Raw genomic sequence first — 72,089 nt, forward strand, 5'->3', positions numbered from 1 at the left:
AACTGGGTTTATTTATTTATTTATTTATTTTTCTGAGACAGAGTCTCGCTCTGTCTCCCAGGCTGGAGTGCAATGGCTCGATCTCCGCTCACTGCAAGCTCCACCTCCCGGGTTTGCACCATTCTCCTGCCTCAGCCTCCCGAGTAGCTGCGAACCACAGGCGCCCGCCACCACGCCTGGCTCATTTTTTGTATTTTTAGCAGAGACGGGGTTTCACCGTTAGTCAGGATGGTCTCGATCTCCTGACCTCGTGATCCGCCCGCCTCGGCCTCCCAAAGTGCTGGGATTACAGGCGTGAGCCACCGCACTCGGCCCCAGCTCGGTTTATTTTACTTCCACCTGAAGACGTCTGTAGCATTTTTTTAATGCAGTCCTACTTGCGATAAATTCTTTTTGTCCTGAAATGCCTTTATTTCCCTTTTAATTTTGAAGACCATTTTTGCTAGGCATGCAATTCTAGACAATTGGTTACCCTCTTTTTTTTTTTTTTTTTTTAAGCGGACTCTCACTCTGTCACCCAGGCTGGAGTGCAGTGGTGCAATCTCAGCCCACTGCAACATTTGCCTTCTGGGTTCAAGCAATTCTCCTGCCTCAGCCTCCTGAGTAGCTGGGATTACAGGCATGCACTACCACACCCGACTAATTTTTGTATTGTTAGTAGAGATGGGGTTTCGCCATGTTGGCCAGGCTGATCTCGAACTCCTGATCTCAAGTGATCCACCTGCCTTGGCCTCCCAAAGTGCTGGGATTATAGGCATGAGCCACCACACCTGACCAATCAATTACCTTCTTTCAGCACTTTGAAAATATTCCATTTGTCTTCTGGGTTTCATTATTTCTCTGGAGAATCCAGCAGTAAGTCTAGTGGTTGCTCTTTTGATGGTGATGTCTTTTTTTCTCTAGCTATTTTATAAGATTTTATCTTTGGTTATCAATTACTATGAATGTGCCTGGGTTTTTTGTGTATTTTAAATTCTGCTTGGGTTTTTTAATCTGTGACAATGCTTTTCACCAGTTTTGAAAGTCCTCAGCTATTATCTTTTCAAAAGTTGCTTCTAGGCTGGGCACAGTGGCTCATGCCTGTAATCCCAGCACTTTGGGAGACAGAGGCGGGTGGATCACCTGAGGTCAGGAGTTCAAGATCAGCCTGGCCAACATGATGAAATCCCGTCTCTACTAAAAATACAAAAATTAGCCAGGCGTGGTGGTAGATGCCTGTAATCCCAGCTGCTCGGGAGGCTGAGGCAGGAGAATCTCTTGAACCTAGGAGGCAGAGGTTGCAGTGAGGTGAGATCACGCTATTGCGCTCCAGCCTGGGCCACAGAGCAAGACTCTGTCTCAAAAAAAAAAAAAAAAAAAAAAAGTTGCTTCTCTCACAGTTTCTCTGTTCTCTGCTTTTCAGGGACTCTAAATACATTTATATTAAATCTTCTCATTGTATCCCCTATATCTCTTACCCCCCTTGTCTGTACTTATGACCTTTTTTCACTCCATGTTTCCTTCTGGAAATGTTCTTCTAATGTATTCTTAATTATGTCTTCAACTATATCTTATTTGCTATAAAACCTTTCCATTTAGTCCTTAATTTCAGCTGCTATTTGTTTTTGTTTGAGATTTTGTTCTTTTTACAGTTTCCATAATTATTAATCTTGTTTCTTGTTTTAGCTCTTCAAACCTATTAAACACATTTCAGAGCAATTTTCTGTCAAGTAAAACTTGACAACAAAAAAAGCAATCAATAAGTTCCAGTTCCACTTATGATAGAGAAAGCCAAGAAGCGTTGCTTTCACAAACTACTTTGCCTTGGGCAGAGTACAGGATGAAAGATAGCAGCAAATTAAAAAAAAAAAAAAGAGAAGAAAACTGAAATTTTAACAAATGCTTAAAGACTAAGTGTGGGCTAGTGTGATAGCTTAGAATTCCTGGGAGCCACAGATACAAGGAGAGTTTAGCCCAAATTACTGGCTCTTTTTCATAGCCTCCACTGGGTATTCATAAGAAAAACTGGGGACAGAGCAGGAGAACTGAAAGAGACTCCTTTTGGTGACACAGGCATGCAGGTGACAACCAGCTACCATTGTGAGAGAGACATGAAACCCAGGTCCTTCTCTTACATAAAGAAAAAGCCATCTGCCACCAGGGGAGTGATACAAAACCTCCTATCCCCTGGTGTCAGCCAACAAAGTTGGCTGTAGGCAGGGAGGAGTTGAAGCAAAAACCATCTGCCGTTGGACGGGGCAAGGAAACTCACACTTGTGACCATGATCCTGCACTGATACAAAGCAGAGGTTTGCCGCCAATGAGAGAGGGACAGGAAACTCACTCTCACCTAAGACCCCACAATTACAAAACAAGGTCTGAGTGCCACGGAGAAAGGGGACCCAGCCCTGAAGCTCACACCCCCATGGCTTGCATGAGACTGAGGCTGGAGGAGGAGAACCGCCTCCTGCCCCAACCATAAGCCTTGCACAAAGTAGTAAGCAATAGCTTTCTACAGCTGAGGAGGGGCAGGAGCAGAGAGAAGGAGATATCATCGGTGGTACAAGTGTGCAGAGTCTGCTAAAAGCTGAGGGTGGAGCAGGAACACTGAGAAAAACTCTGGCACTCTAGGCCACACACTAAGCCCACAGCAGCAGCAGTCCACCACTGAAGAATTTGAAATCTGTGATATACTGAAAGTAACTATAGCAGCAACAGACTCAAACCCAGATCAACTATTTATTAGAGTTATTTGCCTCTCCCCCAACACTAATGGCCTAATAGAAAGACAGCTGTGCCCATTTCCAGATATAAATACTATTTACCTCAGTTTCTACTGTTCTTTAACATGCAACATCTGACATTTAATCAACAATTATAAGACATTTTAAAAAGTAAGACTTTGGGAGGCCGAGGCAGGCAGATCACAAGGTCAGGAGATCGAGACCATCCTGGCTAACATGGTGAAACCCCGTCTCTACTAAAAATACAAAAAATTAGCTGGGCGTGGTGGCGGGCACCTGTAGTCCCAGCTACTCGGGAGGCTGAGGCAGGAAAATGGCGTGAACCTGGGAGGCGGAGCTTGCAGTGAGCCGAGATCGTGCCACTGCACTCCAGCCTGGGTGACAGAGCGAGACTCCGTCTCAAAAAAAATAAAAAGTAAGAAAAAAAAAGATCCATTATCAAGAGATAAAAGTAGTCAACAGAACCAGATCCAGAGATGACCCAGATATTGATATTATCAGATAGAAACTTTAAAACAACTATGATTAAAATGCTAAAGGGCCTAGTGGAATGGATGGACACTATGTATAAATAGATTGGGAATTTCAGCAGAGAGATGGAAACTGTAAAAAAAAGAGTTAAATAAAAATGTTAGAAATAAAAATATGATATTAAGAGATAAAGAATCTCTTCAACAGGCTTATTGGTGGACTAAACACAGCACAAGAGAGAATCAGTAAGCCTGAAATAGGTTAACAGAAATAATCCAAATTGAAACACAAAGAAAAATAGAGTGTATAAAAGAAAACAGCACATCCAACAGAGCCATGAGACAATATCAAATGGCCTAACATAAATCTAATTGCAGTCTCAGAGGAATATTTGATCATATAATGGTTGAGAATTTTCTAAAATTAATAAAAAACAACAAACAGATCCAAGAGGTTTGGAGAATCTCAAGCAAAAGAAATACAAAGAAAAACACACCCAGAGGCTGGGCATGGTGGTTCACGTTTGCAATCCCAGCACTTTGGGAGGCCAAGGCGAGAGGACTGTTTGATCACAGTTGTTCCAGACCAGCCTGGCAACATGGGGAAACCTCATCTCTACTAAAAAAAAAAAAAAAAAAAAAAAAAGAAAAAGAAAAGAAATGAAAAGAAAAAAAGCTGGGTATGGTGGCACATGCATGTAATGATAGGTACTTAGGAGGCTAAGGTGGGAGGATTGCTTGAGCCCAGGAGGCAGAGGTTGCAGAGAGCTGAGGTCACACCACTGCACTCCAGCCTGGGCAACAGAGTCGACCCTGTATCAAAAAAAAAAAGGCACATCATAGTTTAACTGCTGAAAATTAAAAAAAAAAAACGATATCTAGAAGGCAGCAAGAAAAAAAAATTACACATAGATGAACAAAATTTAGAATTACAGCAGAATTCTCAACAGAAACTTTGCAAGCCAGGAGGCAATGGAGTAATTTCTTTAAAGTATTAGAAAACTTAGACTTTACCACAATCCTATCAGGTAACTTGAAATCTTGGTGTTGGTGAGGCTAATCAGGGCTAGAATTGAGAAGAAAGATGGTGGTACTGTGGGAACAACAGTAAATGACAGGGCTTAGATGCAAGGGGCTGGGGTGCACCTGAGAGCCAGAATGACATGGGTATGCCTCTTGAAATCAGACCATCAATAAGCAAGGTCCCCAAACCCAAAATGGGTTTTTCAGAGCCAGACCACATCAGACTACATTCTCTAAATCACTTTCAGCACAGTGGAGTTGGTTACAAGCAAAATTGCATAACTGCAGTGCCCAGCTAAGCACCTATTCCCCAGTGTCTCAAAGACATAGAATGAATGGTACAGATTGTGACAAGAGCCAAACTACAAAGGATAGTTCCTATGATTTCATCTATTGTGATATCAGGAGACAGGAAGAAGGTGAACAGATAATCTGCTGATGCAGAGGTCACAGACCCAGGAGGAACTGAAGCAGCTAAACACCCATGTGCTCCTATTTGAGATATTGGGTTGAAGCAAGGGGTAAGTCCTGAATGGATGTTGGGCCAAATGTGCCAAGTAGTGCAAGGTCAAGCAGAACTTCAATCCTTTCCATAATCTCCATCATTTCCCAAAAGCTTAAAAATATACAATCTAATTTTACAATTTCTTTTTATTTATTTATTTTTTTTTTTGAGACGGAGTCTCGCTCTGTGGCCCAGGCTGGAGTGCAGTGGTGCGATCTCAGCTCACGGCAAGCTCCGCCTCCCGGGTTCACACCATTCTCCTGCCTCAGCCTCCCAAGTAGCTGGGACTCCAGGAGCCCACCACCACGCCCGGCTAATTTTTTGTATTTTTTAGTAGAGGCAGGGTTTCACCGTGTTAGCCAGGATGGTCTCGATCTCCTGACCTTGTGATCCGCCCGCCTTGGCCTCCCAAATTGCTGGGATTACAGGCATGAGCCACCGCGCCCAGCCTAATTTTACAATTTCTATGCATGCACTCTTCAAGACAAGTGACCCCCAACTTCCCTTTTCCGTGTAAACTGCTACCTCTAGTTCCCTCATATACATTCAGGAATCACAGGACGAAACCACGATTGGGGGAGTGGAAATTTGATCTAGAGATTCTACTTGCTTACTCTCCTTCTTTATGCTATCCTTATGCTAGTTGTTTGCCTGCACCACAGTAAGAGAAAAGCAGCAAGAGGGAACATGAGCATGGGGTGGGGAGGGAGGTGGGTGGGTGTTGGATTTTGACTGCTCAGAGTCCCTGGGTTATACAAGTAAATATTGTGCCTTATTTAATGGAGGACAGCCAAGATATAAAGAGGGTTTCAAAAAGCCAAGGCCAAGCAAGCCCTTGGTATCTCAGCTTCTATTACGTTACTGGTAATAGCACTACAAATCAATGTAGAAAATGAGGTACTAGTAGGAGAGAGAGGAAAAGGAAGAAATAGCTGATCACCTCTGGAAAGAGGGATGGCTGCAAGGCTTTCTGCTGTGGGCCCCTGTCTCTAAAGATACCCAATACAGTGACAGTAGCCTTCTCCTACCTTCTTTTTACTTTTTGCTGGAATGCAGTGGTGCGATCTCGGCTCATTGCAAACTCTGCCTCCTGCGATTCTCCTGCCTCAGCCTCCCGAGTAGCTGGGATTACAGGCACACACCACCACGCCTGGCTAATTTTTAGTAGAGAAGGGGTTTCACCATGTTGGCCAAGCTGGTCTCAAATGATCCACCAGCCTCAGCCTCCCAGTGTTGGGATTACAGGTGTGACCTACCGCACCCAGCCCTTCTCCTACCTTCATGTGATCACTCTTCTGTTTCAGAAGTCAAAACAGGACAAGCAACTAATAATTTTCAATTCTGCCTATCTATACTCTAGTTGTATACAATTATCTGAGAAATTACAATTGAATTATTTTCCACTTCCAATGCTATTGGGCAAATCTTTCAGACATGATCCTGAGCATTTGAGACAATGGAGGAATTACCACAATTTCTAGCTAAAATGAACCTATCATTCCTTTTACTTTTTAATTTTAAAAATATGAGATGGGGGTCTCACTTTGTTGCCCACGCTGATCTTGAACTCCTGGCCTCAAGCAATCACCCTGCCTCAGCCTCCCAAAGTGTTGGGATTACAGGCAGGAGTCACTGTACCCAGCATCATTCATTTTAAAGCTCTGAAATCTTTTGATTGCATTGGGGTACTGAGATGGATTTTTTTTTTTTTTTTTTTTTTTTTTTTTTTGAGACAGGGTCTTGTTCTGTCACTCAGGCTGGAGTACAGTGGCACAATCTTGGCTCACTGCAACCTCTGCCTCCTAGACTCAAGCGATCCTCCCACCTCAGCCTCCTGAGTAGCTGGGACTACAGGTACACACCATGATGCTCAGCTAGTTTTTTAATTTCTTGTAGAGACAAGGTCTCACTATATTGCCCAGGCTGGTGTCAAACTCATGGGCTCAAGTGATCCTCCCACTTCAGCCTCCCAAAGTGCTGGGATTACAGGTCTCAGTCACCACACCCAGCAGATTTTCAAAAATACCTGTTTATCACAAGAAAAACATATTTAAAAAATCATTATTGCAAAGCTCCACACTGTAAGAAGCATGGATCAGTCAAATTATCTTTTAAAAGCCCTCTTTAATTCCAAGGAGATAAAGAAAGTTATTGGTCATTAAACATGTTACATGTATGACTAATATTTATTATAGCTAATATAATAGTTTAGAACAAGGAAATTTAGTAGAGTTGTAACATTTTGGTGCTACATGTATAATTCAGCATAAGCCAAAGCCTTTTTAAAATAACCAATACTATCATTTTATGAAATCTTTACAAGATAAGCACAGTAGTACAATATTTAAGCATCTCAAGTCTCCATTTAAGAGTTGACTATCAAAGAATGACTATTATAAATAAAGAGCTCTATGATGTTCTGCTTATTTAGTTAATAAGGTAGGGAAATAAGTGACATACTTTTTAGAAGAATCCATGCAGTGGACAGAAAGTCAGATTAGGTAGTCTCTAGGGATCCATCCAGCTCTGGGAATCTATCATCAGATGGCCTCTAAGGTTTCTTCTAGCTCAGAAAATAGAAGTACTTGGAACATAATTTTTTAAATTTTAAATGGTTATATAGGTTAATAGTATTTTTTGCTTTTCAAAATTCATTGCTGGTGATGTCTATTACTTATTTGATGTCATGTCTTTGGCCAGGAATGCAATCCTAATTAGCACTGTTCCAGGAAAACATTTCATTTTATAGGGAGCATATCCCAGAAACATTAGAAAATACTAGTCCCAATATAAGTAACATTTACCAACTAGACTCTGGGCTACACTTTAAAATATCTGATGTTCAGCCAGGTGTGGTGCTTATGCTTGTAATCCCAGCACTTTGGGAGGCTAAGGCAGGAGGATCACTTGAACTCAGGAGTTCAAGACCAGCTTGGGCAACATAGTGAGACACTGTCTCTACCAAAAAAAAAAAAAAATTAATTATCAAAAAAAAAGAAAAAATATATCTGATGTTATTTCTATCTCTCAAGTTCAACAATAAATAATCCAAAGTACATTTTTATTTGCAGCAAAATTTAAGACAGACGGTACTTTCTTTTTTCTTTTTTTTTTTCTTTTGAGACAAGGTCTGGCTCTGTCGCCCAGGTTGGAATGCAGTGGTACAACCTCGGCTCATTGCAACCTCCGCCTCCCGGGCTCAAGACATCCTCCCATCTCAGCCTCCCAAGTAGCTAGGACTACAGGCACTTACCACCATACCCAGCTAATTTTTGTATTTTTTGCAGAGACAGTGTTTCGCCGTGTTGCCCAGGCTGGTCTCGAACTCATAAGCTCCAGCAATCTGCTTCAGCCTCCCAAAGTGCTGCAAATACAGGTATGAGACACTGTGTCCAGCTGATGGTACTCATAAAAGTAGGCATCTAAACTCAACACCTGAAAAACAAATGTGATGTTAAATTACATCTGAAATTTTAAAAATGTATTTAAAAATCCAAATAAAGCTTACAATTTCCTTATTTCCTTTATTTTAACATGTCAAAAAAACACTTAAAGATATTCTTGTAAATACATATAAGCTGTGTGTCAGCATTCAGTACTATGCAAATAATTTTTCAATATGACAAAATGAAAAATTTACACACTTTAGGGTAGCGCTTAATACTTATCTTTGAAATCTATTGCTGATGCTAGGTCTAAAGAGCAATGACTCAACCAGAAAAAATAGTAAAGGCTGCCTTTTCCTTTTTAAAGTGCTTATTAGCTTTATATCAAAAAACAATGGTTTTTACAAATACATAATACTGAAAGGTGCTCAAAAAGTCACCACTTACAGAATTGAACATGTCATTTTCTAACTCTGCACATGTAAACTTGTTTTATCTGCATTAATGAAGATTGCTTCAAATGGCTCTCAATCATATGCTTCAAATCAAGACAGTGCTAAGTTCCAGCAGCATAAACAGTGACAGCAGAACAAACCCCAGCACATTTTCAGTGGATCACAGCAGATCAGAGAAAGTGTAACAGCTTTTGAGTATGTTATACATCCAAGAGCCTTATATTTCACTCCACATAAACAGTAAACATAAAAGAAAAAAGAAACACTTTGTCTCCCTATAGAGCATTTTATAGTATAGGAAGGGATTCAAATTATCTTTTTAACAAAACTCTTGTTTCTATACAGAGGAGATTTTATATTCTTAATGTTTACAACAAAGCCTATTTCCACCAAAAAAGCAAGAAGAAATTAATAAATGAAATCCTGAACTCTAAAAACCTAAGAAATAAAACTGTGAACAATTCTGAAACGGAGTGTTTTTTCTAAAGGCTAATACAAACATACCAAAATAGAATTTCTGAGCATGAACTATGTGATTTCATTTCAATCGTATCACTTTCATCTGATTGAAATAATTTAGAAACAATAAGGATGATCTTAATCTCACTATTTTCTGCATGAGACTATCGTTCCAATTCATCCCCTCAATACACACCACTGTCCAACAGTCTTACACTGAGCATCCTCTCAGGTCCCTTTCTGCTCGCTGAACCTTAAGCTGGTTTTACCCCTCCTGTCTCTCTTCTCCAAAATCCTCTATATATCTTAAGAAGAAAATATTCCTTTAAAAAATGACAATTTAAATACAGTGTGATAATGCTACATTTGATTTAAAGTAGTAATAAATTATAAATCGCCAAATAACTTAATGTAATTCACGATGCAAATCCTTGGTATAAAAATAATCCATATTGCCCTGAATATAATAAAGCAATCCAGTGATTTTTAAATTACTTATGAAATAAAGGCAAAAATAAGATGTAAAATACTATTTATAAAAGTCAAGTAAGAAACCAGTTACCATAAATCTTTTTACAAAGATAAATGTAATGTGGCTTACTACTTTTAAAAATTGTCAGGGAGGTTTGCAATCAGTGGTTTCAAAAATGACTCTAGGGAAACTAGAGACTGAATTATATATTATTGTGATGTACAACATATTAACTATATATATAACAATAATACTGCAACGGGGGGTAATTAAGCTACTTCCTAACAAGTACATTTCTTTTTCAAAGTCTTTGCTGTAACTGATTAATTTTTAAATGTTAGTTTTCAAAAACTTTTCTACTTGAGATACTTATGTTAGTAAGAAGATACCAGAAGTCTAGAATAGTAATCAAATGCCTATAAAATAAAATAATGATTGTTCTTGCATGTTCTGTTATTGTGACAAATACACATTAAAATAGATAACATTGCTATGCCTGGAAATTAAAAATATCCAAATCTGTTAGAAAGAAGTGGAAAAGGAAAGAAAAATCGAAAATTCTTATTTAAAAATGGATCTGAAGTCCTTGTATTTCTTAAGAACTTGACTTGTCAAATCACAGTTTATCTTCTTTCTGAAACCAAGTTGTGTCTTCCACCATTCATTCACGTGATATGTCAATTCTCCATTTTGTAGGTCTCAGTTTGAATTTTCCTGAATATTTGCAAAACTGGTACTGGACTTGAGACGTTTGGCTAGATAAATCAAAAGAATTATATTTTAATTTAAATTTAATTATCAAACATGATTATTTACTATTTTTATGTAATCTATAGTATTTGTCTATTAATTCTATGTTTGAATCCTAACAGTTCCAGCCTTATAAGAATTAAAACCTAATTAAAACTTTTTTCTACCAACCTCAAAAACACATAACTTTGTTAGAAATTGCACATGACTTTGTTAGAAGCAGTACAAATAAAACAACATCATTTATATCTTCTTGAACATCACAATCTTAAATATGTAATGTACGTGAAATAAATGTACTTAGACAATGAAAGTGCTATAAGGTAGAATAACAAAATTATACATCTAAAAGTCTAAGTTAGAAATCCAAATCTGAATTTCTCTTAAAAGAATTCAGTGAAAACTTCCCCAACCTGATAAAGAGCATGTACAAAGATTCTATAGCAATCATTATGCTTAACTGTGAAAGACTGAATGACTTTTCCCCCTAAGATCTGGAATAAGACGAAAATACCTGGTCTTGCTTGACATCGTGCCACTAATTTATCACCAGCGCAACAAGGCAAGAGAAAGAAAAGGAAAGCTATACATATTGGAAAGAAAGAAAGAAAACTGCTTCTATTTTCAGATGAAAAAAAAATCAGTGAAAGAACTCTGTAATGGGAAAAAAAAAGACAAAAACATTTTAATGACCCTCAAAGAAAAGTGAGTTGTATATTATTATGGAACTCTGTATTGTAAAAAAAAAATTTTAATGATCCTCAAAGAAAAGTGAGTTTTATGTTATATAAACACACAAACACATATGGCTGCTAACAAAATACGTTACCATCAATTCTGATTTGATGCTAATGGGACTGAGTCATTAGGGTTAATAAAACAAATCATGGCTATTTGGCTTGGTAATATGTTTTGTACTTATAGTTAAACATGAATGTTTCTCATGTTCTAGAAATGAAAAACAATCATGCCCATAGTGAGAGTATTTTATACTGAGTAACTAAGAGTCTCCCTACTTCAGAGCTTCACAAAACTTGGGTAGGGGTTATGATTTAGAAGCTCTGCAATGGGACCTTAGTACCTGTACTTTTTTAAAGCTCTGCAGATAATTCTGATGTGTAGCCAAGGATGAGAACCAGTGTTTCTGGTTTCTTTTTTTATTTTATTTTATTTATTTTTTTTGAGACGGACTCTCGGCTTTGTCACCCAGGCTGGAGTGCAATGGCTCGATCTTGGCTCACTGCAAGCTCTGCCTCCTGGGTTCACACCATTCTCCTGCCTCAGCCTCCCAAGTAGCTGGGACTACAGGTGCCCACCACCACGCCCAGCTAATTTTTTTTTTTTTTTGGTATTTTTAGTAGAGACGGGATTTCACCGTGTTAGCCAGGACGGTCTTGATCTCCTGACCTCATGATCCGTCTGCCCCGGCCTCCCAAAGTGCTGGGATTACAGGCGTGAGCCACCGCGCCTGGCCTACCAATGTCTCTGGTTTCTTTTTTTTCTTTTTTTTTTTTGAGATGGAGTCTCACTCTGTCGCCCAGGCTGGAGTGCAGTGGCGCGATCTCAGCTCACTGCAACCTCTGCCTCCCGGGTTCAAGCGATTCTCCTGCCTCAGCCTCCCGAGTAGCTGGGACTACAGGTGTCTGCCACCACGCCCGGCTAATTTTTTTTTGTATTTTTTAGTAGAGATGGGGTTTCACCGTGTTAGCCAGGATGGTCTCAATCTCCTGACCTCATGATCCACCTGCCTCGGCCTCCCAAAGTGCTGGGATTACAGGCATGAGCCACCGCGCCCGGCCTGTCTCTGGTTTCTATCAACTGTAAGTGGAAAATCACAACATGACTTCCTGGACGAGTGTACTGCTTCAGCTTAAAATAAAGGGAAAACTTAAACTAAAAACATTGGCCTAAACTAAAATCTACTTCTTAAGCCTTCAGTAGATTTGGGAGGCAAACCAAATCAATAGTTTGGGTTTTTGAGAATTACTTTGTTAAAAACTACTAGAAGTGATCTAGCTTCTGACTAAATTTCAAATGACTTAATAAACTGGCCAAGTTAAATACGAATGAGTACATACACCTACATCTTCCTTGCCTTTATATTCCCTACCTGATAAATCCCCACATCCTTTAAAATTCTAGCCCAGGGATCATCTAACGGTGAATTTCAACACCTCTAATGCAGTTAGCTCCTCCCTTCAGGCAGGGAAGACAAACAAATAAAGTAGAGAATAAATGAAAAAGATGATTTAAATAACCAATTATTTAATTTAAATTAGTTTAAGTGATTAAGTGCCATTAAAGAAAGACGGCACAGAAGAACAAATGGAGAGGCGTATTCTTAGACTGGGGAGTCATAAAAGGTCTCTTTGAGCAAGTAACTTTAGAGCTAAGACCTGGCTTGCAAGAAGCCAGGTAAGGAAAGAGGGAAGGGCCTTGGAAAAGGGGCAGTGTGAATGAGCTTGGTAGTGGAGAAGAACAGAAAGGAACCAGACTGTCCACAGCACCATGAGCAATGAGGAGAATGGATGTGACGAGTTTAGAAAGGTGGCTATGGGCCAGGTCATGTACAGCTTGGAGAGCAGACCCTGGAAAGTAAGTTTGGATTTATTCTAGGTACAATGGGAACACATTAAGCGTTCCAAGTTAGTAGAGAAACATGGTGAATTTGTGTTTAAAAAATTATTCTAGCCACTATGTGGCGTATGGATTTTAGTAGATCAAGAAATGGAAGGAAGGATACCAGTTAAGGGGCTCTTGCATTAGTACAGATAAGAGATGAAGATGGTTTGGGCTAGGGTTTACCAGTGGAGGGAGAGAAACGACTAAGCAGAACTGGCAGCATACTTGCTAATCAATTAAAAGGGGATGAGAGGGGAATGTGGGAATGGAAAAATAAAAGAAAGAAAATAATTAAGAAATGACTACAAGGTTTGTGGCTTCCATAGCAAATAGTGACACTGGTAGTGACTTTTACTTTGACAGCAAACAAAAAATCCTGATCAGAAGCAGTAAATACTTTCCATAAAGTTAAATAGATTAGCAAGGCAAATAAGATGCTAAACTTTAAAAGTATACCAAGCTCTGAAAAATAGTTTCTCAATGGTGAGGTGCCCACAATATTTTGCTATTATTCTAAGTAAGGGCTTTAAGGACCTGAGCTACTGCATATTTACAGAATGCTGGCAGCCTTCAAAAAAGCTTTAATAAATACACCCATGACAAAGACTCTCCCCTCTAGTAGCTAGCATTTTAAGGTGACAAAACATTACAAATTCAGTTCAAACTGATCTACAGGTAACCTTTTTTTAAAAAAATTATATATATTAGAAGTGAAGTTAGATGAAGTAGTGATCGAAATTTATAGGGAAAAGAATTTTTATATCAGACATTCCTAGACTACAAATAGTATTTGAGAGAAAAGAAAATTAACCTTTTCCCCTAAACAGTTCTCTTTTTTAAAAACTAAAATTATTAAGGCATAAGCCCGTACTTTCATTCTGATAATAAACAAGAAAGCCACGTGACTTAGAAGCCACTCTTCCTTAGCTGGATGGGATCTCTAGTTGGTGCTTCTTTTGCTCTGGCCTATTTCATAGGGAGAAAGAAAGGGAATTAATATGTATTGAGCATATACTATTATATCAAGTAATCTCCTTGGAACTACGATTCCAATTTGTTCACAAACAAACTGTCTGTTATGTCAGCTATAGTTTCTTCCTGCCTGCCACACTTAGGTGGTTCTACCATGACTCCGATGGGTCTAAGAGCTGTCTGTATCTCCCTGCTATTGCCATGTTAGGAGTGCAAAGCCTCTGTTGTTATTCTTCTGTTGTTGCCAACCTTATTCCAGCGGTAATCTAGCTTTCTCAATTTAATCATCTGAAAGACACTGTGTTTTAACTTTTTTTTTTTTTTGAGACAGTCTCACTCTGTCTCCCAGGCTGGCGTGCAGTGGTGCAATCTCGGTTCACTGTAACCTCCGCCTCCCAAGTTCAAATGATTCTCCTGACTCAGCCTCCCGAGTAGCTGGAACTACAGGCATGCGCCACCATGCCCGGCTAATTTTTTGCATTTTTAGTAGAGATGGAGTTTCACCGTGTTAGCCAGGATGGTCTCGATCTCCTGACCTCGTGATCCGCCCGCCTCATCCTCCCAAAGTGCTGGGATTACAGGCATGAGCCACTGCACCTAGCCCTGTTTTAACTTTTTATTGTCTACACTTATAAAATTTTCACAGATCTCTTTCACTAGTAAGCATGATTGTAAAACTTAAAGCAGAGAGTCCTTTTAGGCTAATGTACTTTGAGTTCTCAGAGTAGCTATCATTTCTAAAACAGCCCTAAATTTTTAAAATACAGGCTTTTATCTATAAAATAAATAATTGTAAAAAACTTACGCAGAATGAGTTTGCGTTTCTTTTGCTCTGAGTGAAGAAAGCTACTAAGGTAGAAGACAACAGGTAGAAAGAGAATGAACACAGAAACAGCAATTACAGGCACTGTGTCACTGCAAGGGACTGAACAGTTGAAAGTTCGACTCCATAGTTTTCGAGTGATGTTCATCTGGAACAAGAGCAAACAATATCTTTCTATTTTATATTTAACTTGTCTTCAATTTCTTATAATTATTTTGCTAATAACTAAACAGGAATCTAGAATTTAGACTCAATACATACCTCTAAAAACCTACTGATAGTTGAGGACAACTTCTTCTGCCAGGAAAAAAACCTGGTTCAAAATACAGTCATTGTAGAAATTTATATCCGTACAGAAATTTCATATTCTAAGTCCATAATACTGACCAAAGTATTCTAGAATGTCAACCATTTGTACATTCAAACAAAGAACTTATATGAAGAGGAATATAGTTAGGCCCTGTTTTATTCATTTACAAAATATTTATTATTTACTGAGAGCCTACTAGAAACCAGGTACTGTTTTAGGCAATAGGAATGGAGCAGTAAAAACAAACAAAAAGCCACACTGTACATTTCATTTTAAGTACTTTTTACCATCTCGAATATTATTGGTTCTTATAGTTCCCTCTGAGCTGCTGTGATAATTCACACATTCTCAATTCTTAAGCTCATTAATTCTGACCTCAAGTTCTCTACTTTGAGCCAATAATTTCTCAGTTTCCTCTAATGCCCCAAAACTCCAGCATCATAGTGCCTAAAAAGGCATGATTGCCATCTAGTGGCACCCTATGTAAAGGCAGGCTATAAAATGGAGAAAAAAATTTTTTTTTTGACCATTCAATTAATACATGTTTATTAAGCCCATTATATGCTAGACTGTCCTAAATACTGTCCTAAATACTGAATAGTGAACAAAAAAAGCCTAAGTCCTTGTCCTCATGTGGCTTATATTTTAGTGAGGAAGACAGACTAAAAATAAATAAATAAATATTCTCAGATGGTAATAGATATAAGAAAATAAAACAATGGAATAGGAAGTGATTGAGGAATGGCTTCTGAAACATGTAGTGAAATCCAGAAACGTCTTTTTTTTTTTTTTTTTTGAGACGGAGTCTCGCTCTGTCGCCCAGGCTGGAGTGCACTGGCACGATCTCAGCTCACTGCAACCTCTCCCTCCCGGTTTCAAGCGATTCTCCTGCCTCAGCCTCCTGAATAGCTGGGATAACAGGCGTGTGCCACTACACCCGGCTAATTTTTCTATTTTTAGTAGAGACGGGGTTTCACCATGTTGGTCAGGCTGGTCTTGAACTCCTGACTTCGTGATCTGCCCGCCTCAGCCTCCCAAAGTACTGGGATTACAGGTGTAGTCACCGTGCCCAGCTCAGAAACTTCTTAAATTAGCAACAAGTGCACAAGAAACTGAAATATAAACATATAACAATACCTACACCTCTGCAAATGGCACATATTTTCAAATTTAAAAAGATTAAAATGTACCAAAGCATCAACTCACTTATGAAGTACCTAATTAATTTCTGTTTTATTTTTATCCTAACCATGAGACTACTAAGGAAATATCCATTTTGGTTTAACAGACCAGGATATTCTAAAACTTTACTACTTTATAACTAGTTATTTTTGGTTGAAGACAGAATATGCAGATTCCACCCTATCACCAAAAATAATAATCATACTGAAGGTACATTCAATAACACTCTAAAATATGTATCACATCAGAAGCAAAGTACTTACTGCATCTTCCACATCAATGCATAAATGTGTTCCAGGTTCAGCCTTATTCTCAAGTTCATTCATTTTTTGCATTTCACTGTACAGACTACTCAGAGTTTTGTATGCTTCACGGCAGTTTTTGCATACTTCTGAATAATTTTTTGTCTGTAAAAGACTATGTGCATTCCCCTAAAATGACAAAGGCACATGTAATATATACAATAAATATTATATACAATATCTCTTTAAAGTAAGCTATTTACGCTTCTAGAAGACGGGAAACAATATGGTGTGTTAAAGTGCTAAGCTGTGATGTTGAGTAGGTTACTAAATCACTCTGAGTCTCAGTTTTATCATCTATAAAATAAAACGACCTCTACCTGTATTATAAGTCCGAAGGATTAGAGACCCGGTATGTGAAGCAGATGGTAAACTGTTTGGAACTTTCTAGGTGCCTCTAAATTTTCAAAACTGCTGCATTAGCTAATGTTAACTGAGGATAACAATAATTCATATGCCAAATGACTAGTAACTAAATACAAAATTTCCTAAATTATCTCATCATCACAAACCTGCACTTATCTATCTATCCTACTCTCACTGAATAAATAAAATAGGTTCCTGCCTATGCTGACTTGAACACCATAGTTTATCTTACTGAGACAGAACTTTTTAAATGGAAAGGGAAAAGGCACCAAAACTGCATCCCCACTCAACTCTCTTATCACAAGGCTCATAATCCAGGCCTTTCTAGTCAACAAAAAGGGCCAAATACCAAAGAATTGTATAACCTAAAATGAGGATAGTGGAGGTACATAAAATATTATGCTACTAAATCTCAATATTTTGTACTTCTAGACTGACACTTGTCTTTTCAAGAATAAGTTTGCTAAACAGTCAGTTCACACCTTTGCTTTCTATGCCCTTTATTCTTTACTTTGTAGTATGAAGAAAGAATATTAACTGAACATTGGGATGAAAGAGAAAAGAGAAAAATCAAAGTAATTACACTGATGTTGGCCCAACAATGTTACCCTCACCATCTACTTGACAGAAAAACTAAGTCTCTCCTTAGTCTGCTACAAGAAATAGCCCATTGCTTGTTTTTCACAGAACAATTGTGCACTTAGTTAAAAATTGAGCACAGGGCCGGGCGCGATGGTTCACGCCTGTAAACCCAGCACTTTGGGAGGCCGAGGTGGGCGGATCACAAGGTCAGGAGATCGAGACCATCCTGGCTAACACGGTGAAATCCCATCTCTACTAAAAATACAAAACTTAGCCGGGCGTGGTGGCAGGCGCCTGTAGTCCCAGCTACTTGGGAGGCTGAGGCAGGAGAATGGCGTGAACCCGGGAGGCTGAGCTTGCAGTGAGCCGAGATCGCGCCACTGCACTCTAGCCTGGGTGACAGAGCGAGACTCCGTCTCAAAAAAAAAAAAAAAAAAAATTGAGCACATAATCCATTTAGCTAAAATTGTGCACATAATCTAGATGGGGAGTAATTTAACCTTTTTTTTTTTTTTTTTTTTTTTTTTGAGACACGGTCTTGCTATTTTGCCCAGGCTAATTTCTAACTCCTGGGCTCAAATGATCCTCCCACCTCAACCTTCCAAAGTGCTGGGATTACAGGCAGGTGCCACCATACCTGGCCACAATTTTTATTCAAATTTAAAATGCACATATCTTTTAATAATGTGAAAGTTGCAGACATTAGGATGAAATCACCTTTTGACAGACCCAGACAAAATAGAGACAAAAAGAGTCCTTGTTTCCAAGGACTTTCTAAAAACCCCACAAGAAACCCTTTCACGCCCTTCATTGCAACTCCTGCTTTCACATGGTTTATCACTGCCATTCTTTAGGACTGCAGTAATTCAGATAAGATGCACTCAAAAGAACACTTGCCCAGTAATGGCACCGCCACCAATGAACTGACAACTTGGCTTTGAGCCTCTGGAACCAATGAACTCAGTTTCCAAGCAGCCTGTGTGAACCTCTCCCTTTTTGCTAATAAAAGCTTCCCTTTACCCTTCCCTCACTGGATGTACTGGTGGTTTGCCAGTGCATTCCAAATTACCATACTTCTTTCTTATTCCCTAATAAACTCATCATATTTGGAGATAATTTTCTCTAGTGTCTTTTTCTTAGGCTGCCAATATAGTAATTCCACTTCTAGAAATCTACCAAACTCATACAAGTACTCTAAGTTAAATGAAAAGAAGACTGTTTATGGTGTACAATTTAAAACTTATTATTTCCAGAATTTTCCATTTAATATTTTTGGACTGCAGTTGGCCACAGGTAACTGAAACTGTGGAAAGTGAAGCCATATATAAGAGGGATGACTTTATAGAAAAATTGCTATTTGAGTGTTACAACACACATCAGTCCACTAAAGGCTCTGAAGTCCTGTAGTAAAGCATTTCCCAACCTTAATGGAATACTAAACCCTTTCTGATAGGACATCTATTAACATGCTGCAGAACAAATTCTGAGAAATGTTCACCTAATTTTTTTTATTTTATTTTTTTGAGACAGAGTCTCTCTGCAACGCCCAGGCTGGAGTGCAATGGCACGATCTCAACTCACTGCAACCTCTACTTCACTACAGGCGTGCACCACCAAGCCTGGCTAAGTTTTGTATTTTTAGTAGAGACAGGGTTTCACCATATTGGCCAGGTTGATCTCGAACTCCTGACCTCAAGTGACCCGCCTGCCTTGGCCTCCCAAGGTGCTGGGATTATAGGCATGAGATACTGCACCTGGCCCAATTTTTATTATTCTCAAGGAAATTCATAATTCAGTGTTACCACATTTATTACAGAAGAAATCATACATGCTTATACCCTAAGCATGTGTACATCTACTATGGGGATTACTTACTTGTTATGTAAGTTTCAAAACTACATTTTAACCAGAGTTCCAACCTCGTCCTTCACCACGACCAGGCAAGTTCCAATACCAAAATTCAAGAGTCAGAGATAGAGATGGCAATAATCTACAAGGTTAAGATTCTTAAAGCTACCTTTTATTATCACAATTCAATACTCAAAGTTATCTTACTAAACAGTGCTTTTTAAGGTAGGTAAAACATACTTAAGCAAATTTCAGGCAAAGAATAAACTTCCTATAGACAGAATCATACTACACTGCAAAATACCTACGTAAGTCAGATTGAAAACCATTGTGTTTTAATTAAACAATCACACACCTCAATCAATGTTTTCACAATCATTATCTCACCAGATTCTCATTACAAAATACTTGAAGATAGGCAGGATAGATATTATCTCCATTTTACAATGAGAGAACTGAAGTTTTCATGATTTGTAAGTAGAAGAACTTACTTAAGAGCAGAAATCCAGGTCCACTAACTCCTCTACATCATGAATTTAGATAAATATCAATAATTAGTGCTCTAAAAACTTGGAACTGCACATTATTCCTTTGTACAAGGCAGCATTTTAATTTTAAATATTATATATAAAATACCTGAAGGTTATGTTCAAAGCAGGTCAGGGTGTGATTAAATAGATTAAGGAAATATACTGTGCTGTTTGATAATTCTTCACTGTTGTTTGTTAAACAATCTGTCAAAAAAATTCAAAAAGTATATTAATATAACCCAAGGAACAATTCTATGTTGTCATTTATATCTTAAGCTATCAGCTTCGTTTCACACTACAGTAATTCTTTATTCAAACAAGCATGAATTTTCCAAATATATGAAGCTTACTCCTTTTATTTTCCAAAAGTTAAAAAAGTCATAACCATTTTCATGAATATGTTAAAATAATCACATACTCTCTTTTCATAAAAATATACCAAATAAAATTCAAATGGACTTTTGATGGCACAAGGTCATAATCACGGAATATCAGCTATCAAATGCTGCCTTAACAGTGCTATTTAGGCATAAGACTGTTTACCCTGCATTAATTTTACCGAAACTCATATGCCTTATCATTTTTTGTGTCAAATTTCATAGTTCTCTGCATCTTCCAACTTCACTAATGAGTCATTTATTGTACCTAATGGGGTAACTTTTAAAATTCGCTCTTTCTAGTCCATCACGAGTTGGGAGCCCAGAGAAACAAACTGGTGAGAATTTTGCCTAAAATACTGACGTGGGGGCTTCAAGTAAAGTCTAGAAACAAAATTGTTTTACATTTTTAAAAATCCTACATAAATGGTATTTCTCTGCAACTGGCTATTCTTGCTTAGAGTTAGCTCAAGTTCACTCATCCCTTTTATTTTCTATGTATGTGTATATCACAATTTATGTATCCATTTTCCCTTCTTCAGGGAATAATCTATTCTTCTTTTTTTTTTTAAGAAACGGGGTATAGCTCGGTTGCCCAGGCTGCAGTGCAGTGGCACAATTTGCCAGCTCATTGCAGACTTGAACTCCTGGGCGCAAGTGATGTTCCCACCTCAACCTTCCAAAGTGCTGGGATTACTTAAAGGCATGAGCCACTGCGCTCAGCCAGGGAACCTAGTCTTTATCCTCAGGTAAACCTTTGTCTTTACCTCTCCTTGTGTTCTCAGCCTGCTATCTCCAATCGAGGTTCAACTGCCTGGTTCCAGATCTTGGAACTTGTGGTCAGTCGTTTCCATCTGACTCTCCTAGAATCCTTGCCCTCTTTATCTTCCACATATTCACAGCCATTTTCATCCCTGGACAGTCCCCATCTACTTTCTGTACTCTCAGTCTGGTTACAGAATACTACTACAGAAATTCTAAAATGATAATGAAGGGACTCAATTCAAATTCATGTGTTCTGATCTCGGGGCAACAAAATGATCCTTGTAGATGCCCTGCTAATTGCTCTGCAAGGGATGTTCCACATATTTTTTCATCTCTAGTCCCAGCCCTACTCTTGTTCCCCTTAATTTCAACAGATGGCTTTGTATTATGCCCACCTTATTTAGAAATTCAGGGCCATCAGATAGGATCTCTCTCAACTGGAAGTGGAAAGACAACATGCGAAGCTATTGCAATTACCCAGGAGAAAGGCAGCAAGGCAAGTAGAATTTGTGGAGAAAAGAGAGACTGACTAGGTAGACACTAGGATATGACACACTAAGGGACATCCATGTACTCTGACAGACAACAATTACTACAACGAAAGTTAACACTTACTAAATACTTGCTATGTTCTAAGAACTATGCTTACACTGCACTTTAAACACATTTGCCCATTTAATTCTTGCAGTGATTCCATGAGGGAAAAATTATCATTATCTCCATTTTATAAATAAGGAACAGAGATAGGTTTAGATAAATTAAGTAAGTTGCCCAAGGACATAAAACTGGTAAGTAAAAAGCTAGACTCTGTACTCGGTCTGATTCTTGAGCCTGCACTCTCAAACACTGCAAAATAAACATATTTATATCTACATTCTAAACCATTAAAAGTTCAAGACTCGGAATCTACAAATACATGCCACTGCCTACTCCCTCCACTACCCATAGATATCTTACACCATACAGGGATTCAGGCAGTCCCCACCAACTGATCAGAGTTAGCAACTGAGATGAAACCTAAACCTGGTAGACAGGGGCAGACAGCACAGTAAAGCTCCTTTGTGCAAATCAGAAAAAGATATTCCCTCTGGGTAGATAAATTACAAAAGGTCATTCCTGCCTCCAGAAGCTAAGCTGGAATTCAGCCCCATTCACCTCCTTGTACAGCCCCCTTGTGCAGGGCTCCTTCTGCACCCATTGTACACAGGATCCTCTTGGTAAACCTATTTCAGGAGTTGTCCCCTCTCTGAACTCACATACTCTACATTCTCTGAAGCTTTATCTTCTCCAGAACATGAATCTCATTCTAACTTCTCACCCTTATTTAAAAAATCTGAGGGATCACTACAAATTAGGAAACTAAGCCACAGAAATAGGTGATATGCTGATGATCATAACACAAGTTAATAAGCCATTGATATAAAAATAGGCCAGCATGGTTGTTCACACCTGTAATCCCAGCATTTTGGGAGGCAGGTGGATTGCCTGAGTCCAGGAGTTCGAGACCAGCCTGGGCAACATGGTGAAAACCTGTCTCTACAAATAATACAAAATTAGCCAGGCATGGTGGCGTGCATCTGTGGTCCCAGCGGCTTGGGAGGCTGAGAGGGGAGAATTGCTTCAGCTTGGGGAGGTCGAGGCTGCAATAAGCTGTGTTTGCGCCACTGCATTCCAACCTGCATGAAAGAGTAAGACCTTGTCTCATTGCCCCTCTTAATGCTAGTTTAATATCATCATGAAGTAGCCCGCAATCCTTTTAGGGATGAGGCAGAGTTGATATAAATAAAAACAAACAATTACATAGTTTTTGTACATGTTTACAAAAACAATTATATAGTTTTTGTAGTTGATGTGTTGCAGGGAAGTTAAGGGAACACAATTTCATTCACAACAGTTGTACATCTGTGTTATAATGAGCTATGTCGTGACAACTGACATAACAATATAGGGATAAAAGGGGTCCACATACTGCCAGCAAAAGTAGTATAAAGTGCATTATCATGAGAGAGCAATAGCAAATTTCTTCTATGCAAGATACATAATTAAAACAAATAATTTCTTTTTCAAAAGCAATTTATAAAGAAAGCTTCTCTGAAGAACAAAAGAACTTAATTTCTTTTACTAATAATTACATTAATGCAGTACCATCAAAACTTTTTCAATGATCATTAGATGGTGGTAACATAAAGCATAAAGCAGTTCATTTATATAATGGGGTTAAAAAGTCTTCATTATTAAAAAGCCATGACTTTCTGAATCGAAATAACAGATCTCTAGTAAATTCCTTTTTTATCTTTTTGCAGGAATTGGGAGCTTAAGATTATAAACAGTGAGAAGCTGTATGTTTTAGAAATTGGTGAGTTAAAGAATATTAATAATAATAAAGCTTCCTTTAAGCACTAAGTGAAGTGGTCATTATGAATTTCCTTCATCTTAGATAATCAATGGAGCCTCATCAAGGGCAGATTAGCAGAGTGGCTTTCTCAGAGAAGGCTCAGGCATCAGCTTAAGAGTCATTCTTTTTTTTTTTTTTTTTTTCTGAGACAGAAGAATCTCACTGTCACCCAGGCTGGAGTGCAGTGGCATAATCTCAGCTCATTGCAGCCTCCAATGTGCCCGGCCTCAAGAGGCATTCTTAAAGGTATTAAGGATTCAAGTTAAGACCTCACAGAGAAACCTACTAAATTATCATAACAGGAATTATGCATCTTTAAATAAAGCATTTGGCATCTCTTAGGAATTTTACAAAGATCTTTGCTGTTTTTCAAAACTAGTTTTATAGAAAATAGCAGAGATAATCACCAATTTAGGGTAAGCTTCAGAAAATAAAAATAAACTACGGAAACTTTGTACCTAAATGACCTAATTAAGTTTAACAAATATGAAAACTAAGATACTTTAAATTATAAGATACAAATAATATGATTATAACGCTTAGTACATTTCCCTCTGGATAAAATATGGGAAAGAAAGGTTTTGGGCCGGGCGCAGTGGCTCACGCCTGTAATCCCAGCACTTTGGGAGGCCGAGGCGGGTGGATCACGAGGTCAGGAGATCGAGACCACGGTGAAACCCCGTCTCAACTAAAAATACAAAAAAAGTTAGCCGGGCGTGGTGGTGGGCACCTGTAGTCTCAGCTACTCAGGAGGCTGAGGCAGGAGAATGGCGTGAACCTGGGAGGTGGAGCTTACAGTGAACTGAGATCGCGCCACTGCACTCCGGCCTGGGCGACAGAGCAAGACTCCGTCTTAAAAAAAAAAAAAAAGTTTTGGTTAATTGACCTTCTGGTTAACCATTAAGTACTACTGTTGTTGCTTTTTAAAGCATCAAGACATACATTGTATGTATTAACTGAAAGTTAGTTTTCCTCTGATGAATCAGAATATACATCGGGATTACACAGTGGTTCAACAGCATCATTATGCTCATTAATTATCACCCAGATCACCTGTATCACTGAAGATATAGGTTGCTCATAAAGAAAGAGTTTTCAGTGTGTAAGAACAAATATGTGAACTGATAATTTTGAGGCCTATCTCATTACAATAATGCTTCATACTGGATACTGCTTACCAAAGAACCAAAACACTAAAGCAGTGATGAACTCATCAAATCTGGTCATTCTGCTGATTATTTAACTGTTGTATGCACAAGATAAGCAAGAAGGGTCTCAATAACAAGGCTATCCCTATGTCAACAATACACACCTTTAAAATCCTGAGAAACCTTTAATATACTCTCTTTACTTTTTGGCAGTCATTCTCCATCAGAAACAGCTAGTTTCCATGTTATTTGTAGTATGAGTAGAAAGAGTTGCACTCTTAACACTTCTTTTGACCTTCCATCAATTTCCAATAACCAGTTTCCTACCAAGACTAATACCATTTGAAGACACAGGAATTCTGAGAAGAAAAGGGATGGGAGTAGTACATAGATGGCATTCTCTCCTCTCTTGGATTCCTAGCCTTCCTTTCATGAATAATAACTGCAGAGACTAGATGCCACCCCTATTTCAAGCTAAATTAAGCAGAACAGAAAGATAGTTTTGGGCAGTATACTCATTTTAATAATATTCTTTCTAGTAATATTTTACCTTTTATGTTTTTACATTTTTTCTGTTATTTAATAATATTATTTTACAAAAATTCTAATAGCCCCTATTACGGTCTGAATGTGTCTCCCAAAATTGATATGTTGAAACTTGATGGCCAATACAATAATATCAAGAAGTGAGGTCTTTAGGAAGTGACTAGGTCATGAGGGTTCCTTCTTCACAAATGGGATTTACTCTTCCACTTTTCTGCCACATAAATGGGATGATGAATGATGATAATTTTTAATGCGTAATTCTGGAAAATGAAATAGCTAATCTCTCTAACCACATCTAACATACAAATACTCATCACAGATTTGAACATTCTGTTAAATTTTTTAAATTTCTATATATTTTTGAATACATATTAAATGTATATGGCATAAAATCCAAAGGGTACAAATACAAATACGGTGAGAACTAAATCTTCCTTTCTTTCCTGCCCACACAGCTATCCAACTGCCTTCCCTCAAAATACATATGTATTTTTAGAACACAAAATATCATACTTCTCTGTACCTTGCTTCTTTTACCTGAGACCATATGTCTGGGCCAAATTAATTTTAATTGGGAAGAGTCTTTTAAGTAAGTCATATCTAATTGCTTAGCATTTTATTTGGTCCTCAGAAGTTCAACGTAAGGAATATTTTCAAGATAGGATGCCTCACAGAAGAACAAAATACCCTAAGAATTTATTCTAAAGCATTTTATACCTGCCATACTGAGTATGCGGTAAAACGTTTTCTTTTCAACTAACTGGGGAAAAAAGGTCTGTACTTCGAATTAGTGAAATCTTTATTACAAAACACCTTTTAAGCCAGGCACAGTGGCTCACACTTTAAATCTCAGCACTTTGGGAGGCCAAGGAAGGAGGATTGCTTGAGTCTAGGAATCCGAGACCAGCCTGGGCAACATGACAAAACACCATCTCTATTAAAAACACAAAAATTGGCCAGGCATCCTCGTGCTGCCTGTAGCCCCAGCTGCTTGGGAGGCTGAGGCTGGAGGATCACTTGAGCCCTCAAGAGGTGGAGGCTACAGTGAGCTGAGATTGTGCCACTGTATTCCAGCCTGGGCAACAGAGCAAGACTCTGTCTCAAAAATCAAACAAACAAAAACACCTTTTAAAGAAAAAAAATGCCCTGCCTCTTCTAAGTATATAAATTTAGTCACATCTGTCAAAAGAAGTGAACCCCTGGCTCATCTGAAGGTAATGAGTTATCTCAATTAATTGTTCACAGTTGGTTACAGATCGAACTCCTTGTTCTACTCTTTCCCCTCTTCTCACTGCTGCACTTGACTAGTCTTAAAATAAAATTAAAAAATAAAGAAGTGAATCCCAGTATATATCCACTTATTCCAATTAACTGTTTTTAAATTATTTATAATTAACATATTTTTCTATGTTAATGGATTTTTCTAAAAAGCTTAAGAATACTTAAAAACAGGTCTACATACGTTAAGCAAATGCTCTTCAATCATATTTATACTAGAAAATTTTACTCTGAAAAGTAAAGGATATGCTAAAAAAAAAAAGTTGTGTTAGTCAAGCTTCGGAAACAAAATTTTAAAAGTCAATATTCAATATACCATAGTATACTGACAAGGGAAAAAAACTGGCTGAGGCTTCTTATCCCGTTTTAGTTTTTCTTCATATGAACTAAACAAAAAGACAAGTCTTGATAAAAGCTAAGCTACTTAATGACTTATAGGTACACAAATTTTTAATCTATCCTTCTATTTCCAAGGCCCCTCCCTACTTCACATTTTCTTTCCTTCTTGCCTAAACTATAGCAGTAAACTTCTTACTGGTCTCTCTCTCTTCCAATGAGGTTCCATGAAAAAAGGATCTTTGTAGTTTTTTTTTTTTAAAGGCTTAGAAAGTGCTAGGTTAAATGATGTTTAAAAAACCTTTTTCTTTAAGACAGGGTCTTGCTCTGTTGCCTAGGCTGGAGTGCAGTGGCACAGTCATAGCTCAATGTGGCCTCCAACTCCTGGGCTCAAGCACTCCTCTCACCTCAGCCTCCCAGGCAGCTGGGACTATAGGCATTTGCCACCATGCCCAGCTAATTTTTTTCTTTTCTTTTCTTTTCTTTGTAGAGACTCTGTCTCTACAAAAAATGTTGCCCAGGCTGGTCTTGAACTCCTGGGCTCAAGCAATACTAACCATCTTGTCCTCCTGAAGTGCTGGGATTACAGGTGTGAGCCTCCCCACTGAGCCAAAAAAAAAACCCTTTTAAAAAAATCTCAATGCATTTAATATTCCAGGTGCATTGTAAATCCCAAAGATATTACAACATACAGTAGTCAACTCCTATCTTCAAGGGATATATTCCAAGACTCCCAATGGATGCTTGAAACCAAGTATAGTACCAAACCTTCTATATACTACGTTTTTTTCTATTTCTATGTTTTTTTTCTAGTATAGTACCAAACCTTCTATATACTATGGTTTTTTCTGTTTTCTATATCATACCCATGATAAAGTTTAATTTATAAATTAGGCACAGTAAGAGATTAAAAACAAAAACTAATAATTATGTTACTATTATTAAAGAATTAGTAAGTAAACTAAGGGTTACCTGAACACAAGTAGTGCCATACCATGACAGTTGACCTTATAACCAAGATGCTCCTGAGTGCCTCACAGGAGGGGCAGCATCTACAGCATAGATATGCTGCACAAAGGGATGATTCGCAGCCCAAGTAGATGAAGCAGGATGGCATGGGATTTCATTATGCTACTCAGAATCATACACAATTTAAGATTATAAATGGTTTACTTCTGAAATTTTCCATTTAATATTTTTGGACTGCAGTTGACTGCAGTAACTGAAACTACAGCAAGTGAAACCATGGCTAATAGAATACTATATAATCATAATAGGAGAATACTATATAAGCCTTTCTTTTCTTTTTTTTTTTTTTTTTTTTGTTATTGTTGTTGTAGATAGGGTCTCGTTCTGTTGCCCAGAGCGGGGAGCAGTGGCACAATCATGATTCATTGCAGCCTTGACCTCCCATCTCAGCCTCCCAAGTTGCTGGGACTACAGGCACATGCCACCAAGTCCAGCTAATTTTTTATTTTTTGTTGAGACAAGGTTTTGCCATGTTGCCCAAGCTGGTCTTGAACTCCTAGGCTCAAACAATTCTCCCACCTTGGCCTCCCAAAGTGCTGGGATTACAGGTGTGAGCCACCATGCCTGGTCTATAACCCCTTCTTAATAATATGCTGATATTCTAAGCAGTATAAAAAATGTTGGCCCAAATAGTATACTACTCTGTCAGTCAAGGTCCCACTTTCCCTTGCTAACTTTACCTCCCACTATGCTTCCTGGAACATCTGTTGCCCTTTTATACCTCTGTGCCTCTGCCCATGACACTACCTGCAATGTCCTTCTCTCATTTCTACTTTTTTTTTTTTTTTAAGACAGGGTCTTGCTCTGTTGCCCAGGCTGGAATGCGGTGGCACAATCATATCTCACTGCATCCTTGAATTCCTGGGCTCAAGGGATCCTCCTGCCTTAGCCTCCCAAGTGGCTAGGACTACAGTCACACACCACCATGTCCATCTAATTTAAAAAATATATATTTTTGTAGAGATGGGGGTCTCACTATGTTCCCCAGGCTGGTCTCAAACTCCTGGGCTCAAGCAATTCTGCCTTGGCTTCCCAAAGTGCTGGGATTACAGGCGTGAGCCGCCTCACTGGCGTCATCTCTACTTATTGAAATCATGTCCAATAGTACAGGCCTAGGTTCAAAAGGTAGCTCCTCCAGGAAGTCATTTCAAATTCTCCCCAGTAAGATTTATTTTCTTCTTCCTCCAAGGACTCTATAACTTTATTAAAGCATTTATGTGTCTGTCCTAGGCTGTATTTGTAAATATATCTTTCTCACTCATTAAATTATAAGACTTGAAAAATAAGAACTGCCTAGCACATAGTTGGTATTCAAAACATCATCTGAATTGGAAGTGATTTTAATTTTTCCAAAGAATATCTAAAAATAGATCTTATTTTATTACACAATTACACACAAACCTGCAAAGAAGGTAGAACAGATGTCATCATCCCACCCCACCGCCTGCCACACACCACTTGACAGATTACTGTAAACATCATAATTATTATTATACTAAACAGTTAACATTTCTTGAACACTAAATACGTGTCAGGCATTGAGCTAAGTGCTTTACACAATTTATTTCATTTCATTCTCAAGGCAACTATTTAAGATAGGTTCTATCATTACCACCAATTTACAGATGAAGAAACTGAACTTCCAAGAGGCAAAGTTTTTCTCCCATATCTGACAGCTAGTAGGTTAGGGCTAGTAAGTGGCAGAGCTTAGAATCAAACCCAAGGCTGTCTAAATCCAAAGCTCATAGTAACTGCTAAACTTTTCTGCTTTTCGCTATTTGCTCAGTTGCCATTAATAAACCATGGTGTCCATGACAGCTTATTTAAACTTAGCAATAAAAAGTATTGTCCAGCTTCAAAGATCCCAAAATTCACTAAAATAAAATCTGATATCTGTACTACTGAACCATAACTGCAACATGAAAATGAAAGAATTACTTACTTGCACAATTTGCCTCCTGCCATGTGGTATTAAAAAATTCTGAGAGAATCACAACTATTTGCATTCTATCTGCCATTAAGAGACTTCTGGCACAACTCTGACTCTCTGAAGTGTTCTGTAACAAAAAGAAGACAGAAAAATACAATCTGAGTATTTTTAGACTTTGCAAACAACTTGAGGCAAAAACCTTACAAAAATAACATTTATTATAAGCTTTTTAACATTTTGTTTGATATGATCAGATGCTAACATTAATAATAACAATGATAATAAAGTAATTAGCAGCTAACATTTATTGGTACTAGGTTCACTTGCAAAGGAAGAAAATCTTTGTATCTAAATAGTTTGTACCCAGATGGAAAAATATGCTTTTGTAGATCATTTTAATAATGAAAGAAACTCATGCTATGCAAATAATAAACCCAAGTTCCCAAATCATTTGATCCTTATCTATTTCCTTTCCCTCGTGCCCCAAGCAAGGAACTAAGTCCTGCTGACCCTTAATTCTTTCAAAGTTATTTAACTCCTACTATTTACTAGGCACTATAAAAATCCTGAAGTTCTGAGGATATAAAAAGTATAAAAGAATGCCATCAATTCTGGGGCTTTGAGAACCTCTCGCAGATACACAGACAAGGAGTTATACAGTGTGATGAATAATAAAAGAGAGTGGTAACTCCTGGGAAACAAATGATCAGTCATGTGGGAAAAGAAATGGAAAAAAGGAGAAAAGAGGGAGAAAAGGAAGAATTTCTGCTTTAAAATATTTGCTGATGTTCATTTTGGGAAGGTTATCTTCTTTGTAGCTTAGTTTTGTCATCCCATTAAAAGGTACATTTGAATGAGTGCTTGCTTTTAAAATAGTGAATTGAACAAAACATTTATTATTATTATTATTATTATTATTATTATTATTATTATTATGAGACAGAGTCTCACTCTGTCACCCAGGCTGGAGTGTAGTGGCAAGATCTCAGCTCACTGCAGCTTTTGCCCCCCAGGTCCAAGCGATTCTCATGCCACAGCCTCCTGGGTAGCTGGGACTACAGGCACATGCCACCACACCCAGCTAATTTTTGTGTTTTTAGTAGAGACGGGGTTTCACTATGTTGGCCAGGCTGATCTTGAACTCCTGAACTCAAATGATCCACCCGCCTCGGCCTCCCAAAGTGCTGGGATTATAGGCATGAGCCACTGCACCTGGCCATGAACAAAACATTTTAAAAGACCCTTTTTTAGAATTACCTTCTGAGCAATACCAGCCATAGAAGAAAATTTTCTATTATCACTTTTTTTTTTTTTTTTGAGATGGAGTCTCACTCTATCGTCCAGGCTGGAGTGCAGTGGCGCAATCTCAGCTCACTGCAACATCTGCCTCCTGGGTTCAAGTGATCCTCCTGCCTTAGCCGCCCGAGCAGCTGGGACTACAGGCACGTGCCACCATGCTTGGCTAATTTTTATTTTTAGTACAGATGGGGTTTCACCATGTTGGCCTGACTGGTCTCGAACTCCTGACCTCAGGCGATCCACCTGCCTCGGCCTCCCAAAGTGCTGGGATTACAGGCATCAGCCACCATGCCTGGTCTATTATCACTTCTTAAGTAGAAGTAATAATATTGTATTAATACAAGCCTGGGTCACTAGCTAGTGATCTTGGACAGCTGACCCAACCTCGCTAAGGTTCAGTTTCAAAATCAGGGGTCCTACAGTTACTGTATTAAATGAAAAAGCATACATTAATCACTCAGCACACTGTCTGGCACACAGTGACTGATATATGCTATTTCACCTAGCTACCATGCTGCCAACCTGAAGTGCTCTAAGTAGGTTTAGTTGGATAAGTGTCATTAGTTGGTTAAGTTGAATCTTCATAAGTAGGTGACTGGCTATTTTAAAAATCAATACAGTAGAGCCTGTATGAGTGTTCAATGTGTGGAATAGTTCGGTTGAGGAAGATATCAATGTAGTTTTGAGAAGTTAGGAAAGAGTTCATGAAGGAAGCAGGATATGAACTAAGCCCTATATTGAGGAAGAGAAGAGGATTCAAAAATAGAAGAATTAAATGATCATGGGGTGAAAGTGATAATGATTATGTGGTATTCGGAGAGTATTCAGTAGTCTATGAAAGTAGGGCTATTAAAGGGCTAAGTTAGAACAAGGTTATAAGAGGCCTTGAGGGTCATGAGAGTTAGCCAGTGAGAAATTCTTTAAGATTTATGAGGAGGGTGTCATGAAAAGCAGTTTGAGGAATACATCTTTAGGCCGTGATATGTAGGGTGAGGAGGCAGGGAGACTCATTACACTACTTCCATAGATCAGGTATAATGAAAGGATGATGGCAACAGTGAGGACAGAAAGGAAATGATTAATAATCCAAACGATGATGAGGTACTTACTTAGTACTTACCAGTTCTAAATGTTCCAACTGCATTTCCTTATTTAATCCTCATAACAACTCTATGAAATAGGTAGTGTTAGCTGGGTAGAGGGTAAACTATCAGAGGTGACTGAGAAGGAAGAATTGGAGAGATAAAGAAAAATAAGGAGAGCATGATGTCCTGTAAATCAAGGAAAAGGGAAGGGGTGGTTATTTGTGTCAAATCCTGCTGAAAGAATTGGAGGTACATCTGTCAACACTGGCAGTATTGGTGACACTAACAAGAATGAATTTGATGGAGTCCTTGGGTGTGAAAGTGAGATCAGAGTGGGTTGAACAGGGAATGGAAGATGAGGACATGGGAAGAGTGAACCTAGACAACTGCTGAAGAGTTTGGCCTTGATGGGGAGATAAGAAAGAGAGGTCACTAAAGAGCAATGTGGGACCCATGCGTCATTATCCTGATGCATGGTTTCTTAAAGCATGATATCCACCTATATATGTTTAGGTTTCTCTTCTGGACAGATGTCCCTTTAAAATGGAAACTGTCACATCTTTGTATTCCCAACACCTCGCCAAGTGACCAAAAAATCAATGGTCCTTGCTTATACTTAGAACTCTTAATACTCAAATCTATCCTAACTACTTAGCAGAACCCTAACCATCTTGAAGCCAGCCATTTCCTTTGATCATGCCTGCACCCAGGAAGTCAGGAGCTGCCGGCAAAAAACTAACAACACAGATTAATTCCACAGTAAATCCATAATCCCAAACCATACCCCTCACTTTTCTGTCTGCTCATTCTCTCCTTTTTACAACTGCTATTTCAAATCCTCTCCACTCTCCCAGAAACTCTGATCTCTCTCCCACTCTTTACTCTCAAAAGAAGATCTAGCCTCCTGGATAATAGAAGCCTTTGAGCTGAAACTCTAACCTGCCTACCCCTACATGCAACCTCTCCTTCTACCCTCCCATTAAGGTGGGGAAGGCATCTGTCCTTTTCAAGGCCCATCTCTCTGAGGATGCCCTAGATCCCATCTATCCTGCCTTTTCTGGAAACTGACCTTGTCTGCTTCCCACTCCCTCCTACAGAATCTTCACTTTCTCTAAAGGACCCTTACTATCAACATTTAAACATGTCCAGCTCTCTCCCATCTTGGACAAGGAAGAAGGGAAGGCAGGACAGAGGAATGGAGGGACAGGGGAATGGAAAGAAATGATAGAAAGTCAGCCTGGCACCGTGGCTCACGCCTGTAATCCCAGTACTTTGGGAGGCCGAGGCAGGCAGATCACCTAAGGTCAGGAGTTCCAGACCAGTCCAGCCAACCTGGTGAAACCCCATCTCTACTAAAAGTATAAAATTAGCTGGGTCTGGTGGTGCACACCCGTAGTCCCAGCTACTCGGGAGGCTGAGGCTGGAGAATTGCTTGAACCTGGGATGGTGGAGGTTGCAGTGAGCCAAGATTGTGCCATGCACTCCAGCTTGGCCGACAGAGCAAGCCTCTGTCTAAAAAAAAAAAAAAAAAAAAAAATAGAGATACATGAAAGAAAGCCTCTGAGTCCCACATTGCTCTTTAGTGACCTCTCTTTCTTATCTCCCCATCAAGGCCAAACTCTTCAGCAGTTGTCTAGGTTCACTCTTCCCATGTCCTCATCTTCCAATCCCTGTTCAACCCACTCTGATCTCACTTTCATACCCAAGGACTCCATCAAATTCACTCTTGTTAGTGTCATCAATACCGCCAGTGTTGACAGATATATCTCCAATTCTCTCAGCAGGATTTGACACAAATAACCACCCCTTCCCTTTTCCTTGATTTACAGGGCATCATGCTCTCCTCATTCTTCTTTATCTCTCCAATTCTTCCTTCTCAGTCACCTTTGAGAGTTTACCCTTTACTTAATCTTAAACTCTTAGTGTTCCTACTCATTCTTCAGGTGTGTTCACCCATGTCATAATTTCAAATGCCATTTTTATGCCGACACTCCCAAAGGTGTTATCTCCAGTCCAGTCCTCTAGATGTGTATATTAAACCACATAGGCAATCAATATATCCACTTAGAAAGCTCATAAACACCTCAAAATCAACAAGTTCAAAACTGAGTTAATGATCTTCACCCACTAAACAGACTCCTCCCTCCAGCTCAGTAAATGACAACCCTATTCACTAAGCTGCTCTTATTAAAACCCTGGAAATCATCACTACCTTTTCCTTACTCCCCACATTCAATTAACCTCCAAGCCTGTAATTTCTGCCTCCTAAGTATCTCTAAAATCTATCCATTTCTCCACATCATGATGGCCCCCACATAGCCTAGACATCACTGTTTCTCACACCACTGCAACAGTCTCCTAATTCATCTCCCCACATTTCTTCCCCTACCCTCCCCAGCCCCTACCCTCTCCATTTTCTGTCACATAGCCAGCATAGCCTTTTAAAGTACAAATCTGATTATGTCATTCCACAGAATTAAACCTTTCAATAACATCATACTGCTTTAAAATCAAAGTCTAAAATCCTTAACACACCCTACAAGGCCCACATGACCTGGCACCTGTCTACTTCCTTAGGCTCAGACCACGGGTTTCCTTCTTGCTCACTGTGCTGTGTTCTAGACCTCAAATACACCACAAACTCCTTCCCATCTCAGTCTTCATGCCTGCTATTTCTTTACATGTATACCTTCCCTCCCCTGCCCTGTGTTCTCTCAAATTGTAGGTGTCTGCTTTAATCACTGACCATTCTACCTACCCCCCAGTCATACTCAAGATCAGCACTCTTGTTATATGCATTGGTAGCATCTGGGTTTTTTAATCAGCAACACTTATCACACATGAATTAAATAATTATTTGTATAATGAGATGCTTAATGTCTGTCTTCAGACTACAAACTCTGCTAATTCACGCTATATCCCTAGTAGCTACCACAACCTGTACATAATAGGTACTCAATAATTTTTTTGAATGAATGCAGAAGAAATATTACATTTTCTGATCTCTAATGAAAGACACAGATTATTACACTATGTTCTGGCTTTCTCCCTATAGTCCTCAGAATTCGTTATTTAATAATCTACAGTAAAAGTATATTGAATACTCACCAAATACATAACCCAAATGACTAGCACTTCGCAAAGATATACAGATACATAGATAGATAGATAGGTAGATGGATGGATCTATAGATCTAAATTTTAAACACTATCTAAATTCTAAACAAACCAAGTAGAATAGGACAGAGCCTACCAATTCAGAATCTGAGGGGGGCAAAAGCATCCTCAGGACCATTCTGATAATGCTGAATCACAATGAAACTATGTCCCTATCAGTTTAAACTAAAAGGAGAAAGTATGACTCTAAGGAAGAGGGAATCCCTCAGTTCTATCATTCAGGTTTCAGAAATCACTGTATTTTTCACCTTGAGATAATAAAACTAAATGCGATCCCTCTCCGAGAAATTCTAAAAGGAAGTGACAAGAACCTAGGATTCTTATCAGGGAATTCTATTATAGTTAAACTAATTATATTGCTGTACCACATAAATAGCTTACTAGTTTCTGGCTTTGATTCTTTTTTTCTCCTTGTTATACTCCTCTCCTCTCTCAATCAATCCATGTCCACTCACACTAAAGAAGGGTAGAAAGAATGCCTTGAGATTCAGCTTGTAGGTTTCCCCTGATGAACCAGCCTTGCTCTGTTCCCTCATTTTTTTTTTTCTTTTTTTGAGATGGAGTCTCGCTCTGTCACCCAGGCTGGAGTGCAGTGGTGCAAACTTGGCTCACTGAAACCTCAGCCTCCCAGGCTCAAGTGATTCTCCCACCTCAGCCTCCTGAGTAGCTGGGATTACAGGCACATGCCACTACTCCTGGCTAATTTTTTGTATTTTTATTAGAGACGGGGTTTTGCCATGTTGGCTAGGCTGGTCTCGAACTCCTGGCCTCAAGCGATCCACCTGCCTCGGCTTCCCAAAGTGCTGGGATTACAGGCATGAGCCACTGCATCTGGCTCTGTTCCCTCCTTTAACTTGGCATTCCTTTCACTCTTTTGCTCTAAATTGCTATGGTACAATTTATAACACTCACTGATATTTTCCTATTTCCCCATATAAGGTACTTTATTTCCCCTAACTATACTGATAGTTTGAGGCCTGAATCTTACCCTTCTTTTCCTTCTTATCCTTTTACCAGCCCAATATTCAAGAATAGTAGGTGCTTGCTAAAAACTGATTTAAATAAAAGACTGAGTCTGAGTCAAACAAAATACATTACACTGGATAGGCTGGGCGTGGTGGCTCACGCCTGTAATCCCAACACTCCGGGAGGCTGAGCCAGGTGGATCACCTGAGGTCAGGAGTTCGAGACCAGCCTGGCCAACATAGTGAAACCCTGTCTCTACTAAAAATACAAAAATTAGCCAGGTGTGGTGGCGGGCGCCTGTAATCCCAGCTACCTGGGAGGCTGAGGCAGGCGAATCGCTTGAACCCGGGAGGCGAAGGTTGCAGTGAGCCGAGATCCCGCCATTGCACTCCAGCCTGGGTAACAAGAGGGAAACTCCGTCTCAAAAAAAAAAAAAAAAAAAAAAGAAGGGCTGGGTGTGGTGGCTCACACCTGTAATCCCAGCACTTTGGGAGGCCGAGGTGTGCGGATCACGAGGTCAGCAGATTGAGACCATCCTGGCTAACACGGTGAAACCCTGTCTTTACTAAAAATATAAAAAATCAGCCAGGCGTGGTGGCGGGCGCCTGTAGTCCCAGCTACTCAGGAGGCTAAGGCAGGAGAATGGCATGAACCTGGGAGGTGGAGCTTGCAGTGAGCTGAGATTATGCCACTGCACTCCAGCCTGGGCAACAGAGCAAGACTCTGTCTCAAAAAAAAAAAAAAGAAAGAAAAGAAAATACACTACACTGGATAAATAAACCTCCCCAAGAGACAACTAATTCCTTCAAGTTCACTCATGACACATTTTTCCATAGGTTTTTTTTTTTTTTTGTGACGGAGTCTTACTCTGTCCCCCAGGTTGGAGAGTGGTGGCACTATCTTGGCTCACTGCAACCTCCACCTCCCGGGTTCAAGCAATTCTCCTGCCTCAGCCTCCTGAGTAGCTGCGCACCACCACACCCGGCTAATTTTTTTTTTTTTTTGTATTTTTAGTAGAGGCAGGGTTTCACCATGTTGGCCAGGCTGGTCTCGAACTCCTGGCCTCAGGTGATCTGCCTGCCTCGGCCTCCCAAAGTGCTGGGATTACAGACACGAGCCACCACGCCTGGCCTCATAAGTTCATTATTATACATGATGGTTCAACTCCCAAACCAGTCCATATAGCCTTTTAAATCTATAAAGTACCTCAGAACTGTAGAAGTCACACTTTTGAGCTAATGAATCATATCCAGCTCTACTGGGGAAATAAGACGAGCCGAGACCAAGGCCTAGGATGAGTTGGAGAGAAAATACAAAAAAAGTTTCCCTGCCTCTTTTCACCTGTTTATCCACTTCCTTTCACATCAGGGTGAGTTGAGCTGGGTACCCAGGTTGCTGGTAGAATCTGAGGGAGAGGAAGGGGGTTTCTACAACTCCCCCGCTGGGAAGCCTCCTTTGGGTAGTGGGGAATTCATATGGAAATTCACATGCAGATTGGGTGATGCCCATAAAACTGCACCCTAGAGTTTGAGGTGCTACTTTTAGCCTCTCTCTAATTCCACAGTACCTACACACATGAGAAAAGCATTTGCTGCCTTCAAAGACCCAAACTTTGCATCATGATCCCTGGCCATTCTGCCCACAATAGCACTTGTTCTTTAGAGTAAATGGAACCCTAAAACAACTCATCTTAACCACTCAACACTGAATATGATGCTATATCGTATCCTGCTGTAGTTGACAGGGACATGTCTTGGGTACTTTATTTTAAAGTGATAGTAAGATATATATTCCTTGCTATACCCAATGGAAGTGTGCCTGGAAAATACTGCATGTAAGCCTGAATTTATTTACCTCGAAAATATGTCCTTGGCCAGGTGTGGTGGCTCACACCTGTAATCCCAAATCTTTGGGAGGCTGAGGTGGGTGGATTACTTGAGGCCAGGAGTTCGAGAACAGCCTGGTCAACATGGTGAAACCTGTCTCTACTAAAAATACCATAATTAGTTAGGTGTGGCAGTGCACATCTGTAGTTCCAGCTACTCAGGAAGCTGAGGCAGGAGAATCACTTGAACCCAGGAGGCGGAGATTGCAGTGAGCCGAGATGACACCACTGAACTCCATCCAGCCTGGGCAACAGAGCAAGACCTTGTCTCAGAAAAAAAAGAAAAAAGAAAAAAAAAAAAAACATGCTCTTTACAGAGAGATTGATCACAGAATTTATTTAATGCAAATAAACTCCCCAGTTATGTAAAATGACAGATTTTTATTTTATTTTTGTTTATTTATTTATTGTGAGATGGAGTCTCACTCTGTTGCCCAGGCTGGAATGCAGTGGTGCAATCTTGGCTCACCGCAACCTTGGCCTTCCAGGCTCAAGTGATTCTTCTGCCTCAGCTTCCCGAGTAGCTGGAACTACAGACGTGTACCACAATTCTTCTGCCCCAGCTTCCAGAGCAGCTGGGACTACAGGCACGTGCCACCACGCCCAGATAATTTTTGTATTTTTAGTAGAGACGGGGGTTTCACCATGTTGGCCACTCTAGTCTCGAACTCCTGACCTCAGGTGATCCCCCTGCCTCAGCCTCCCAAAGTGCTGGGATTACAGGCATGAGCCACCGCACACAGCCATGACAGATTTATTTTAAATAATAACAGGCTGACTTAAAGCAGGATACAACTAGGTACAAATTTATATTTAGTGCAACTATAAACAAGTTTAGACAAGTTTAAATTTATGGAATAATTCCAACCACATTTTCATGAGACTACTTGCTGTCCTCGTAATACAAGAGGAACTTTCTCATTCTCCAATCCCAATGTTATTCCTCATGTTTTTCCTTTACCAAGCATATCCGGCCCACATCTCGTGACTCCCACCAACCCTGACACTCTAATCTTTTCCTAGTCTAAACTTTATAAAGTACTTAGGAGCAGGAATTGTCTGTTTTTCTTTTTAAAATTAAGTCCCTCACAGCAGCTACCACACAACTAGAGAACCCTTAAGGTACCAAGAATGAAGAGCAGTCTTACAATTTCTTAAAAATTTACCTCCCATTTACTTAGAGGTATTACTATGTGTTGTTTTCTAAAACCTCCTTTTATCCCCATTTTACAGATTAGTAAACAGGCACAGGGAATGTAAGTAACTTGCCCATAGTATACCGCTAATAAGCAGAGTGGAACTAGAGTCCTGGCCGCTAGCTCCAGACTGTTCACATCACTAAGATGAAGTCACAGGCAATATCTCTTTTAATTCTTCCAACAGCCGCATTAGGCAGCTGTTCTTTCCACTTTATAGAGGAGGAAACTAAGGTTCTGAGAAGATAATTAATCCAAGGTTACATAGTTAGAAGTTGGTGGACATGAACATTTCTGGCTACAAAGCTCAAATTCCTAACCACTACCAGTGTCTCCACCCCACTTGTTTCAGAAAAGGATCCTTCCTGGCAACTCCAGGTGAAGATGAGAAGACGCCGTGGTGGAGTGGGTGGAAGAAGAGGAAGAAGGTTGGGGAATCAAGACCCCCAAGAAAACCAATCACACCTATATGAACCAAAGATGTCCAACAGCATTCTTGGAAGCAAAAACCCAAATCCCAAGCCCCATAATGCCACCCCCTTTTTCTGATGACCCAACTCCACAGACTCAGTCCAACCCCTTTTTCTTACTGTCGGGGAAACTGAGGCCCCCAGCGCTGACCATCACTACACCCTCCTCCTTTCCCAACTCTCCTGAGCCACAGTCCCGGACGTGGTCCTGTACCCACCCCAGCGGCTCGGCTGATGTTGTCCATCTTGGTGACGACCTGTTGGAAGAGGGGGTAGCAGGTCTGACAGAGGCGCACGGGCCGGGCGCTGCGCACCAGACACCCTGTCAGCTCTGCGCTGCTGTTGGCGAAGTCCAGCAGCAGCTCCCGGCACTCAGGATCCAGATCCGGCAGGTCTGGGGGCAGCGACAGAGGCCCCAGCCCTCCACCCTGCAGGAGGGACAGGGACAAGTCCTCCACCTCCAGCAACTGCTGCTCCGACAGGAGGTCGTGGAAGACCCTGTGCGGACTGCTGCCGAAGGGGAGCGCGCCCAGGGCCAGCCCCGACCACAGCAGCAGCCCCAGCGGCAGCCACGGCGGCAACGAACACCTCCGCTGCGCGGCTGTCGGGCCCGGCTCCATCACCGAGCTCACACACCCCAGGGAGCCCACCGCCGCCTCTCCGCCCCCAGCCGGCACCGCGGACAGCCGCCGCTTCCGGTTTCCGCGGGCGCAGGTCGAGAGCCGGGTCACGAGGAGGGCGCGTCACGGCCCCGCCCCCTGCGCGCGGCGCCCCGCCCCATTGGCTGCCGGCTGCCTCCGGGCCGCGGGCCTTCGCGCGTGCGGGAGCGCGCCCACCCTGCGGCCGCGCGCTCTCCAGCCGGCGTTAGGTGCGGGGCGGGGCGGAGTGGTGCACTGGGGGATCCCGAGCCGAGGCTCGCCAGCCAGTGACTACGAGCACCCACCGCTTTGGACAATTGCATCTCGGGGGTCCTGACCCTTGAACGCCCAACCCTCTGGGAGTTCCGGGCGTCCTACAAGTTTCTTACCTCGCTGGACCGACGACGGCCTCCGCTGTGGAAATGGCCGTCGGCTGCGTTCGCAGAGAAACCCCGCTGGCCTGTGCCTCGGCAGATTTTCTGCGTGGTGTTCCTTAGCGTAGTTTTTTCCTCATCCCATTTGGAGAGAGTAATAATGCCCGTTGGTTATTATAGGTGGTGGAGACTAGCAGTTTCCAAGCTTTTTGTTTTTGTTTTAAAAAAAACTCTCAACTGTCTGCCTCAGCGTTGTCAGAACTCTCTGAGACGAGGGAAATATTCTACATCTGCGTTATTAAGGCAGCCACTGGCCACATGTGTGGTGTTGAGCCGGCTGAGGAACTGAATTTTAAATTTAATTTAGGGCCGGCGCGGTGGCTCACGCCTGTAATCCCAGCACTTTGGGAGGCCGAGGCAGGCAGATCGCTTGAAGCCAGGAGTTGGAGACCAGCCTGGCCAACATGGCGAAACCCCGTATCTACTAAAAATACAAAAATTAGCCGCTGGGCGTGGTGGCGCAAGCCTGTAGTCCTAGGTTGAGCGGGGAGGATGGCTTGAGCCAGGAGGTCGAGGCTGCAGTGAGCCGAGATCGCGCCACTGTACCCCAGCCTGCACGACAAAGTGAGACTCCATCTCAAAAATAAATAAGTATTTAACTTAAATGTAAGTAGCCACATCTGTGTAGTGGCAACTGTACTTGACGGAAGTCTGGTCCTACAGTGGCCAACAAGCAGGTTTGCTTGGAACTGAAGGGGTACCAGGGACGCAGCGCGTTCAGTGCTAAAGCCCAGGAAATCCTGGACAAACTGCTCAACTTCAAACTCCTATCCAGTTTCTGACATACCCGAGGCAATAGCAGGGGACACTCTAAAAAGCGTCCTGATACCGTTGCCAGTCTGTAAAAAGAATTTAAGCTCATAACGTGGAAAACAGTTTTCTGACAAGTATCTGACCAACCAGATTGGTAGAAAATTATTTCCGGGCTTTGTGTCATCCTGCTTTTCAGGGTTGTAATTTTTGCCTTGTAAATTGCAGAGCTGCTGCACTAAAGTCTACTTAGCTTAGGGTCCTAATTTATGTTTCTGAGGGTTCTTCAAAAACTTTTTTGTTGTCGTTGTGTATTTTGTTTGGTTTGGTTTTGAGACATAGTCTCGCTAGACTGCCCAGGATGGCCTCGAACTCCTAGGTTCAAGGGATTCTCCTGCCTCGGCCTGCCAAACAATTGGACTACAGGCACAGGCTGCTGTGCCCAGCCTGGGGGTTCTTATAGTTACTTTTTACCCCGTCTGTTTGGTTATTGTTTTATGTTCCTAAATTTGCTTGGGATAGCTAAATTTTGTTTCATTTTTGTTACTAAGAAACTTAATAGTAGGAAATTTGATTTGTGTAACAATAAACGTATTTCCAAAAGAGAAAATAAGTTGTCTTAAGTTTTGCAAAAGTCATCATGTAACTCTTAGGTCTTTCTATGTATTAGAATTATCTTTCTTTTAAATTCTTTCAAGCACCATCCTGTGTTGCAGGTGGATGTGTAAATTGTTAACTTCTATGGAAATCAATGTGCAGAACCAACAACCTTGCAAGTGCACAAACTCTTTGATGCAGCAAGTTCACAACCTTGTCATAGACACTTATCCATTGCAATATTGTTTGTAATGGTAAAAGGATGGCTTCAAAAACATGTTAAGGGGCCGGGCACGGTGACTCATGCCTGTAATCCCAGCACTTTGGGAGGCCGAGGCGGGCGGATCACCTGAGGTCAGGAGTTCAACACCAGCCTGGCCAACATGGTGAAACCCCGTCTCTACTAAAAATACAAAAATTAGCCGGGCATGGTGATGCATGCCTATAATCCCAGCTACTCAGGAGGCTGAGGCAGGAGAATCTCTTGAACCTGGGAGGCAGAGGTTGCAGTAAGCCAGGATCACACCACTGTGCTCCAGACTGGGCGACAGAGCGAGACTCCATCTCAAAAAAAAAAAAAAGTTAAGGAAATTACAGACACTTTCCCTCTTCCTTTCCTTTCCATTCCTGGAACAATTCAATCTTAAAGGTCAAGTAGAGCAAGATAGGCATCGGTGCTTGGTAGGAATGGGGTGTCAGAGGCCCAGAGAGAGGTGTCAGAGCACAGGTAAGCTGAAGAGGACAGTGGTGTGAGGGAGGGTGGCAGCATCAGCCTGATGCAGAGTATTGGGTTCTCAGTGGATAAGAAGGGTCTCCATGCAGAGGATTGGGCAGCAGTGACTGGGAGGTTGCTTACATTCAGAAGGATTGATGGAATCAGTAAATATATTAAGAATAATTGGAGTTCAGTTTCAGACTGTCAGAGAAGAAAGTTACAAATATGAAAAGAGAGAAATGAACTCTAATGTTGGATTAAAATTAGAAATATCAGTGCAAATTCATAGCTTAAAATACATAGTCATCCCTTGATACCAGCAGGGGAATGGTTTCAGGACCCCCCACAGATGACAAAATCTTCAGATCCTCAAGTCCCTTACATAAAAAGCCATAGTATTTGCATATAACCTAACACATTTCCTTCTGTATACTCTTTTTCTTTTTTCTTACATGCTATTAAAGCATCCTCTTTATACTTTTAAATCATATCTAGATTACTTATAGTACCTAATACAATATACATGCTATGTAAATAGTGGTTATACTATGTTGGGTTTTTAATTTATATTATTTTTTATTGTTACTTTTTTTCTACTAGGAGATACTACTTTTTTAAAAATTATGGTAAAATATACATAACATAAAAGTTACCATTTTTAATGTACTTTCAGTGGCATGTTACTTTTTATTGTGGTTTTATTTTTCTCTTTTTTTGTAGAGATGGGATCTTCCTGTGTTGCCCAGACTGGTCTCAGACACCTGGGCTCCACTGATCCTCCCACTTCAGCCTCCCAAAGTCCTGGGTTTAGCAGTATGAGCCGCTGTACCCAGCCCTCAAATATTTTAGACCTGTAGTTGGTCAGATCCAAGGATGCAGAACCCATGCATACAGAGGGCCAACTATATATAGTATAGAAATAAATACAGATGTAAATTTATGTGTATACATTTTATATGTGTATGTACATATATGAATATATGGTATATGTATACATATATATGTACTTGTGTGGGTGTACTTCCTCTGGCTTTGTCCACTTAGAACACTTAGTAGCAAAGGGACCCCAGTGATAATGAGCATGCATAATGCCCAGATCTTGGATTCGAAGTATCATTCTCCGCTAAAAGGAACCAAGGATCCTTGGAGAAATGGCTGATTCAGAAAAAGCACAAATTGAGACTGGATCATCTTGTGCCAGAAAGTAAGGAAGTGCTCAAAGAATAATGTTGGAAACATGTGAAGGGCATACAGAAACAGCTTGAATGGACTCCCGCTGGTCAAATCTGAGTCACTCTCAGCATTGAAATAATGATGGTTAACAAACTATAACCCATTACATAAAACCACAAGCTCATAGTGATCAATTTAAATAATAGATTGATAAGGACTAATACATTTACATATTTTCATAGATCCTCCCCACCAAATACTTATTAATTACAAATGGGGAAAAAGGAGTAAATTTAAAGTGGAAAACCTTGTCCAGTCCTATGTTAATCAAATGATCAACATGAACATCATCATAATGGAACATATAGAAGTTGTGTGCACCTGATAGGCTGCAATTAGAAGAATACAGTGTCAGTTCTGTTATATTCCTGCCAAAGATGCATAATCTGATTCTAATCATGAGGGAAGTGTCAGACAAACCAAATTAAAGTTCATTGTATAAAATATCTCGACTATAATCTTCAAAAGTGTTACATCTATAAAAGTCAAGGAAAGATTGAGGAACTGCACCTGACAGGACGTTACTGGGACAACTAGCAAAATTTGAATAGGGTCTGAGAATTAGATGGTAGTTATGTACATTGCTGATGAGATTAATGATTATGAGAGAAGATTATATTCATCATGATACAATAGCCCCATAGTGTAAGAATAAGGAAAGGTCTTGTCTTGAATGTAAACCTGATTTAAAAAAAATAAATAAAGTAATGCTATTGCCTAAATTCAGGTCCTTTGCATCTCTTGTCTACGATATTGTAACAGCAAAAACTAGCAATCAAAGGGAAACGTCTGGAAAACCAGAAAAGAAGATGAGAAATTGACCTACGATGCCACCTCACATTCCTCTTGTAAATTCAAAATGTTAATCAAGACTCTGTGAGACTTTCAAAAAAAAGTTTTCATGAGAAATTGTTAAGAAAAATTACCTCGAATTTGGAAATAAAGTAAAAAACAATCAGCATACTGGGGCATATTTTCTTATTCTTTCTTTGTCTTTTTCATATGGATTAATTAAAAAACCTTGTCTTTGAGCTCTGAAGTTCTTTCTTCTGCTTGCAATTCTACTGCTGAGACTTTCCAGAACATTTTGCATTTCTACAATTTTTGCATCCATTGTTTCCTGAAGTTTTGATTGTTTTGTATTTATGGTATTTCACTGACGATTTCTCCCCCCATTTCTTGTATCATTTTTTATTTCCTTAAATTGGACTTTGCTTTTCTCTGCCTCCTTGATTTTAGCTTAATAACTGACCTTCTGATTTCTTTTTCAGGTAAATCAGGGATTTCTTCTTGGTTTGGATCCATTGCTGGTGAGCTAGTGTGATTTTTTTGTGGGTGTTAACCTTGTTTTATCATATTACCAGAATTGTTTTTCTGGTTCCTTCTCAGTTAGTTAGGCTGTGTCAGAGGGAAGGTCTAGGGCTCAAGGCTGCTGTTCAAATTCTTTTGTCCCATGGGGTGTTCCCTTGATGAAGTACTCTCTCCCTTTTCCTAGGGATGTGGCTTCCTGAGAGCTGAGCTGTTGTGATTGTTATTTCTCTTCTGGATCTAGCCACCCAGCAGGTCTACCAAGCTCCGGGCTGGTACTGGGGATTGTCTGCACTGGGTTCTGTGATGTGAACAGTCTGCAGGTGTCTCAGCCATGGATATCAGCACCTGCTCTGGAGGAGGTGGCAGGGGGGTGAAATGGACTCTGTGAGGGTCCTTAGTTTTGGTTGTTTAATGCACTATTTTTGTGCTGATTGGCCTCCTGCCAGGAGGTGGCACTTTGAAGAGAGCATCAGCTGTGGTAGTATAGGGAGAATCAGCTGGTGGGCAGAGCCCTAGAACTCAGGAAAGTATATGCCCTTTGTCTTCAGCCACCAGGGTGGGTAGGGAAGGAGACCATCAGGTTGGGTCAGGGTTAGGCCTGTCTAAGCTCAGGCTCTCCTTGGGTGGGTCTTGCTGTGGCTTCTGTGGGGAATGGGGATGTGGTTCCCAGGTCAATGGAGTTATGTTCCCAGTAGGATTAAGGCTGCCTCTGCTGTGTCATGCAGTTAGTCAAGGAAGTGGGAGAAAGCTGGCAGTCACAGGCCTTACCCACCTCCCAAGCAACCCAAAAGGCTGGTCTCACTCCCACTGTGCACCCCCCCGAACAGCACCAAGTGAATTTCCAGGCAGTGGGAGAGCAGGGCTGAGAGCTTGCCCCAGGCTACCAGCCTCCCACTGTGAAAGCCAGCTGGGTTTTTGTTCCTTTCAGCCTGTGAAGTCTGCATACCAGATTCATGACCTCCACCGGGTTCTGGCCAGGAGACTTCACATTCAGTTGGAATTGTTACAAAGTTCAGCTAGAGGTTTCCTTCTCCCTGTGGTCTTCTCTCTGGCAGCCCTCCTCAAGGACCCCTGTGAGACAAGGCAGAAATGGGTACCCAGGGGACCCAGAGAGCCCACAGGGCTTTTCCTGCTGCTTCCTTTACCCCTGTATTTTGCTCTGCTCTCTAAATTGACTCAGCTCCAGGTAAGGTCAGAATATTCTCCTGTGATCCAGACCTTCAGGTTCCCCAGTGAGGGTATGTGTTCAGGGGTGGACAATTCTCTTTTCCCACTACCACAACTTGGGCACTCACAGTATTTGGGTTGTCTCCAGTGTCCTACAGGAGTCATCCGCCTTCTTCAGAGAGTCTGTGGGTTTTCTCAGCTTTCCTGGTTTATTCCTGCAGTAGTTCTGGAGCAAAAGGTTACAGTGCGAGTCTCCACATACTGCTCTGTCTGTCTGCGTGGTAGCTGCAATCTAGTCCCGCCTCCCGTCCACCATGATCCTCTATGCTGTCCAGCAACCTAATTCTAACATTACTTTTTCAGTGCCTATACCCAGTTTGAGAGACATTGAGTTAATATTAATGAGTTAATAAACATTTGACACATTTTCATTCTATATTTGTATGAGTCACATTTTTAACTTTTTGAAAATTATACTTTGACAGTTTTTCCCATTAAAACATGGAATAGTGGGGAAGCAAGAATTTAGGCCAAGAAGGTAGTCGAAGATGACCAGAAAAGGCCCAGAAACCAAGGCCAATAAAACAGTCTCCCTATTGATACTCTTTCTCTCTCATGGATGGTTTATTCTAACTACAGCAGACAAAGTGATCCTTTCAAAACCTAAGTTGGGTCATGTCACTTTTTTTATTTTGACCCCACCAGTGGCTACAGATATCACCCAAAGTTAAAGCAAAGCTCTTGTTATGCCCTAGAAGAATCTGGGATCTGCTGCTTTTATCAGCATTCTCTTTTCCCCAACCTGCTTTATTTTTTTTCCATAGCACTTAGCACCATACGGAATCCTATACACTTGTTTATTTCTGTCTCCCCGCACTGGAATTTAAGTTCCTTGAGAGCAAAGACTGTGTTGTCCACTGCTCTCTCAGTGCTTAGAACAATGGCATGAAATAGATGCTCAATAAATATTTATTGAAATATGATTTCCTTTAGAGAGGGGTAGAATATAAGCAGTTTGAGGCTCGAAAAGAAGGTATGAAATAATTATTCTGGAAAAAATAAACTTACGAAAAAATAAATGTATTAGGTATATGTAATACCATTGCCAGGCAATATTGAATGCCTATTTGAGATCCGTGGGCACAGTTTTAAGGTATAATCAATAAACCTAATTAAGTGTTCTCGTCAGCAATGTTTAGTTGTTCAGGTGACAGTGTAGAGCAGCATAATGGTTGGGCTTAAAATTGTTGGGACATTGCCTAGGCCAGTATGATGAAAGGAGAGTGCACCATATCACCTTACACATCCCACCTGACCCAGTTTCCAACGCCTTCCCACCTTCCCAAACCATTCCACTGGGTCCTTTGTAACTCATGATCTATCATCTGTAATCTCTTTTCTTCAATATCTTCTCTAAACAGTCCCTTTACCCTCTTTGATGGAATAAAAGCTGACTATCTCTTGATGACCTCACTTTTGCTATGCATCATGGCCTCTATAGATTTTGTGGAGCTTCCTCAGGAGCAGCCCCTAGTTTGAGGGTAAGAGGAGCTCAGTGAGCATTCCAGTCCCCAAGCAGAGCAGCCCACCTTGACCTGCTTTCATGATTGGAATTCCACAGAAGATTATTTTCAAGTTTCCCCTAGGGGAAAAAATAGTTTGGAAACCACTGTTTTGTTACATTTTGCAGTGGGCTAATGTCTGCTGTGTGTCTCCAGTCCCCATTTCCTAGGTTATCCTGATCCTGTTCCATCACTGTGCATTGGTATATGAGGAGAGAGAGCTTAGCCTTTCAGCTCATAGGTCTCTGGATCTGAAGGAGCCACATTTGAACCTGTTGTAGAAAGTATCCCACACACTACCCAAAGATTCTAGACTTTGAACTTTATACTGTGACATGATTGGAGTTTTGGGTTGTCTCCCTTGGAAGAGGTTTATTACCACAGTAAAACCTAGTCACCCAAATACACCTTTGCTGGTTTCTGAGGTTATCCTGATTCCAGACTTTGAGATTCTAGACTGACCTTTATACTATGACATGGTCAGACTTTTGGGTTGTCTCCCTTGGAAGAGGTTTATTACCACCACAGCAAAACCTAGTCATCCAAATATATAGTTCTTTGCTGATTTCCTCTCTGCTATTTTCTCTGGTTCACTCTTTTGGAACGTTTTTTTATTTGGATGTTAAATCTTTTTTCTTTTTTTTGGAGACAGGGTCTCATTCTGTTGCCCAGGCTGGAGTGCAGTGGCAAAATCATAGCTCACAGTAGTCATGAACTCCTGAGCTCAAGGGATCCTCGGCCGTCTAAGTAGCTGGAACTAACAGACACATGCCACCATGCCCAGCTAAAATTTTTGTGTTTATTTTTTGTAGAGATGGGGTCTGACTGTGTTGCCCAGGCCAGTCTCGAATTCCTGGCCTCAAGCAATCCTCCTACCTCTGCCTTCCAAAGCGCTGGAATTATAGGTGTGAGCCACCAGGCCCAGCCAGATGTTAAACCTTATAGTGGAGATTGCTCAACTTCCTCCAACATCCATTCTCTCCTTCCTTTTAATGATACAACTCCTGAGATTTAGCTGAACATGGCAGGACTACATGCTCCAACCTCCCTTGCAGCTAAGTGTGAACTGAAGTGCATATATCTTACTAGTCATATCTTTAAGTCATGAATTGTATCCGCCCTCTCCCTGTTAGTTAGGAAATGTTTTTTGTTTTGTTTTGTTTTTGAGATACAGTCTTGCTCTGTCACCCAGGCTGGAGTGTAGTGGTGCAATCTCAGCTCACTACAACCTCTGACCCCTGGGTTCAAGCAATTCTTCTGCCTCAGCCTCCCGAGTAGCTGGGATTATAGGCGCGTACCACTGTGCCTGGCTAATTTTTATATTTTCAGTAGAGACAGGGTTTGGCCATGTTTGCCAAACTGGTCTCAAACTCCTGACCTCAGATGATCCACCCGCCTCAGCCTCCCAAAGTGCTGGGATTACAGGTGTGAGCCACTGCGCCTGGACAGAAAATGTTAATAACTGAAACATCAGGCCTGGGTACAGAGATGGATATGGATGCAACATGTTTAGCATGACGGAGCCAGCTGGTCATAAAGCAGAGTCATCTACCTACTTTAGGCCACAGAGGAATGAACTTCTGTCCTATTAATGCCACTATATTTTGGAGTCTCTGTTACAGCAACTTAAGCTGATCCTAATGCAGTCCTCCTAGATGGTTACTTAAATTTTCTCAACTTCTATGTCCTCCTATTTTTTCATCTCTTTGTATATTTTTATTGTACTTCCTAGAAATTTCATTAACTTTGTTCTTCAATGCTTCTACTGAGTTTTTTCATTTCTGCTATATTTTTAATTCCCAAAATTTCTTTTTTTTTTTTTTTTTGAGACGGAGTCTCGCTCTGTTGCCCAGGCTGGAGTGCAGTGACACGATCTTGGCTCACTGCAAACTCTGCCTCCCAGGTTCAAGTGATTCTCCTGCCTCAGCTTCCTGAGTACCTGGGATTACAGGCACACACCACCATGCCCAGCTAATTTTTGTATTTTTAATAGAGACAGGGTTTTGCCATGTTGGTCAGGCTGGCCTCAAACTCCTGACCTCAGGTGATCCGCCCTCCTTGGCCTCCCAAAATGCTAGGATTATGTAGATGTTACGTCTTTTTAAAGTTTTTTTCTTCCTCCTAGCCCGTTTCCTCCAAGTTGCTTTTATTTATTTATTTTATTTTATTTTTTGAAATAGAGTCTCGATCTGTCACCCAGGCTGGAGTGCAGAGGCACGATCTTGGCTCACTGAAACCTCCACCTCCCAGGTTCAAGCAATTCTCCTGTCTCAGCCTCCCAAATAGCTGGGACTACAGGCACCCGCCACCACACCCAGCTAATTTTTGTATTTTTAGTAGAGACAGGGTTTCATCATATTGGTCAGGTTGGTCTCGAACTCCTGACCTCAGGTGATCCACCCACCTCAGCCTCCCAAAGTGCTGGGATTACGGACGTGAGCCACCACAGCCGGCCAAGTTACTTTTATTCCTGTTTGTTTTTATCTATACTTTTAAGTGTCTAGTGAACCTTGGCTTTCTGCTTACATTTAAGAGAGAGGCACTACAAAGCTGAATGGAAACTCTGTGTTCATGGATAGTTCTTTTTGACTATGAGTTTCAGTATAGGCCAATGGTTCTCAATGGGGACAGTTTTGCTTCCCACCCTTGTGGTATATTTAGCAATGTGTGGAAACATTTTTGGTTGTCAAAACTGGGAGAAGGGTATGCTACTAGCATCTAATGAATAGAGACAAAGAACACTGCAAAACATCTTAAAATGCACAGGATGGTCACCCAAAACAAAGCATTGAAAACATCAGTATTTTAAATCGTTTCTCTTGGGCAGATTATCCTCTTCACAGAAGACTCTGCCAGCATGCTACCTTGCTGCCAGTAATCTCTGATCCTGGCAGTGGAAAAAAGCTGGCAACTCAACTTCAGTGAATGAACTTTTACTTAATCTCCCTGTTTTAGCAAAATGTCCCTGCCCTCAAATATGCTTATGTCTCTTGGTCCAGACTCCCCTTGCTTCACTTTCTCCAGATATCAGCAATTTAGTGGTATTCTGCTGGAGTTGGGGTGGGACATAGAATAGTAGGGAGGGTATTGTAAATAGCCTTTCAATCATCTTGTTTTGGTTCTTCTTTTATCTACATTTTCAGAGGTACCTGATGTCTTTCCACTTCTTGGGCTCTTTGAGGGTTCTATAATATAATTCAGTTGCCTTTTTTTCCTACTACAGGCATGCAAATTAGCTTTTCTGCTTAGGTTTTGCTAAGTCAGTTTTTATTAGTCCACCTGCTTTCCCGCTTCCAATATATTTTTGAAGAGATGGGGTCTTGCTATGTTGCCCAGGCTGAACTTAAACTCCTGTGCTCGGCCAGGCGCAATGGCTCATGCCTGTAATCCCAGCACTTTGGGAGGCCAAGGCAGGCGGATCACGAAGTCAGGAGATCGAGACCATCCTGGCTAACATGGTGAAACCCTATCTCTACTAAAAAATACAAAAAATTAGCCAGGCATGGTGGCAAGCGTCTGTAGTCCCAGCTAATCAGGAGGCTGAGGCAGGAGAATGGTGTGAACCTGGGAGGCAGAGCTTGCAGTGAGCCGAGATCGCGCCACTGCACTCCAGCCTGGGTGACAGAGCAAGACTCCATCTCAAACAAACAAACAAACAAAAAACTCCTGTGCTCACGTGATCCTCCTGCCTCAGCCTCCCAAGTAGCTGGGACAACAGGTATGCACCACCATCCCAAGAACCAATATTTTTACTTTTTCTTTTCTCCTGTTCTCTATGTTCTTATGTGTCTTTTTAAAAATTATTTTACAAATCTTGTGGGATTTCAGGAAGGAACAGATCTAATCATGTGTTCAACTTGCTGTCTTAAGTGGCAATCTTTTCTGTGTTTTACCTTGCTCTTTATTAAAGTCAGCATGTATATCTTATGTCACCTCCAGCCATGAGATGATCTTATGGAGAATGTGGACTGAGTCCTATTTATATTTGTATACTTAGAAGCACTTAGCCTGATGTCTTGTACAGAGAAGGTACCCAACACATTTGTTACATTGAATTTGTGTAATACAAATGCACATCTGCTTTAAGTGCTTTTCAGATTGATACATCAATGGAAACATATTTTTATTTTTGTAATTCTTTAATGGGCAAAACAATGCTGTAAGTAAATGCCCATAAGCTTTGCATGCCTGAGCAGAATGACCTGAACACATGGGACATGTAAATCATGTTGTTCATTCATGATACTTTGCAAAAGTCTAATCTACTCACTCTAGTGGCCAATCTCATTTCCAGAACTCTCACCTGAAGATAGATTTTTTTTCACCTGAAGATAGATTATCTTATAGCTTCGGCATTAGGAGATATTTTTAAAACAATGAAGTTGAATCACATTTACTTGACAGACTCTCTGGTTGTAAATGTATGTTTCTAATAGATGAGTGGTATTATAACTTTGAGTTTGTATCAACATAATTTTAATAAGTATTTGTTCAATTTACAAATGAAAATATACATTAAAAATATGTGTGCTTCAGTAGATATATATTATCAGTGACCAAAGTCTGATCACCGAACCCATTTCCTAATATAACAGAAACTCTGTTGTTAATTAGATGCCTAATATGTGGTACTATTTCTTGGAGAGCCAGCATTCATAAGTAGAAATGAGAATGGCGCCACTCACTATTACTCCTGGTGACCCACTAGCAAAATTTTTGCTTCCTGTTCTAATGACTTTATGCCCTGCTGGGCTAGAGGTCTACAGTCCCAAAAGGAGGAGTGCATCCACCAGGAGATACAAGAATGACGGAATTGGAATTTAAGATTGCCACCTGGCCACTTTGGGCTCCCTCTAAATCAATGGTTAAAGAAGAGAGTTACTGTGCTGGCTAGGGTGATTGATCCTAACTACCAAGGGGAAATTGGACTACTACTCCACAATGGAAGTAAGGAAGAGTATGTCTGAAATACAGGAGATCCCTTAGGGTATGTCTTAGTATTATTATGCCGTATTATTAAGATTGATGGAAAACTATAACAAGCTAATCTAGGCAGGATTGTGAATGGCCCAGGCCTTTCAGGAATGGAGGTTTGGATTGCCTTACAGGTAAAGGATCACCACCAGCTGAGATGCTTGCTGAGATCAAAGATAATACAGAATGGGCGGTAGAAGGTAGTTATAAATACGAGCTATGACCATGTGACCAATTATAGAAATTAGGAATATAATTATTATGAGTATTTCTCCATATTTTGTTATGAATATGTATATATATATACACATATACACATATATATATACACATACACACACACACACACCCCAAATATCTTCATTTTCTTCTCTCTTTTATTCTCTTATAAGATATATTGACTTTAGGCTGGGCGCAGTGGCTCATGCCTGTAATCCCAGCACTTCGTGAGGCTGAGGTGGGTGGATCACCTGAGGTCAGGAGGTCAAGACCAGCCTGACCAACATGGCAAAACCCCATCTCTACTAAAAATACAAAAAAATTAGCCAGGTGTTGTGGTGTGTGCCTGTAATCCCAGCTACTCCAGAGGCTGAGACATGAGAATCGCTTGAACCCAGGATGCAGAGGTTGCAGTGAGTGAGCCGAGATCGTGCCATTGCACTCCAGCCTGGGCAACAAGAGCGAAACTCCATCTCAAAAAAAAAAAAAAAAAGATATATTGATTTGATATTATCATAGTATAATATAATATGTAAGTATTGTTAATTTTATATCATAATATTTGTTATAAAATATCAAGGAGAAGAGTTAAACATCACTCAAGGACTTTATCTCCTTTTCTGGAATAGAGGTTAGTGCATGTTCAGTTGTATGAAGATAGTTGTATCATACTAGGTATAATTATGATCTTGTTATTGTCTTTATTTGGAGATACATATAGATGCCAGGTTAACAAGGAATGGATTTATGATGGTTAATTTATTTGATCAAATGTCATTCTGGGTGCATCTGTGAGAGCATTTGTGGATGAAATTTACATTTGAATTGGTAGACTGAGTAAAGCAGATTGCCTTTCCTAGTGTGGGTGGGCTTCATTCATTCAGTCCATTGAAGACCTGAAGAGAATAAAAATGCTGAATAAGAGGGAACTCCTCCTTCCTGACTGTTGAGCTGGTACATCAATTTTTTCTGCCTTAGGACTCAAACTGAAACATTGACTCTTTTTGAATCTCCAGCCTGCTGGCTTTCAGACTGGAACCACACATTAACTCTCCTGGGTCTCCAGCTTGCAGAATGCAGATGTTGGGACTTCTCAGCGTCCATAGTCATGCGGGCCATTTGTTGTAATTAATCTCATTGTCTACCCATATCTAGATATATATGTTTCCTATTGGTTCTGCTGTGACTCATAAAGATACATTAATTATATGTAGAAAAGTGATTGCACTATTAAAAAATCTTGTTGTTCAGGCTGGGCATGGTGGCTCACGCCTGTAATCTCAGCACTTTGGGAGGCCAAGGCAGGTGTATCACCTGAGCTCAGGAGTTCAAGACCAGCCTGGCCAACATGGTGAAACCCCACCTCTACTAAAAATACCAAAAAATACAAAAATTGGCTGGGCGTGGTGGTCCATGCCTGTAGTCCCAGCTGCTTGGGAGGCTGAGGCAGGAGAATCACTTGAACCCCAAGCAGGCAGAAGTTGCAGTGAGCCAGGATCACGCCACTGCACTCCAGCCTGGGCAACAAAGCAAGAGTCTGTCTCAAAAAAAAAATTTGTTGTTCAATGCTTATTAATAACCACATATGGATTTTATGTGTCTCTTGACAGTTTTAAAGTATGTTTTATTATTTATTGCTTATTATCCATTTAATTTCCTACGATATATAGATTACTAGAGAAATCAATAAGATGTTATTTCTATGCAGCATGTCTTTAAAAATATATCAACATTTAAATATTCTTTGTAAATAAGTTATATTTCATATTCACTGTGTACATAACAACAGAAGCATAAGAAGCAAATGTTACAGTCAAGATGAAGTGTACGAATGTTCATGTCTCAGAGAAGTGGATGTTCCTGAATTTACCTATGGCAACATTTGGAACAAGTACCACTTGTTACCATCCTTATGCTATGCTTAGTTGAAGACAGGGCCAGTGTTAAAATGTTTGCTTCTTTTATAAGCTATTTTATTTTCCTTTCAATTCTAATTTTGCCCAATTGCTCTATTCAAATAAAGTCATTTAATCTCTGCTCTTCTGATTAATATTTTAATTATTCAGTCCTTTCCAGCTGTGTCCACCCCACTTCCTTATGAAGAATGGAGAACTATGCTTTCTATATTTGAATGATAAAACTATTGACAGCATCATTTTTTTCTTCCAAAAAAAAAAAAAAGAAATTACCCACCAAAAAAAAAAAAAAAAAAAAACCATTCTGCTGCTCAGAATACCACAGGGAAGATGTTGCATATCAGTTCCCTTTTATTGGTCTATTAACATTTTGAAGACTATGACAACTATTTAAACTAATTATTTGGTTTTACAACAAAGAAATATGTATACATTTATGTATACATATAAATCTTGGATTAGTCAGATGTAAGCCAAGATCTCATTTTGATTCTCCTGGGGTACCTTGTTTGTATTCCTAGGTCTTCAGAGACTAGATTCTCTGTGCATCTGAGGATAACTACTGGCTGATCTGGTAGAGGCAATAATGTGACTCTGGGACTGACCAATAGACTTCCATCAAGACAGCCTATCTGTTGGATTTTTATTGGTTTTAAGAAACAGAAACCAATGCAAGTTAACTTCAGCAAAAAGTGAGAAATTCAAGGATGAAACCAAGACCATGTCTCAGGATGGGACTGGAACTATGCACCAAACACTCTGGAACTATGCACCAAACACTCTGGAACTATGGACCAAACACTCTGGAACTATGCACCAAACACTCTGGAACTATGCACCAAACAGTCTGTCTGTCCTTGTTCTACTCTACATGTCTTCCCAGGCTTTGTGGTGGAAAATATAGCTACACAAACTCCATTATTATTATACATATATATATTTTTTGAGGCAGAGTTTCACTTTTGTCACCCCGGCTGGAGTGCAACGGTGTGATCTCAGCTCACTGCACCACTGCCTCCCAGGTTCAAGTGATTCTCCTGCCTCAGCCTCCCGAGTAGCTGGGATTACAGGCGCACACCACCACACACAGCAAAGTTTTGTGTTTTTAGTAGAGACAGGGTTTCACCATGTTGGCCAGGCTGGTCTCGAACTCCTGACCTCAGGTGATCCACCCGCCTCAGCCTCCCAAAGTGCTGGGATTACAGGTGCGAGCCACCTTGCCCAGCCCAAACTCCAGTTTTTATATGTCTTGCACTAAAGATTTCAACCCAGACAAAGACCAGATCTCTTATTCCCAATCCCAAATTTTCCAAGGAATCTCTATTCAGCCCAGATTGTAGCCGACATGATGGTTATGGGCCATAATATATGTCTCAGGTGAGCAGCAACTATCTGGGCTGGTGGTGAGGCGTGGGATTTGGTGGGGATAAGAATTTACCAAGACAGTTGTAGGTAAAGAAAGGCAGATTTATTAAAGAAAGTATGAGAATATGTTGCCAGGGAGCAGTGGGCAGAACCAGCAGAAGAGGAGCTGACTACAAGGAAACAAAGGCTTGCTGGAGATTTTACTGGATGGTTCTTGGGCTGATTGATAATGCAAAGGTAGCAGAAAGCCAGCTTGTATTCTTCTGTCAGCCAATGTGTTTGATGATGAATTGAAGCGTTTGGTGATAAGCAGAAAGTTTGTGAGTTGTGTATGTTATTTGCTCAGGAGGACTATATGTCCTGGGCCATAAAGAAAGACAGACTTGTAGCTTATCTGCTTCCTCTTTTCATTTATATGTCCTGGACCATGAAGAAAGGCAGACCTATAGCTTATTTGCTTTATCTCTTTGCTTTCCCTTCATCCTGCCAGTCTGGCTCCTTTTCCCTAATTAGGACTCCATAATATATAACCATGGCTGCTTGGAAGCCAGCCTGTGACCATGTGGATGAGCAGAGAAGAGAGAAGTTTGTAGAAAAGGGGAACTGGGTGCCAAACCTAATAGGTGTCCAGTGCAAGGCCCTCTCTTCCCTCTTAATGGAAAATGGATCTTAAACAGTGCCCTTCTGGAGACCACACTGGGGAAAAGGAGGTAGATGGTATTAAGTAGGTTTGGTAAAGGGAGGAATTTTGAGGCAATTGGACCTTTCTGGGCCCCTTCAATTCATACCATATGTATGGTTCTTTAAAAAAATATAAAGCTCATTATTTGGGCCATTCTTTTTTAAACTTATATTTTATGTTTTATTTTTAAATTTTTATCTATTTACCTATTTTGAGACCAGGTTATGAGACTGGCTAATTTTTGTATTTTTGGTAGAGACAGGGTTTCACCATGTGGCCCAGCCTGGCTCAAATTCCTGGGCTCAAGCGATCTACCTGCCTTGGCCTCCCAAAGTGCTAAGATTACAGGGATGAGCCACCACGTCCAGCCGCATATTTGGGACATTTTTATACAAAAAGATTTAATTGATTGTGGCAAACTTATTCTTGGATTATGATCGATCTTCAAATGCAAATATATATTGATTATCTGGATCATCTTTGCAGAGATTCAACTCAGTTACCATAGTGCCTGAAATGACCATAATGTACAAGCAGTGACTCCGTTGTTTCCATTCTGTAAACCAATGGGTTTCAGCCTCAAATCCCGGGACATCTAAGGATCTACAAGGAAAAAACTGAAGACCCATAAGGTATTTCTAGTATTTCATAAAGTCTAAAGCAAATGATGCACTTACCTGGCACAAAGCTATGATGGACTACCTAAAACATCAAAACATCAAAACCATCAAATTTCTCTGCTTTAGAATAAAATGATATCAACTCAGGACAGCAAGTCTGTTATTCCATGCTGGTCTTAAGTTCTGTTTTAGTGCATGCGTGTGTGTGTGTGTATGTGTATCCTTGGTGATACATTCTGAGAAAATGAATGCCATCCTGGGAGAAATGGGATTTAATGTCATCCTGGGAAGCATTATATGTGGCCACTACTATTCAGGTTATATTCTAAAAATTGTAGAAAAAGAAATTTAAGGCTCAAGGTTAATAAAGTCATCTTTCCTGGAGATCTTTAAACATGAGATAATTAGCCACCTCTCTAAAATAATTACCTCTAGAAGATCCTTCTACTTCCTCTCAAAATATATTAAAATATCATCTACCCCATTATTAGAAGTTGTACTGATTAGGATAGTATATTGTCTCAATGACGGAGACCTGTGGATAATAAATTGTCTCCAGAGATGCTCTGCATTTACAGCATAAATTCTGGGCCACCCTCTGAATGTCAAGACTTTGAGTGTTCTGGATTTCCTGTAATTTCTGGTCTCCATGTTTGCAAGCACTTGGTTATTTCTCTGCTTCATCCCATGACTGGGCCCTCTGGACTTGGATGTAAAGAACAGGATGGATAGAAAAGGTTTCTATGATACTAATCTACTTATAGTCCAGGTTATCAGAAACCTTTCAGGCCTTAGGCACTTATACATATAATTTCCAGAAATCCACTTTGGAGCAAAGTCACTCCTCTTTCTTATAGTCAACTGATATCAATAGGTCATTTTTGGCAGCCTCACCAAGGCTCACAGGTCTACGCTAAATTGCTGTTCCAACCCACCATTCAGAAAAGCAATTAATCTCAATTCAAATGAGAAGCATGTTTAGGGTGGTATGGCTGTAGATGCAAATCACCTTTAAATATACCCTCTGTTTCAGTCTTTGAAATGGTATTTCTAAATTTGAAAAAAAGTTAATGGTATTTTTAAATTTGAAAAAATGTTAGAAGACTCAAATTCTAATAAGTATTAGTTTTTTAAAGCATTGTTTAAAGTTACATATTTATTAAAAATCAATTCATATGTGGTGGACAAATCACTTCCTAAACGTGCATCTTTGTGAGGCTATAAAAAAGTGGGAGAGGACCAGGCGTGGTGACTCCTGCCTGTAATCCCAGCACTTTGGGAGGCTGAGGCGGGCGGATCACGAGGTCAGGAGTTCAAGACCAGCCTGACCAACATGGTGAAACCCCGTCTCTACTAAAAATACAAAAATTAGCCAGGCATGGTGGCGCGTGCCTGTAATTCCAGCTACTCAGGAGGCTGAGACAGAAGAATTGCTTGAATCTGGGAGGCGGAGGTTGCAGTGAGCCGAGATAGCGCCACTGCATTCCAGCCTGGGAGGCAGAGAGAGACTCCATCTCAAAAAAAAAAAAAAAAGGGAAAAGTAGGACATGTATTAAGGAGAGTAAAGTCTTCTCCTCACCCTTGAATGCTTGTGCAGGATGCTCTTTTTAAAGCACATGTGCTGAAAATTCCCCTTTTCTTCCTTGAAGCATCTGTGAGCCTTTCTTTTTTAGATAAAATGAGTCTTTTTGGTGGACACATGACAAGGAAGAGGTTCAATATAACAAGTAATCATGTTATTTTAAAAAGCTCCATCTCAAATTAAGTTTACGTATGGTAGCCTTTTAAGGCTGTGGGTTGCAACATGTGAACAATTTTAAAGTGTAACATTTCATCTACAGGTTCAGAGTAGCTTTCCATTCCCTTACTAGTGTGCTTCTAATTAAATCTTAATTGTACCATTCATTGTGAAATGAAAGAAATGCTGTTATACTGGGTTTTTCCTAAGGGGAAATCGAGATGGCCCTCATAAAAAAACTAAGTCATCCATGGAAAAGGAATAAAACTATGTGGAAATGAGCCATAAAATTAAAGCCTAACATTTGGATTTGCATAATTAAAAAATTATCACAAGTAATACCTTTTTTGATAGACCCAAGTTATTTAAATATAGGTGATTAGTTATTATAAATCATTTGAATGCATGAAGAACACTGAGTAAGTGGCAGGCAACATGTAATGAAAATGACATATGCAATAATTTAAGTTGCTACTTTACCATATACTAATTTTAAAATATATCCTTGTGAAATTTTTTTTTCTTTTTGAGACAGAGTTTCACTCTTGTTGCCCAGGCTGGAGTGCAGTGGCACGATCTCAGCTCACTGCAACCTCCACCTCCCAGGTTCAAGCGATTCTCCTGCCTCAGCCTCCCGAGTAGCTGGGATTACAGGCATGCGCCACAACGCCCAGCTAATTTTGTATTTTCAGTAGAGACGGGGTTTCTCTATGTTGGTCAGGCTGGTCTCGAACTCCCGACCTCAGGTGATCCACCCGCCTTGGCCTCCCAAAGTACTGGGATTACAGTGTGAGCCATGGCACCCGGCCAATAATTTTTCTTTTGAGACAGGGTCTCACTCTGTTGCCCAGGCTGGAGTTCAGTATATGATCACAGCTCACTGCAACCTCGATCTCCTGGGTTCATGATCTTCCTGCTTCAGCCTCGTGAGTAGCTGGGACTACAGGCATGTACCAACATTCCTCGCTAATATTTGTGATTTTTAGTAGAGATGAGGTCTCTCTATGTTGCCCAGGCTAGTCTCCAACCCCTGAGCTCAAGCAATCCTCCTATCTCAGCCTCCCAAAGTGGTATGAACCAGCACATGTGACCTTTATTTTATATAATTTTCTATATCTGACCTATTCCAATTTTGTGTAGGCTCTTGTGCCACTCTATCACTGTTTTAATCAATGTCATTAGTGTTATTCATAAATCTCAAACTGAAGCAACCAAGATGTCCTTTAATAGGTGCATAAACTATGGTATATCCACATGATGGCCTATTTTTTGAAAATTAAAATAATATCAAGCCATAAAAGATATGGATAAATCTCAAATGCATATTGCTAAGTGAAAGAAGCCAGTTTAAAAATACTACATGCTGGCCGGGCACGGGGGCTCACGCCTGTAAATCCCAGCACTTTGGGCACTTTGGGAGGCCGAGGCGGGCAGATCACGAGGTCAGGAGATTGAGACCATTCTGGCTAACACAGTGAAACCCTGTCTCTAGTAAAAAAATAAATTAAAAAAAAAATTAGCTGGGTGTGGTGGCGGGCACCTATAGTCCCAGCCACTTGGGAGGCTGAGGCAGGAGAATGGCATTAACCCAGGAGGCAGAGCTTGCAGTGAGCCACGATTGCACCACTGCACTCCAGCCTGGGAGACAGAGCGAGATTCCGTCTCAAAAGAAAAAAAAAGAAAAAGAAAAAAAAAATACTACATGCTATGTGATTCTAACTATATGGCATTTCTGAAAAGGTAAAACTGCAGAGACAAAAAAATTTGTGGTTGTCAGGGGTTTGTGAGGAGCAAGGAGGGCTGAACAAGTGAAGTACAGGGGATTTCGAGGAGTGATGAAACTATTCTGTCTGATACGCTAATGGTGGCTACATGATTACTATGCATTTGTGAAAACTGTAGAAGTTTCTAGCAGAAAGGGTGAACTTTAATATTAGGCAAATGTAAAAACATAGTCATTTAGGATGTTGGAGGATAACAGGACAGAATGCATACAGTGACAAGAAAATGAAACTGTATTATAAATGTACAAAACAACCTCACTGAGGAGGGTGGGCAGTAGAAGGGGTTCTGATCTAAGTAACTTTGGAAATGAGTAGAATCTATAAGACTAAATACATCCTAGTCAACATACTACTGGAAGTCCTAGCCAGAGCAATTGGGGAAAAGAAAGAAATAAAAGGCATCCAAATTGGAAAAGAGAAAGTCAAATGATCTCTGTTTATTGATGACATGAAAACCTCAAGACTTCTCCAAAATACTCCTAGACTTGATAAATGATTTCAGTAAAGTTTCAGGATACACAATTAACGTGCAAAAGTGAGTAGCATTTCTATACACCAATAATGTCAACTTGAGAACAAAATAAAGAAGTCACTCCAACTTACAATAGCCACACATAAAAATAAAATACCTAGGGGCCGGGCAAGGTGGCTCACGCTTGTAATCCCAGCACTTTGGGAGGCTGAGGCGGGCGGATCACGAGGTCAGGAGATTGAGACCACGGTGAAACCCCGTCTCTACTAAAAATACAAAAAATTAGCTGGGCGTGGTGGCGGGCGCCTGTAGTCCCAGCTACTCGGAGAGGCTGAGGCAGGAGAATGGCGTGAACCCGGGAGGCGGAGCTTGCAGTGAGCGGAGATCCCGCCACTGCACTCCAGCCTGGGTGACACAGGGAGACTCCGTCTCAAAAAAAAAAAAAAAAAAAAAAAAAAAAAAAAAAAAGAAATACCTAGGAATACACTTAACCAAGATGAAATATCTCTTCAAGAACCATAAAACACTAATGGAAGAAATCATATGACACAAACAAATGGATAAACATGGTCATGGATTGGAAGAATTAATATCACTAAAATGACCATACTGCCCAAAGCAATCTACAGATTTAATGCATTTCCTATCAAAATACCAATATAACTTTTCACAGAATTAGAAAAACCAATCCTAAAATTCATATGGAACCACACAAAAGCCTGAATAGCCAAAGCAATCCTAAGCAAAAAAACAAAAAAAACAAAGCTAGGCCAGGTGTGGTGGCCCACACCTGTAATCTCAGCAGTTTAGGGGGCTGAGGCAGGATGATCGCTAGAGCTCAGGAGTTTGAGACCAGCCTGGACAACATGGTGGGAACCCATATCTACAAAAATCACAAAAAAACAGCTGGGCTTGGTGGCACTCACCTGTAGTACAAGCTACTTGGGAGTCTGAGATGGGAGGATCACCTGAGCCTGTGAGGTTGAGGCTGCAGTGAGCCAAGATCACGCCACTGCACTCCAGCCTGGATGGCATAGCAAGACCCAATCTAAAAAAAAAAAAAAAAAGAAAAAGAAGGAAAGAAAGAAAGAAAGGAAGGAAGGAAGAAAGGAAGAAAAAGAGAAAGAAAGAAAGAAAAATTAACAAGTAACAAAGCTGGAGGCATCACATTACTTGACTTCAAATTATTCTACAGGGATATAGTAACCAAAACAGCATGGGACTGGTACAAAAATAGATACACAGATCAATGGAACAGAAAGAGAATCCAGAAATAAAGCCACATACTACAACCAACTGATCTTTGACAAAATCAACAAAAATATACAATAGGGAATGGACACCCTATTCAATAAATGGTGCTGGGAAAATTGGAGTGCCATATGCAGAAGAATGTAGCTGGACCCCTATCTCTCACCATAAACAAAATTTTTAACTCAAGATGGATTAAAGACTTAAATGTATGACCTGAAATGGTAAAAATCATAGAAGAAAACCTAGGGAAAACTCTTCTAGACAATGGCCTAGGCAAATAATTTATGACTATGACCTCAAAAGCAAATGCAACAAAATCAAAAAGAGACAAATGGGACTTAATTAAATTAAAAACCTTCTGCACTGCAAAAGAAATAGTCAACAGAGTAAACAAACAACCTACAGAATGAGAGAAAATATTTGCAAACTATGTGTCCAACAAAGGACGGATATCCAGAATCTATAAGAAAGTCAAACAGCTCAACAAGAAAAAAAATTAAAAAGTGGGCAAAAGACACAAACAGACATTTTTCTAAAGAAGATATACAAGCAGCCAATAAACACAAAAAAATGCTCAACATTACTAATCATCAGAGAAATGCAAACTAAAACCACAATGAGATATGATCTCAACACCAATCAGAATGGCTATTGTTAAGATGTCAAAAAATAACAGATGTTGGTGAGCATGTGGAGAATAGGGAAAGCTTATACACTGTTGGTAGGAATATAAATTAGTACATCCTCCATGGAAAACTGTATGACAATTTCTCAAAGAACTAAGAATAAAACTAACATTCAACCCAGCAAACCCACTACTGAGTACTTATCCAAAGAAAAAAAAGTTATATCAAAAAGATACCTGCCAAAAAAAAAATTGTACAGGATCTGGATTTTATACCAAAAAAAAAAAAAAAAAAGACACCTGCATTCATATGTTTATCGCAGCACTATTCACAATAGCAAAGTCATGGAATCAACCTAAATATCCATCAACAGATGATTGGATTAAAAATATGTGGTATAGGCCGGGCACGGTGGCTCATGCCTGTAATCCTAGCACTTTGGGAGGCCGAGGCAGGCGAATCACGAGGTCGGGAGTTTGAGACCAGCCTGGCCAACATGGTGCAACCCCGTCTCTACTAAAAATACAAAAATTAGCTGGGCGTGGTGGCGGGTGCCTGTAATCCCAGCTACTCAGGAGGCTGAGGCAGGAGAATGGCTTGAACCCAGGAGGCGGAGGTGGAGGTTGCAGTGAGCAGAGATCGTGCCCCTGCACTGCAGACTGCAGCTGGGGTGACAGTGTGAGACTCTGTCTAAAAAAAAAAAAAAAAAGTGGTATATACACACCATGGAATACTATGCACCCATAAAAAAGAATGAAATTATGTCTTTTGTGGCAATGTGGATGAAGCCAGAGGCCATTACCCTAAGTGAAATAACTCAGAAACAGAAAATCAGCTACCACATGTTTTCACTTTTAAGTGGGAGCTAAACAATGGGTATACACGGAGGTGCAGAGAAAAATAATAGACACTGGGGACAGCAAAACAGGGGAGGATAGGAGAGGGGGAGGGTCGAACAATTACCTATTGGGTACAATGCTCACTGTTTAGGTGATGGGTACACTAGAAGCCCAGACCTCATCATTACATAATATACCCATGTAACAAACTTGCACATGTACCCCTTGAATATATAAAAATTAAAAATAAATAAAAATAAATAAATTGCAAAGAAAAAAAGACTAAAGACAAAAGGGACTCTACATGAGCAGTATACTCTGGTTGATGTCGTTTCTCACAGGGGTACAAGTTAACAATTCTGATACTATTGTACATGTATGCTGCAATTGAACAAGTAAGTAAACATACCCTACATTGGTGGGAATATGTCAAAAGGACACAGGAGCCAACTGAAAGAGCTCCCAATGGTGAGAGGTGGAACAATTTGAGCAATAAAATAAAATAGTTCAAGTTGAATATCCCTAATCTGAAATGCTCCAAGTCCGAAACTTTATGAGTGCTGACATGATGCCACAAGTAGAAACTTCCACACCTAAGTACTTGACACAACGTTGTCTCATGCACAAAATTATTTTTAAATATTGTGTAAAATTGCCTTCTGGCTATGTGTATAAGGTGTATATGAAACACAAATGAATTTTGTGTTAGACTTGGGCCCCATCTCCAAGATATCTCATTATGTATATGCAAATATTCCAAAATCCAAAATCTAAAATACTTCTGGTCCCAAGCAGAATACTCAACCCACACTGAATTATACCATAAATTATAAACATTCAGGAGTTCATACTGATATAAATGATTGAATATACAAATGGGGGAGGAGAAAAATCTCCCTTGCAGAAGAATTCCAAATAATTTATGTAGATGCTCTGTCCTCAAGAAGGTGGAATACAGCTCCCCATTCTTTAAGCATGGAATATTTATAGTGGCCTCCTTCCAAAGAGTACAGTATGGAAAGGAGGGGGAAAAGAAGAGTAGCTTTATGGTGGAGAAATCTGACAAACACCACCTCAGCCAGGTGATCAAGGTCAATGTCAACAATGGTAGAGCATGTTAATAGTAGGTACCCTTGATATAATGTGATGAAAATGGCACTTTACCTTTGTGATATCCCTCATAAAAACCCGTAACTCCAGTCTAATTATGCACAAAACATCAAATAAATCCCAAGAGAGGAACAGCCCACAAAATATTTGAGTCATATTCATCAAAACTGTCAAGGTCATCAAAAATAGGAAAAATCTGAGAAACTCACAGTTAAGAGGAACCTAAGGAGGCAAGAAAACCAGATGTAATGTGGCATCTTGGACGGGATCCTGTAACAGAAAAAAAATATTTCATAGAACAAAGGAAACCTGAGTAAATAGTGGGCTTTAATTAATAAGAACATATAAACTGGTATATTAATAGTAATACATGTATTATACTAATGTAAGATGTTAATAACAGGGGAAATGGTGTGTGGTATATGGGAACTCTGCACTATCTTCTTGGTTTTGTAAAATCTTTTTAAAAAATAACTGCTCAGAATATTTCCCTCTTTCACTCTTTTATTTGAAAATAACCTTTAATATTTTCTCTGAGTTTTTCTTCTGTTAAAATTTTGTTTTGTCAGGTCCCAATCTGATAAAATTGGGAGTTATTTGGGGCACAGAATAAACCTATACAATAACTTTAGGGAGGGGCGCAATCAGGCATTCTGTATTACTGATTAGTAGGAGACCCAGCTGTTCCAGCAACCAGGCATAGCAGAAACCATATGAAAGAGTAAGGCTTTGCAGGCTTAGCCAAAACCTTTCCCAAACAGATCTACACCACAAGACAACCATTGAATTTTGAGGTCAGGAGTTTCTATATAAACTGCTTCCACTATTCAAAAAAGTTCATATTGTTCATGTAGAATGCTTAAGTTTGAGAAGTACAGTTACCCTAAGGATCTTAATAAAGTTCCCCTCTTTAATCGAAATGTTAATCCGATGGGTGGAGTTGTTTAAAATTATCCAACTGAGAATTGTGGTTTTCAAACTGTGATCTGAAAGTGTTCAAATACTATTATGAGTTGAACTGTGTCCCCTCCCAAATTCATATATTGAAGTCCTAACCCCCAGTACCTCAGAATGTGACCTTATTTGGAGATAGTCTTTAAAGATGTAATCAAGTTAAAATGAAGTCAATTAGAGTGGGCTCTAATCCAATGTGACTGGTGTCTTTATAAAATGGTGATAGTTGGATTCGGGGATACATAGAGGAAAGACAAGGTAAGGAGACACAGGAGAGAAGGTGGCCATGCACAAGCCAAGGAGACAAGCCTGGAACAGATACTTCCCTCACAGCCTGCAGAAGAAACCAGCCCTGCTGACACCTTGATCTCAGGCTTCTACCCCCAGAACTGTAAGACAACACATTTGCTGTGTAAGCCCCCTGCAGTCTGTGCTACTTTGTTATGGCACCCTAGCACGCTAACACAAATACATTTTAGGCACTTTCTGGAAGAAGGATACAAGTGGAAGCCCAGTGCTCTTTGTTTGTACACTGGATTTCTGAATAAGATTTCTTTATATAAAGAGCTCTAAACTAATGTTTGAAAAACATTGTTGTTCAAAAATGATTTTGATGTAACTAATTTTGAATTATTTCTAATGAACAGGTCCAATTGCTTCTTGAGGCCAGGGCATTCCCCACCCGCCCCCACACCCCCCCCCCTTTTTTTTTAAAAAAAGAGACAGGGTCTTACTTTGTTGCCCAGGCTGGAGTGCAGTAGCACTGTCTAGCTCACTGCAGCCTTGAACTCCTGGCTTCAAGTGACCCTCCTACCTCAGCTTCCTGAGTAGCTGAGAAACTAGGACTACAGGCACGTGTCACCATGCCAGGCTAATTTTTTTTTTTTCTAATTTTGTTTCTTTGTAGAGATAGGGTTTGCTATGTTGCCCAGACTGATCTCAAACTCATAGCCTAAGTGATCCTCCCACCTTGGCCTCCCAAAGTGCTGAGATTAGTGGCGTGAGACATTGCACACAGCCTGAAGCCATTCCTTGATAGTAAATTTCTGTCATTGTCTCAACCTAGATGCTTCCAAAAAACAGAGCTTGAACTAAAGACTTGTGCTCAGGCAGTTTATTTAGGAGGTGATTCCAGGGAGTTTCAGGTGCTTCTCCAGTGCTATGCATTCATTATCCTCCTTTTGAATAAACCATTGCCATCTGTGATGTATTGTTTTTGCTCAATGTTTTTCTTCTTAGATATTAAACAGTTAGATTTCAAAATAGCATGTATCTAAAGAGTTAATAAAATTCTGAGAGGAAGCCAAACTAATTTGCAATATATACCATACATATGTTCAAAATTATTCTGGTCTATAAAGCAGATTGTATCAGTTAGGGTTCTCTGGAGAAACAGAACCAATCGGATATATACTGTACATATTAGATGATCTCTTTATGGAATAAATAAAGGCATTGCCTCACACAATTGTGGCAGCTGGCTAGTCTGAAATTTGTGGGGCAGGCCAGCAGGCCGGAAACTCAGGCAGGAGTTGATGTTGCAGTCTTGAGGCAGAATTTCTTCTCAAGAAACCTGTTTTTGCTCTTAAGTCCTTCACTGATTAGATGAGGACCCCCTACCTATTGAGAGTCATCTCTCTGATGTAAAGTCAACTGATTGTACATGTGAACCACATCTACAAAATACCTTCATGGCAATATCTAGATTACTGTTTGATTAAATACCTGGGTACTGCTATATCTTAGCCAAGTTAATACTTAAAGCTGGCCATCACGCTGGTCAAGAACTAAAAACCTAGAGGCATGCATCTCCTTCCTTGTGTCACTCTGGGAAAGTCCAAAAATCTTCTGGTTCAGTTTCTTTTAAGGGGTAGCCACAGTGACATCATCATTTTAACCAACCTAAGTAGCATCATAGAAGAAAAGAATAAGGAGACAGTGAAACAAGTGTATTCTTGTAAGGAAAAAATGCTACCTTAGACAGAAATAATGTTTGCGACTATGATAGAACAATTTCTTCCTGCATCATCCCTGAACAATCCCAATAATGTGTGAAAATACAGCCAAATAATCTTTAGGCCTACAGGTTATCAGCTCTTCAAATACTGGTCCATCCTCTTTGTTTACAAGCAAGAGACAAAGAGCAATTAAGCAATATGTAAGTGGCAGACCCAAAAATAGAACCCAGCTGTCCTCAGCCCTAGAATGCTGTTCATAACACCAAGCTACCTCTGTGGACAATAAAGATGAATATCAGTCGCTAGAGAATGGGTTTCTCTACTTAATGTTCATAATTCCATTTACCCATGAAATGACCATGTGAAGCTTATTTTGTAAAGTAGATATTAGAGAATATTTGCTAATTTTGTCAGGTGTGATAAGGCATTGAGGCTGTGTAGACAAATTGTTCTTAACTTTTAGGGATGTATACAGCATGTATTTTCTTCAAAATACTTTAGCAAAAAAAAAATTAAGCAAATGAGGCAAAATACTAACAATTGTTACACGTAAGTGACTGATATATGGGTGTTTATCATATTATGTCCTTACTCTTTGTAATGTTTTAAATTTTTCATAATAAAAAGAAAAAAAGAAACAAGTTCACTTTCTCTCTGTTTGTAGGCTTGTAGGCAGCTAATGCCTACGTATATCCAAATATATTCATTTTCATACATCCAACATGCACTTTCCTTGCATGGTCACTGAGTCAATAAACTTATACCACAGACCTGTGCACACTCACTTTTCTAGACTAGGAAATTTTTTTTTTTTTTTTGAGACAGAGTTTCTCTCTTGTCACCCAGGCTGGAGTGCAATGGCGCGATCTCGGCTCACTGCAACCTCCGCCTCTTGGGTTCAAGCAATTCTCCTGCCTCAGCCTCCTGAGGAGCTGGGATTACAGGCACCCGCCACCACACCCAGCTAATTTTTGTATTTTTAGTAGAGACAGGGTTTCACCATGTTGGCCAGGCTGGTCTCGAACTCCTGACCTCAGGTGATCCATCTGCTTTGGCCTCCTAAAGTGCTGGGATTGCAGGCATGAGCCACCGCGCCTGGCTAGACTAGGAAATCTAATTTCATGGCAGGGGATCCCAAATTGACTCTACCTTGGCATGTCCATTTCCTCTTGATACTTGTCCTAATATTTTCAAAAAGAAAAATTATCACAACCTGTTTATAGCTCTTAAAAAGGCACAAAATCTTTGTATCCTGTCCTTCATAGGTCATCAAATTTTAAAAAAAGAAATTGAAGACTGAGCTAGAGAAAGAATGCTTACAGTGGTCTCTCAGCATTTTTTTTTTTTTTTGAGAAGGAGTCTCGCTCTGTCGCCCCGGCTGGAGTGCAGTGGCACCATCTCGGCTCACTGCAAGCTCCGCCTCCTGGGTTCACGCCATTCTCCTGCCTCAGCCTCCCCAGCAGCTGGGACTACAGGGGCCCGCCACCACGCCCAGCTAATTCTTTTTGTATTTTTAGTAGAGACAGGGTTTCACTGTGTTAGCCAGGATGGTCTCGATCGCCTGACCTCGTGATCCGCCTGCCTCGGCCTCCCAAAGTGCTGGGATTACAGGCATGAGCCACTGCGCCTGGCCTTATTATTATTATTTTTTTTGAGATAGGGTCTCACTCTGTTGCTCCCAGCTTTGCTGCTCAGCATAAAGACAAAGTAGGAGCTCTGGAAAGAGGAAATAGGAGGTAAGAACCTCTTACAGCCTAAACTAGGATCCTGCTCAACCCAGCCACCTCCTCTCTCATGCCTCTGTACTACTCAGACCAATTGTGAAAACCATTGATTTGTCTGCCTACCATCCAATTTCCCAATCTGCAAAGTCAGTTTTGCCTCAAGTGATCCTCCCACCTCAGCCTGAGGAGTAGCTGAGACGACAGTCACTCACAACCACACCCAGCTAATTTTTATATTTTTTGTAGAGATGAGGTCTCCTTATGTTGCCCAGGCTGGTGTCAAACTCTTGGGCTCAAGTGATTCTCTCCCCTCGGCCTCCCAAAGTGCTGGGATTACAGGCGTGAGCCAGCATGCCAGGCTAATCTCCCAGCATTTTTATTCAGCCTGAAACTATACAACATACAATGAAGCTTTTATTATTAGTAGTACTTTGTGTGTGAAAAGATTTGATGGAGAGGACCATGCTATAAAATGTTAGTTATCACCCTCATCATTAAGCATTAATTAAGTACCCACTGTGTATCTATGTTAAGAACTGGATTTGGGAGTCCGAGGTGGGTGGATCACTTGAGGTCAGAAGTTCGAGACCAGTCTGACCAACATAGTGAAACCCCATCTCTACTAAATATGCAAAATTAGCCTGGCGTGGTGGTGTATGCCTGTAATCCCAGCTACTTGGGAGGCTAAGGCCGGAGAATCACTTGAACCCGGGAGGTGGAGGTTGCAGTGAGCCGAGATCACACCATTGCACTCCAGCCTGGGCAACAAAGTTCTGTCTCAAAAAATAAAAAATAAAAAATAAAAAAAGCTAGATTGATTAACATGAGAAAATCTAGGCTTTGGACTCTAAGTTACTCAAATAAGCTACCTAAGGGTTCAAATGAACGAAATAATTACAAATCTCTGCTTCATTGACTGTTATTTGGTTATAGCCATCTCTGTGTTCCAAAGTCCCACAGCCAGCACTCACATTCCAGAGACATCTACTAACAGTATAGTAAACTGCATATAAACTGTATAAGCTAATGAATAAAAATTGCATTGTCTGCTAGAGTAAAATTGGAAGCACTCCATTCCTTTGTGATTATCATTTGCTTGACCTTTAAAGAGTTTAAAGATTGTGCTGATGTGGTAAGGGTTGGGAGTGGGAAGACAATGTTCAAACTGAAATTCAGTTTAGTTCACAGCTAAAGCTCAAGATTACTAAAGAATTTTTTACCTCCTCAAATTAGAATATGTACGCTAATGCTATATAGATATGTAAGTTCCCATTCAGATATTCCACTTTGTGAAAGTTTCACTTAATTTAGTCCTTTGACTAATCAACTCTGTGACTCTAGACTAGTCATTTAATCTCTCTGAGCCTCAGTTTACTTATCAAATAAGAGAGGCAAATGATGTTAAGGCAATCTCAAGATACAATGTTCTATTGGTATTATAATTTTTAAATTCGGTGATAATTTAAAACATTTTAAATGAATGTTGTTGCTTACACACAGTTTTGATGAAGTTCTCAATACTATTTCACGTATTGCTTTTTTCCTTGGTTTTTACATGTGTGGGACTATATTTTTCAGGCTTAGTATTAACTCTTTCTGAGGACATATAAGGTAGCAGAAAAATAGAAAAGCAGTGAAGCAGATGGCATACATAACAAAGGCCCCAGCAGACACATAGCAGATGTGGGCACAGGGATTTACATAGGAGCAAGGAAAGGTCCTGGAGGGGAGGCGGCCCACTAGAGGACTGGAACTTGAGAAACCCAGGGGCTTGCTGGGGTAATA

The 72,089-nt window shown here is 40.3% G+C and overlaps 1 protein-coding gene across 3 annotated transcripts; it reads right to left on the minus strand.

Moving 5' to 3' along the window:
- Positions 1 to 8,225: 8,225 nt before the first annotated feature.
- On the minus strand, positions 8,226 to 40,415 carry OSTM1 (osteoclastogenesis associated transmembrane protein 1). 3 transcript variants are annotated; one of them, XM_003824331.6, is made up of 6 exons: positions 39,881 to 40,415; positions 29,597 to 29,711; positions 19,887 to 19,984; positions 16,416 to 16,583; positions 14,643 to 14,808; positions 8,226 to 10,248 (listed from the first exon to the last, which is right to left on the minus strand). In XM_003824331.6, exons 1-6 carry the CDS (start codon positions 40,280 to 40,282, stop codon positions 10,193 to 10,195), a joined length of 1,005 nt encoding a protein of 334 aa, XP_003824379.1. In that variant the 5' UTR covers positions 40,283 to 40,415; the 3' UTR covers positions 8,226 to 10,192. The 3 variants fall into 3 exon arrangements, with proteins under 3 accessions (XP_003824379.1, XP_063461040.1, XP_034818548.1); XM_034962657.3 differs by lacking the exon at positions 8,226 to 10,248 and adding an exon at positions 14,922 to 14,973 and having other exon boundaries at positions 14,673 to 14,808; positions 39,881 to 40,397; XM_063604970.1 differs by lacking the exon at positions 8,226 to 10,248 and having other exon boundaries at positions 14,451 to 14,808.
- Between the last annotated feature and the right edge of the window lie 31,674 nt (positions 40,416 to 72,089).

Source organism: Pan paniscus, chromosome 5 (genome assembly GCF_029289425.2).
Source record: "Pan paniscus chromosome 5, NHGRI_mPanPan1-v2.0_pri, whole genome shotgun sequence".
In the NCBI taxonomy this organism is placed as follows: domain Eukaryota; kingdom Metazoa; phylum Chordata; class Mammalia; order Primates; family Hominidae; genus Pan; species Pan paniscus.

Bases quoted from the DNA above. Each gene is read 5' to 3' on its own strand.
- OSTM1 (XM_063604970.1), bottom strand. From the start codon at position 40,282: ATGGAGCCGGGCCCGACAGCCGCGCAGCGGAGGTGTTCGTTGCCGCCG. The intron at 16,584-19,886 runs GTATTTTATATA...TTGTCATTTTAG, and splicing joins GCTTTGAACATAACCTTCAG to GGGAATGCACATAGTCTTTT. The intron at 14,809-16,415 runs GTAAGTACTTTG...CTCTTGTTCCAG, and splicing joins GCATTGATGTGGAAGATGCA to ATGAACATCACTCGAAAACT.